Source organism: Caretta caretta, chromosome 4 (genome assembly GCF_965140235.1).
Source record: "Caretta caretta isolate rCarCar2 chromosome 4, rCarCar1.hap1, whole genome shotgun sequence".
Classification (NCBI taxonomy): Eukaryota; Metazoa; Chordata; order Testudines; family Cheloniidae; genus Caretta; species Caretta caretta.
In genome coordinates this window covers 82,946,685-83,018,773 of record NC_134209.1, presented here as the reverse complement: position 1 = coordinate 83,018,773, position 72,089 = coordinate 82,946,685, and the positions used below count along the sequence as shown (strand labels likewise).

Here is a 72,089-nt window from a genome sequence, read left to right as displayed (position 1 = left end):
CACTACTGAAGAATCCATAAATCAGCAGTAACATACTTTCTTCCAATTAAGAGAGTTAAAGGGAAAAAAACAAGAAATTAATGTGTCTAGGACATGAATGACATCTCTATACATTTATAAATGTGACTAAAATAAAAAATAAGTAATTCTTACTCTCTCTGTAATATTACAGTTATGGCTTTTAAAATACGTTCATTTTTGCCAGCATTCCAAAAGTTTTGTTATTGGCAAACTTTTAAGCCTGCCAGTGAGGTTCTTCTAAACATATTGAATAGACCCTTCAACCAAAAATAGAAACACTCTTTCAGTTGCTTGAAATATTGCAGCCCAGACAATTTCTACCTAGTCCCTCTCTCCTGCCATTGTGATGAAAGTGTCCCGTGAATGAGAGTCTGTCTTTCTGAAGTTATCTCGAAAGTAACCATGACATCAGATATTGCTTTAAAGAACCACATTACATATTTCCAGCTTCTAACCCAATTTCTGCCACCTTCTCAAATCTACACCAAAGTCTGTTGGATAGGTGTCATTTTTCCTACCTCAAGTTCATGACCTCTCTTTTGAGATGCTAACTATAATAAGAACATTGTATGTTACATGTGCATAGCACAGATACTGATGTACACACTGACAAATTAAGAAATGGCCCAGATCAGCAAACTTCATGCATGTGAGTAATTCCATTGAAGTCTCTAGTGGGCACCTGCCAGTTTTTGTTGTTTCTGATGCCTCTTCCTATTCACTCCACATACGACATAAGCTACACAGGGAGGTTTCTTTTTTCTACTCACATCTTTGTTCAGTCATTCATTCATTCATGTCATTCCACATATCTAACTTGGCATTAGCTTGTCTGCTAATTGCAATTTCCAGATTTTTGACACAATGCTAAGATATCTTTTATTTTCCCAACATTTTCTGCCCTTTAACATTCTTTTGTTTTATTCTTTAGTTCCATGAGTCCCTTAAGTCTACAATAAAAGAATACAGTTCTTTGCATGTTCAAAATGCTTTACATTCACTAATTCACAACACCCTGGTTCAAATGTACCACTGTACTGTGTCCATACTCCCTGCAACTGTGGAATATTTCATTTGTCTGACAATTCCTGACAGCTCCCTGGAGTAGCTGGGTGAAGTCTATGGCATATAATGTATATTTGTTCATGTTCTCTTGCACCACCAATGACTATGTTGAACGAGTCCATCCTTATGAGGATTCATGTGTATGCTATGAGGGCCAGGGTTTAGGAGATAAGGAGCTTGAGTTCATTATTGTCATTCGTTTGTACAGTAATTGTTGTTTTCATTTTGTTGCATTATTGTTGATTTTTCTTCTTCTTTTGTGCTTTGTTTTACAGCTGAACTGATAGTTTTCTTGTCTCTTGTGTTTCCCTCTAGAATCCTGAAATGGTCTTTATCAGGTCTCGAGAAAGGATTTCTCCCTTCTCTTTGATTGTTCTTTAAAAGAATGCCCTCAGGACACATCTGAAAATGCTGCTAAAGTGTCTGTACTGAGGGTGAATCTGTTTATTTCTTATTAGCTTGGCCAAACACCATATTGGAATCATAGCCCCAGTGCCTAGGAGTGTCCTGTTGTTTTGAGTTTAGAGCAAACAGGCCACTGCTGTGGAAAAATTTGGATGTCCACTAAAGATTTCCAGTTGTTTCATAAGAACAAACATGGAATGGATAGGAGAGTTGGTATGACTGTGAAAAAAGTATGAGAGTGTTGCAATACCTTGACATAATGAGTTAAGGACACTGTACAGCTGTAAGGTTTTATTATATGAAAGTTGCAGCATCGTGTAATTTGATTAGAAATAGCAAGAGGTTGATTAAATACGGAATTTCAACATATTCTTTAAAAATGCCAAATTACTGGGTTCTTCTATGGATTTTTTTCCCCTATTCCAACCCTCTATATCCTTCATATCTAGTGACAACTGTCTGACAATTCAGAAAAGGTCAAGTTGTGCCCTAATAATTCAAGAAACTAAGATAGAAAATCTTTCTGCTTTATAGCACAGTATTTCTTTAAAATCACAGAGTGGATAACGCTTGAAAGCACGTTACAGGATTCCTTTTGCTGCTTTACAATAAAGACTGTTACTTCCTGTACTGTTAGAGTGAGATTCAGTTTACCTGTATAAAATGCCAGTAACCAGGCTTTATGTGAGCAAACTTTATACAGGGAGCTGGGGAGGTGAAATCACATCATTAGTGCAGAGCAATGTAGCAGCACAATTGTGGGCTGAAATAATGCTTGCAGCTTCTCTGTGCCTCTTGTGCTATGTATTGGGTCTACGCAACTTATATAAATCCCATGACCTTTTCCCCATCCCCTTTAATGTAGAAGACAAAGGGCTTGTCTTCACTTGATGTTATGGAGTGCCTAGTCTTTAATTCAACTTGATAATTCATGTGAAAACTACAAACTGCCGTGTCTTCCCTAGGATTTTACTGTGAGTTAGTTAATGTAAGTTAAGAACACACTTTTTTCTTAGGGAGAAGAAGGCCATTCAGACTAGAAATAAGGCATACATGTGAGGGTAATTAACTACTGGAACAACCACTCAGGGATGTGGTGTACTACCCATCACTTGAAACCTTTTAGAAAGAGCATCTTTAAATTAAGATCAGATATCTAACTATGGGCTTGATGCAGGAATTACCCGATGACATTCTATGGCCTGTAGTGGAAAATGTGAGAAATTTCTGTATTATTTTTAAGAAAAACGTGTCTGACTCATTTCCTTCCTCACTTTGTTATCCACTGAGTGTGAAGTAGTTAATTTCGCCTTTGGGATCACTGGGGAGGGGGCCGTGCAGTAAGAGACGGGTTTTGGTTACAGTGGGTTAGTATGAATTAACATGAACTGTCAGTATATGAATGAAATTGCTGTGGGAATAAAAAGTTAACATCCAGTTGTTGGTCTTTTATTGTAACACCTGGCAGCCAAGGGAAGGAGAACATGTGGAACCAGACTGATTGCAACATGAAGCAAAGAACCGAGGTGTCAGGATGGGTTAATAAGAATTCAGCTGACCAGTGCAGTGGGAGAGAGATTGGATGAAGGACTGGTAGCCAAGTCTCCCTGCTTTGCCTACAACAAAATCTACCTCCCAGGCGAGGGCAAAAGAGGAGCCTCCTTACCTGAAAAAAGGCAGAAGCTAGCAAGTTATATGTGTAGGTTTTGCTTTAACATTCTAACTTAAAGACCCTAAAATAGCATGCTCCAATTGAATAAATGCTGGCTTGTTTTGAAAAGCCTGGCCCATGTCACATCATCTCTGCTCTATCACTCCCAGGAGGGTTATGTCTCCTGCAGGAGGTTGAAGCTCTTTTGGACTTTGCTGAAGAAACCACAGAGGTGCTGAAGCCAGAGACCCAGTCTCAGAGCAGTGGAGCCATGGGGCTCCCCCATTTAAGAAAGGGGAGGTACATAAGGCCTAGACCTAAAGTAATATACTCTCAGAGAGACTGTGCAAAGGTTAAAGGCTTAGCACCCCCTGCGGATCTGTGATACCTGTGTTATGTATGAGCTCAGACCTGATTATCCTAAAGATCTACTTTGGCCTTTTAATAGCTTTAAAAGTTGGCTTGGAGATCCATTCCAGGATGCACAGAGAGCATGGAGGCATCTTAAAAGACCACTCTACCCAAACACCCACACATCCCCAACTCAGGGTTTGCAAGATAGAGAGGCTTTTGCAGTTAAGACCCAGTTCCATGAAGTGTTGAATGTCTTCTGCTAGGTGCTAAGCAGCCTCAACTTTCATCGACAGGAGTGGAAGTTGAAGGATGCTTAGTGTGACGGATATTGCAGCCAGATGCAATATCTTTGGGAACTATATTGTATTAATCTTATTCATGGTGGGCTAGGGATTGTATGCAACTCCAGGGGGGAGGGTTACTGTAGCTCCTCCAGGATCCAAAAACAATGGAGTGATTAAAGTGAATCAGTTATATTGTAAACACCTCCAGAGATGTACCTATCTCTGTGGAGACTGGCATGTAGTGATTCAGACTGGGTTTTCCAGAGCCAACAGTCAAAGGAATGGCTTTAAAGGCTTGGTTTAAACTGACTGAGGGCCTTCTTTCTAACCCAGCAAATGGATAGGACTGTCTGTCCAAAAGGGTCCCTGTCCCTTGCAGAAGGGTTGGCAAGACTTTGGCCTATTATGTCCCCTTGAAATTGATGAGTAACTGTGGGGAAGCTTCGAGCATGCATACAGAAACAATTTTAAGATACAGGTTTTCTCTGTAATGCTTTTACCTTAAGAATAAATGTGCTTACTTAGAAAGAACTCTGTAGTAACTTGTAAATGTGGGCAATACACTATTCACAGAGAAATAAATGCACAGAGGCTGGCCTTTAGGTAAACTACCTTGCTGGGAATCACAGTGGATGGCAGGGGTCTGTGCAGTCTTAAAATACCCCAGTCAGAAGGATGTGGGACAAGGGTCCCTGCACACAGACAAGTGATAGCTAGAAACCTGACTGGGCGCTCCTACAGTGGACCACAGAGGGTGGATACAGGTGCAGTTACCCTGGAACTGTGACATTTAGCACTTCACAGAGTACTCAGAACTTCATTGGAATGGTTTCTTAGTCTTTGTTTTTTACGTTACTCCTTATTTGTTCTGGCATAACTTTTTTAAGGTCTGACATTCTGTAAAATTCAGACTCTTTCACTGCTACCCACACAGTCACTTTCTGGCTCCTAGACTCAAACTGTCAAACAAGTGTTCCTCTAAAGGAAAGAAGTGATAATTGTCCTCAGGATACTTCTATATTTAATGAAACAGGCACACATTATGCCTCAATTCACAATAGTTATACAGCATGGCAGTCTTGGTAGTTAGTTTGGCACATGTGGAAGTTCCAAGTATTCTATAAGTAAATATTTTTCTTTGAAATGTATACACTTAAGATGTCAAATGAAGAATACTGAATTTAATATGAATTACTTGCTTTTTTCCATCCATTAAATAATGAGGAAGTTATATAACATACTATGCTTTTCCATACTTAAATTATGGAAGTAATTATGATTTAAACAGAATGGCAATTAGTGAGTGAAAGTACAGTAATATGATGGTGTTTCAATTGCTGAGGATTTCTGTGCTTACTTTAATGACAGCTAATAAGGCTGATCTACCCCATCAGTGACCTGAAAAGCCAAAAGGCAGAATGTTGCAAATGTTGCATAAGGCCCTGATTCTACAAAGACTTATGCACGTGCTTAACTATATGATCTGTGAGTAGTCCCACTAAGTACATAAAGTTAAACAAGTCTTTGAAGAATTTGGGCAAGAGAGAGAAAGTTGTAAACTGAATGAAATTCTGGTTAATTTACTATCACACATAGTATAGATGAATGTATAAATTAGTGCAATGCATGCCACATATGCTCACATCTAACAGTAGGATAAAAATGTAAGATGTTTTTAAAACAATTATTTTTCCTGTTAAAAATAAAAAAGCTTTATGCATTTGCTTGTTGCATATTTCATGGATGGAAGGAAGGAAAATTCCACTGAATATGTTATCAGCTGGCTGCCATTCTCTGTATAAGAGCCAATAAAAATGGAGAATTGTATTGGGCTGCAATAATGTCCTCTATATCAACCCTTGCAAGGACTATTGCATCAAATCCCAAATGTATTTGTAGAAACAAGTCACTAATTGGACATGTTTTCTCAAGATATGAGTTAGTCATTACATTTGTTTGAATTCCATTATTTTAACCAAGCACGTTCATATTTTACAACATGGAGTTTTGAGGTGCAGATAGCATGTCCAGGCAAATGGAGGGCAGACTTAATACTTCATTTTGTTCGAGTCTCCTGTTTAAATTTGGGGGATAAAAATAATGGGTTGAGTATGACGTGAGAGGAGAACAGTTCTAAGAAGTGATGGCAGAAAGGCCTCTACCTTAGTGACCAAATGAGGTTATGCAGCAAATAGACATGAAAAGTCTTTTCAGCCAGGGTCAGATTAATGAAGGGGCTTTAGGGGTTGCAGCCCAGGGCCTTGGGCTAAGAGGGGCCCCCGCAAAAACAAATCCATAATTATATACAATTCAGTGGCCACCAACCCATCGATCACAATCGACCGGTTGATTCTGGAGCCTCTGCCCGTTGATCGCAATCTCCAGGCCGCTAAAAGTCCAGAGGTGCAACAGGGCTCAGGCAGGCTGCCTGCCTGCATGCCATGGCCCTGCGCTACTCCCGGAAGCAGCCAGCTGCTGGCACGTCTCTGTGGCCCTGGGAAGGGGAGGCAGCTCCACGCGCTGCCCCTGCCCCCAGCACCGTCCTGGAACTGTGGGGGCTGTGCTTCAGGGCACAGGCAATACACAGAGACTGACCCCCTCCCCCTACGGGCATGCAGAGCTGTGCCAGCAGCCGACCACTTTTGGGAGCAGTGTGGGGCTATGGAAGGCAGGCAGCCTGCCTGAGCCCTGCTGTGCCACCGGCCGGGAGCCACATGTGGTAAGTGCCTTCTGGCCAAAGGCTGCCCCTCGCACCCCCTCCTGCACCCCAACCTCCTGCCCCAGATCAGAATCCCCTTCTGCACCCAAACTCCCTCCCAGACCCCTCACCTGCATCCCAGCAATCTGCCCCAGCCTGGAGCCCCCTCCTGCACTCAAACTCCCTCCCAGAAAGAAACTAACAACAGCTGTTCTAAGATAAGAAGTAGGCTATTTTGAATGAACAAAACTATATTCTACATGTTATAAGACTGAAATGTAATCACAGAATGGCTTTATTAATTAAAGGCAAGTTTAGTATAGCGTTAATTGCCTCAATGCCATAATTGCGATCATTTTGATTTAAACTAGGAAAAAGACTTGTATACACGGCCCCCACAAAATCTAATAGCCCTGGGCCCCAGGAGAGTTAATCGAGCCCTGGGGATTTCAGCACAGACAAGCCACAGTCACTCCCTTGCCCAGAGGAAACACTAAGTCAAATGAAACAGAAGCCAGGTAACTATTGGAACCCCTGCATGTTCCCAAGACTGCTTGGTCACTGGCTTCTTAGGTCTGATGATCTGATCCAAACCAGGAGTCAAATAAAACTCAGTAGCTTAGAACAAGTTAGAGCTACCCCCAAGCCAAACCCCAGAAACTTCTACTGCTGTGTTTCACTGGAAGCCTACGAGTTAAAATAATTATTTTATAGCTGACCAAGTTGGGAGACAGACCATCTCTTTCCAATTTCAGCCTAAACCTGGCTAATGCAATTTCTTTTATGTTATGTACCCTTAACATTTTAAAATATTGGCATAATTTATATCAATATAACTGAACCCAGCTTCAGCCTTGCTGGCCCTCCATAAACCAAGATGATCTGTGAGGAAAAAAGTGAGGGACGAGTTCTGAGGGGGAGGGGAAGCTACCATATCAGTGGGGGAGGATAATTAAATCCATTATAAAATTCCATCAAACCATCGATAAATTGATCAGTCACGAGAACATAATTCTTCCTCAGTAGGTCCTAGAAACATTTGGGTTCCATTAGTTTCTGAGAGTGGGTCATCAAAACAGATCCATTGCCCTAACAAGGGAGCCAATCGTCAGATCAAGAGACACCGGCTGGAGCATGACATGGATATAATTTCTAAATCTCTAATCCTAACCCAAACACTAGATCAAGAGTCAGCCAGCTAGGATTTGAGCTAACAGCCACCCGGGATAGTCCCGTAGTCCTCTTAGTGGCCATGAAATCAAAAGATTCATCATCCATGCAAATGTTGAATATAACCCTATCCACCACTAGATATTGAATGCTTGCCTGGTAATCTACCAGTTTTACTTCAGGTGGCTACCCTTCAAACTGGGACTGGATATCAAGACTGAATGCCATACCCAGTGGATGAAAGCTGCACTCTGTCTAGATGGATAAGCAGTTTGAAGAAATAATGCCTTACCCAAGGATTTCATTGAAGCTGTTTCTGGTGAACTTCCAATTCTCATGCTTGACATTCCTTCTGGGACCATCGATAGTGATAAGAATGCTAGCTTTCCTCCAGAACCACTTAGTAACGTATCCACCCATGTCAGTCTGGTACAAGGGGAAAATAAAGTTTGAGCTCAATGTAGTTCCTCTTGCCTTAATCAAAAGGCCTACACTCAACTCATCTAATATATCATTGCCACATAAATGAATATTAATCGTGTCAGGAGGAAGGAAGAAAGGAAGGAGGACGCTGTGTATATCAAGTACAAAAGCCCGGCCAGATTTCTTAATGATCCTCTCCCTTCCAATCCAATGTGTATCTCACTGAGGTCTAGTTCCAGCCACTGGTCATTGTCAAGCTGTCTGGAATAGCTCAGGCGCATGAGTACCAACCTCATGGAAGATTTAAGCAGGGCACAAACCCCAACCTGGTTGTGAGTTCTATACTTAGATTTCTCACCAGTCAAGCTTGAACTCCTCAAGAACTACAACAGTCTTACCATGGAGTCACAGACAGTCCCATTGGGTACTCCGGTCTGTCTTGAAACCCAGTTAAGCTGGCCTTTGTGATAGATGGTCCCTTACACCAAAAAAATCACAGCAATATTTAGGTTACTCCCAGTCCCAAAGGGCCAGTCACTTACCTCAGATCCTGCAGCAAAGACAATTTATTATAGGATTGGCTACAAGAGTTTACTAAAGATTTATTAATTAAGAAAAAAAATAAGTTACAATCGAACCCCTTTTATCCGATCTAACTGGGACTGGGGCCAGATCGGATAATCAAAATCTGGATAAACAGGAGAAAGGGAAAGTGCAATGCTGAAGCACCATCTAGTGGCCACAGGAGAGATATTCCCTTTCTGTACCTGGGTGCTCTGTTTGTCTGCATAACATGGAGAGCCAGACAATGGAGGGCTGGATAAATGGGATTCTACTGTATTTACAAGGTTAAAGCAGGTAAATATGCACACACAAATGAGTTATAGTCTTAGGTTTCCAAAAAGTAACAGAAGATGCTGTAATATGCAAGTTCTGTGTCCTCATGGGCTAACCCAAGCTAAGCAGCTTGGGATCTCTTCCTTATCATTAAAAATCTTGCCATCTCCAAGTCCAAGCAGGATAGAGCTACAGTTCCTTCTTGTCAGGGATTTTTTTATTCCCTTGCTCCAGCATTCAAGCTGGTGGGACGAGTCCTTGTGCACATGTCCTCTTCACCAGTATGGGGCGTACAATAACAAGGTTGTTGTCATTTCACAATGACTCATTTGGTTTCAATGGGCCTTCTTGTGTGCAGGACCTACCACCTTCTTTAGGAAGCCAGCATTTTACATTAATTAATGTTTCTTTCCTGTTTCATGAGTTACCCAGAGGTCTACAATGCTAACACTTAACAATAACATGGTTTGCAGATGTTAAGTGAGATTAATACATGTAGCACCCTACAAGTATTTCATAAAGTCTAAACACATCTATTTTAATAATACTAACACCAGGTAAGCCAGACTGGTTTCTAGGTATGCATGTCAGTGTTCAGTGAGGCCTAGGCATGAGCTGGCACTTGGTCTGCCAGCACCACAGTCATATCAAACACCATCCCTTCTGCCTCATCCCAGCCCAGTGCATAGCACTGCTCGATGGTCCAAATCAAACAAACAGTGAAACCTTTCCCTGGCACTTCAAAATTGCATCTGCAAGTACAAGGATCTTGCCCTCTATGTCTGAAACTGACCTTCATAAATAAGAACAAAATCACCCCAAGCAGACTCACACAGCAGTCCCCTGAGCCCCAGAATCCTGCAGGGTAGGCACAGGTTACTGACAACTCAGGTCTACACTGGCCATAATTTAGATGAGGAGGGAAACTGCCTGGCTGCAAACCATTAATCTACCTTCTAAGCAAACTCCCCTCAGGTGCCCCCTGATGAGTCTCAGCTGCGTTCCAGGAGGAGTGGTACCCGCAGTAGCTGAGCATGCTATGACTGGACTTCCTCTTTGTGGAGCTCTGGAGTTGGTGGGGTCAGGAGCAGTTAGAGCAACATGGGTGACCTTACATTACCTAGTATTTATAACTGAGGCCACATAATAGGTCTGACGTAAAGAAACTTTGGAGATAGCAAAATTGGTTGCTGGAGTAGCCAGCCTAGGGTGAAACTCAATGTCCCTGGACATTCAATAACAGATTTAAAAGTAGCCATCCTTCAACAACAACAAAACTTCAAAAACAGACTTCAAAGAGAAACTGCAGAGCTACAATTCATTTGCAAATTTAACACCATCAATTTGGGCTTGAATAGGAACTGGGAATGGCTGGCTCACTACAAAAGCAATTTTCCTTCTCTTAGTATTGACCACCCCCACCCCCACCAATTATTTGGACTGGACCACATCCACCCTGACTGAATTGACCTTGTCAACACTGGTTCTCCACTTGTAAGTAACTCCCTTCTCTTCTTGTGTCAGTATATTTATGCCTGCATTTGTAATTTTCACTCCATGCATCTGAAGAAGTGGGGTTTTTTACCCATGACAGCTTATGCCCAAATAAATCTGTTAGTCTTTAAGGTGCCACTGGACTCCTCACTGTTTTTGTGGATACAGACTAACACGGCTACCCCCTGATACCTAGGGTGAAAGACAGTAATGGCTGGAGCTGAGTTGGCAGACTAACTAGAGGAGACTTATTAGCTGCAGTACAGTGCCATGGAGATCAGGTATAGCTGGGGAAGAACATAGCTGAAGAGGAAGCTACAGCTTGTGGAAGCACAGAGTCTCCCTGGCAGGTGGAAGGCATAATGATCCAGCATCATGAAGCTCCCCTTGTTCAAGAGTGCTGCTTCTCAGCTGGCTGGCCAACCAAACCATTTTCAGAGCCAGTCAGGGCAACCAAATGCCCAGTTTACAAAAAAATGGGTTGTTGCCATCTGGTCAGGAGCACTTGTCTCTATGGAGACAACTCTAACAAAGAAGCCATAACTACACCTGTTTTCGGGGAGTGGGACAACTGGAACGGCTTATAAGTGTTCTGGGAGGAAAAGATCATATACTGAAAGATAAAATAATAAACTCTTGCTCTTCAGGTTCTTTAGTTCTTAATTACTTTTTTCATATATATGTTGCATTAATATGGAAACAGTAAGTTTCTATCTCTACTGCACGCCAAAAAAAGACGTCTTATACCTTTCTCCTGTATTTCTTGCAACTGTATCCTTTAAAATCTAAAGAAGAACATTTGACAGTAGTTGTGAAACACATTCAATAGGATTTCATTTATTTTATTTTATAAATTTAAAAAAATGCATCTATCAGACACGAGAGAATGATCAATATTTAAACACATTAGGCATATCTCAGTGATAAAGATATCCGCCCTGCCTATCAAGTACAAACAGACAAAATAAGTGACAGGCTATATTATGGGACAGATTTTGAAAAAGTAAGAAGTCTAGGCCTTGTGTGCACACATGTATACAAAAACTTTCCTATCATGTTCAAATACCAGATTTGTGCAGACTGTTGTGGTAATTGCACATGCAAATTAAGTACACGTGTATGTGCAGTACAAGGCTTCAGATTTTTCTTTTCTAACTTCCCCGCCTTCCTCCAAAAACTGATCTTGTATGTCATTGAGCGACTGAGGTTTAAAGACAATGACAAGTTTATTTTTATTGTGAATAGTTTCCTTTAGCACTCAATGAATACATCTAAGGCAGATTAACATATTTCAACATTACAATATAGTTCTGATCAAAAAATGTTTATTAAAAGTACACTCATTTTCTACTAATGGTATTTTTTAACCTACTAGGAAAGCATAATAGTATAAGTGCGTGAGTGAGAGTTAACACAAAGATTTGCCTTTTCTGTCTTGCTATGGTCCATGAATAGGAATCCATCCTAAACTCATTACAGAGCTATGAATTTAATTGACAGGCCTGATTCTACTGAGCCCCAGCAGGTCTCAGTGAAATCAAGAGACTGTGGAGCTTTGAAATCAATGGAGCGCATGCAATCAGTACGATAAAGGGGAGTGAAGGAAGAGAGGATCCAGAAAGAGAACATAGGCAAACTTAAGTTGCAAGGCTGGCACTGATTTGGGGATGCCTGTATGAGCAAAGCAATTAAAGCAAATGCACCACAGGGTGCAGGAAGAAAAGTGGGAAACAGGAATTAATAAAAATTAAGATGTACTGTCATAAATATAAAGGGAAGGGTAAACACCTTTAAATCCCTCCTGGCCAGAGGAAAAACTCTTTCACCTGTAAAAGGTTAAGAAGCTAAGATAGCCTCACTGGCACCTGACCAGAATAACCAATGAGGAGACAAGATACTTTCAAAGCTGGGGGGGGACTTAGGGTCCTCTCTGTCTGTGTGATGCTTTTGCCAGGAACAGAGCAGGAATGCAGGTCAGAACTCCTGTAAAAAGTCAGTAAGCAATCTAGTCAGATATGCACTAGATTCTGTTCTGTTTAAATGGCTGATAAAATAAGTTGTGCTGAATGGAATGTATATTCTTGTTTTTGTGTCTTTTTGTAACTTAAGGTTTTGCCTAGAGGGATTCTCTGTTTTGAATCTGATACCCTGTAAGGTATTTACCATCCTGATTTTACAGAGGTGATTCTTTTACTTTTTCTTTAATTAAAATACTTCTTTTAAGAACCTGATTGCTTTTCATTGTTCTTAAGATCCAAGGGTTTGGGTCTGTACTCACTTATGCAAATTGGTGAGGATTTTTATCAAGCCTTCCCCAGGAAAGGGGGTGTATGGCTCGGGGGGGATTTTTCGGGGGGAGACGTTTCCAAGTGGGCACTTCCCCTGTTGTTATTGTTAGACACTTTGGTGGTGGCAGCGTTTAACCTAAGCTGGTAAGAATAAGCTTAAGGGGTCTTTCATGCAGGTCCCCACATCTGTACCCTAGAGTTCAGAGTGGGGAAGGAACCTTGACATGTACACTCTGCAATGTTTGGGCTTTGAAGTAACTCCTTGTGCCTTCAAGATACTGGACTCTGCTGGACACACACTTACCATACACTGTACCTATATAATATATGAATAAAAGGAACGATTGTTTTGCTTCAGCACGATGGTGAATGTTGATGGCATCCTAGTAAAACACATAACATTTATTGCTCTGATAAACTGCTCCTGAGGGAGTCGTTTCCCTACCCTCCCAGCTGGAGATATAGTGGTACACTGACAGAGCAGGGTAAGAAAGGGACAGAACAATAGGTAAGTCAAGAAGCTGGGATTTGACTTGAACAGAGTGGGTGGCATTAATTTCAGTCCAGAAAAGCAAATAACTCACTCAAAGATGATAGATTTTACTGGAAAGTGGAAATAACAAAGCTGGGAACTAAAGTAGAACTAACATTGTTTGAGAATGTATTTGAGAAACTGAAAGTGCTGACTTGTTCACTAATCTATTCACTTGTCAATAGATTCAGCTGCTCAGAAAAAGAGAGCCACAGAAATGAGAGGTGTTCCTGATTGAATACATTTCTCACTAGTTTAAGTGCATCAAAACAGCTAATTTCACAGAACACCTAGCCCAAATGGTAAAGGGTAACTGGTTGCTTGGATGAACTAGAAAACTTGTTTCCATTTTCTGTTTTGATGGCAAGGAGCTGAAAGACCGGATAAACTACTTTGTGCTTCATCATCTCTGCTAAGAACATGCAGCAAAAAAGACTTAAGTCCTCAGTTTAAAGAAGATTAAGCTGGTTCAATGGGACCATTTTTGTTCCTTCTCTGTATGACAACTATTTTTACTTCTTAAACTATTCCTATGCTATTCTCCATGAAACCTACAACTAATGTAGGTTGACTTACAGCCATCGCAGTAATTACTGTGGTGATTTGTGTACACACTACACTCCTCCTTTGGTGGGCAGTGGGAAGCCCGGGCAGTAGCCCAGCTTGGAGTGGGAAGCTGGGACCCCAAGGGGCAGCAGGGCTCCTTGTGGGGAGCACGGGCAGCAGCCTGCCTCCGACCAGGGAGCAGGGATCCAGTAGCCTGGACAGCAGCCTGGCTAGGAGCAGGGAGACCAGGCACCTGGCTCTAGCTGGAGCCTCCTATACTCCATGAAGGCTTTTTTGTCAATTTCACAGGGAGCCCTGAAACTGAATGACAGCCAACAGCAGATGTAAGTAACCCACAGTGTCTATATGAACAGTGCGTTGCCCTAACACCACCAATGTAAGTCCTACACCACTAGCAGAGATGGAGTTATGTTGGTGTAGTAGGACACATACATCAGTGGGAGCAAGGCTGTAGTGTAGAACTGACATAATTAGGTCAACATAAGCTGCCTTACACCATCCTAACTCTGTAGTGTAGACCAGGTCTGAGTGAAATCAGAGAGCCTTCTCCAAGGCTTTTGCCCCATACTTGCGATCAGCTAACAGCATCAGCTACTAAGACATTCTAATAAGTGAAGTATGAAATGTGGTCTAGATCAAATTACTATAATGTGCAAAACTGGTAGAAAAAACCATACTCAGAGTAGTTATCAATGGTTCGCTGTCAAGCTCGGAGGACATCTCTAGTGGGGTCCCACAGGGGTCTGTTCCGAGTCTAGTACTATTCAATATTTTCATTAAAGACTTGGATAATGGTGTGGAGAGTATGCTTATAAAATGTGTTGGGAGCTGTTGCAAGCACAGGATTAGCACTCAAAAGGACTTTGATAAATTGGAGTACTGGTCTGAAATCAGCTAGAGGACATTCAGTAAAGACAAGTGCAAATTACTTCACTTACAAAGGAAAAATCAAATGCAAAAAATAGAAAGTGGGGAATAATTGTCTAGGCAGTAGTACTGCAGAAAAGGATCCACGGGTAATAGCGGATCATAAATTGAGTATAAGCCAACAGTGTAATGCAGCTGCAAAACAAGTCCAATATTCTGGGATGTATGAAAAGGAGTGCCATATGAAAGACACGGAAGGTAATTTTTCCACTCTCCTCAGCACTGGTGAGGCCTCAGCTGGAGTGTCCAATTTAAGAAAGATATGGACAAATTCAGGGAGTTCAGAGGAGAGCAATAGGTTTAGAAGACATGACCTATAAGGAAAGATTTTTAAAACACTCGGCATATTTAGTCTTTAGAAAAGAAAACTGTGGGGGGACCTCATAGTCTTCTAATATGTTACAAGCTGTTATAAAGAGGATGGTAATCAATTGTTCTCCATGTCCACTGAAGGTAGGACAAGGCTTAATTGGTTTATTCTGCAGCAAAAGTGATTAGGTTAGATAATAGGAAACCTATCTGTAAGGATAGGTAAGTTAATCTCTGCAATAGACTTCCAAAGGAGATTGTGGAATTTCCATCATTGGAGGTATTTAAAAATAGGTTAGACAAACACCTATCAGGGATGGTCTAGGTTTACTTGGTCCTGCCTCAGCCCTGGGGAGAGGGAGAAGAGGGGACTAGATGACCTCTCTATCTCCCAAGTCGCAGACTAGTGCCTGAGCCACTGCACCATCATTCCTCTCTCCAAAATGCTCTATAATGATTCAGGCTAGTCCCTGAGGATTGAAATTATTTCTAACAACAACATTTAGAGTCGCGGTAGTGCCTCGAAACCAACCAGGCTGGGGCCCCATGTGCTAGGCAAGGGACAAACATATAGTAAATTACAGCTCTTGGTCCAAATGGTTTACAGGACAAGACATAGCAGGTGGATGACACTAAAAAGTGGTTTCAGAGGAACAGCCATGTTAGTCTGTTCCTCTGAAACCTGTCATTATGCAAGGCACTGCATTTAGCCGTATGGAGTGGAGTTTCCATGGTAAACATCTGATGAAGTGAGCTGTAGCTCACGAAAGCTCATGCTCAAATAAATTGGTTAGTCTCTAAGGTGCCACAAGTACTCCTTTTCTTTTTACTAAAAAGTGGGTTGGTGCTGGAGAGATTGTACACTAAAAATTGGCTAAGAATTGCACATATCCTATTGCAGAAGCCTATTAGGAGCAGGAACCACAACTTACCAGTTGCCTACCCATTATCAGATTGCTATATGGTTTATGGCAGAGATTGAATGGAGAATTAATGGAGAATAACGTGGTAGTTTTACAGATTTTTACTGGAAGATTAGCAACATTGTATCACTTTTGCAGGTCACCATCTTCCCCTGAAAGATGTATCCATTCTGTATAAACAAAGACAAATAGATCAAACATCACCATAGTACTACGTAGTTCCATATAAAAATGGATTTGGGAGCTTGTCACTTGAGCCAGGAGATGCTGGGAATATGAGTTATGATAGTCAAAATCTTCACTAGTGGCAGGGTGAACTTGCAAGAAGGATCTCACGTGACTGCAGGTTACACAATATTGCTGAGCATTCTGGGTTGAGTCCCAAAGGAGTTGTTAGGTCTTGCTGTTCCAGAACAGGGAAGTGGGCCATCAGAATCATTCTTGAACGTGACATGACACTAGAGTAAATTGTAAGGAAACCGGCCCACTTTACCACATTCTGAAAGCACCATCGTGACAAGCAGGCTTCAAACACCCCACAGGGAAAACAGAAGGTTTAAACCCCCCAAATGAGCAGTTGAAACAACTGATGATATACTCTTATGGTGAAATAATGGAGTATGCAAAGTAAGGGTTTTTATGAAAGTTTATAGTGTTCTGAACTTCTTAGTCATTATGAGATTATAGACTGGTTCTGAATCTGTGTATTTATGTAGATACACGGTTTATTTTTATATCAGGCAAGCCTCCTTTGTACAAACTGTGTGTAGCATACATGCTAAAGTAAACTGATAACTGTGAATCTGGTTTCCAACTTAACATCCCAGATGGGCAACATTCTCTTGCTACCCTATCAAGCTCAAAACATATAAAGTCAAAACAAAGATTAAATGCATGAGTGTTTCTAATAATCAGGCTAGGTCAGCCATAAATCCAATGATCAGTAAAGATTTCTATCCTAAAAATAGGCTAAGAAACTATACATGGCACAGCAATAAGTACACTTTTCAATTTTACCAGTGTTATGTGTTAAATGAGCTTTCAGCAAACAGCCAAAGTCAAGGGCCTTTTAAAGCTCTCTTCTCTGTAGATATCAATCTTGGACAATGACGCAGGAAGAAAATGCATGGTGAGTTCAGAAGTGAATACTTCCAACTATTAAAATGTTCCACTAGGCATTCCAATAATAAGAAAAAGTCAGAGAGTATGAGAGAACTTGAGACCTGGCAGCAAAAAAGGATACAACCCTTGGAATACAGTAGTTCAACAATACCTCACTATTAAAGGAAATAGGAAGAGATCCAATGGAACAGCAAGACAAGCAGAAGCCTTTATCCTTTAAATTCAACAGGAAGTGAATAATCCGATTATGGTTTAAATCTCTTTGAAAGTCAGTTGCCAATTAAATTTTTTTTAAATGCCCTGCTGTTGAATCTAGCTCAAATAAAACATACAGTATATTTGGACAGCAATGCCTTATGAATCCAAAGCTAATGCTAGCAAAAACCTCTTAATCTGTATTTAATAATCTTTTGGCAGAGAGAAACAATGACCCATGGTAAAGTTTAATGATCAAACTGGCAATTATGGACATTGTTAAGAACTCATTTTTCTGTAAGTGGGCTTTTCATATTAGGAAGTACAACTATTAAACACTCATACACTTTAACTACATTTTAAAAGTGATGGGGCATGGTCAACCATTAGTACTGTGGAAATTCATATTTAAAGTTAAATCATAACATGTGCGTACAATTTCCACGGTATTTGTTAACCAATAACAATAATAAAATCTTGCAAAAAATATGCCAGTAGATGTTGTTGTGACACTTTGCTGATGAGTCCCTACCATGACTCTCCATGTATATTTTCTTGTAGACATTTATACATACACAACTTGAGAAAAAGTGAACATCATGGATTCTCTCTCCCTTCAAATAGTTTGGACTGGCCTGTGCCTAAGATAAACAAAAAGGCCATGGGATAAATACTGCCCTCAGTTACTCCCATACAAGCGCAATGACTTCACTGAGGTTGCCCGGGTTTAAAGGAGGGCAGAATTAGGTCCTGTCACCCCAATCCAGCAAAACATTTTAAGTGCATGCTTAACTTTAAACATGTGAATAGTTCTATTGTTTTCAATGGGACTATTCACAGTGTATAAAGTTAGGCATGTGTCTAAGTCTTTGTTGGACTGGGGTCTGTGAGTGGGACTTTCAAAAGTGCTCAGCACTGGCCTAACTCTGCTGCCATTGAAGTCAATGGGAGTTTTACCAGCATTAACTTCAGCGGAGTTAGGCCAGCACTGAGTGCATTTGAAAATCCCACCCTATTACAGAACAGCATCAGTTCTGCTGTACTTAAGCTTGAGAACCCCTTCCTCTAGGATAACTCTTCTAAGGGCTCTGAAATCCTCATGCCTCCTTGGACTAGCTTGAAGTTTGCTATGCCTCCTGGGAGCGAAGGGTAGGATTAATGATCCAAACTTATGATCATTTGACAGAGAGTTCCCAAGATACAGCCCTCAGAAAAAACAAAAACAGGATTTCAGAAAGCTGACAGTTTCTACTAGTGAGACAAGCTTTGGAGCTTACACAGAGGTCTTCTTCAGCTCTTCATAAGCTCAAAAGCTTGTCTCTCTCACCAATAAAAAAATATTACCTCATCCACCTTCTCTCTCTAATAGCCTGGGACTGACATGCCTCCAACAACACTGCGTACAGATTCTATCAGTGATTTTTTGCACACACACATGGGGTTCAAACCACAACTCTGATCATCCCCCAACTGATCTCAGTAGTTCAACATTTAGTTCAGCTAGTGGATGGCACTCCCAACCCCTTTGGAAAAGCAATATTGAAATTGTTATGAAAGGAAGAGTTAGACTTTGTACTTAACACTTGACCACTGAATAGATTTCAATGCGCATATGCAGACAGACTAGGTAAAAGGGTTTCTGGCCCATCCACTTTCCCATGACCTTGGTGGTTCAAAGGGATATGCTATGGCCATTAAACCTGAGCTACACCCAGACATTGTAAACTTGAACCCTACCCTTGGCAGAAATCTGAGAAAGATCTGTAGGAATGTTGCTACTGTCTACCTCTGTGAGAGGAGGGGGTTAATTTTGGGAAATGTAATCCAAGTACAGCAGAAAATTCAGAAGGAGCTAAAACTATTTCTGGAAAGAAAATCAATTACACATACAAATGCTTGCTGCACAGGCCTTGGGTTATGGAGGTTAGGGCAGCATAGGGAAATTAGGTGGAGTTAGGGGGTGGAAAAGTAAGGGGGGGAAGAGAGGGAGACGTGTTTGGGGCTGTGGGAAGGGTGGTAGGGAAAGGCTAAGGGGTTGGAACATGTGCAGGGACTAAGGGTGTGGAAGGGAAGAGACACTGGGAGAAAGGACATGGGGATGCGTGCTAGGGGGAGTGCAGAAGGATTCGGGATTGAGGACATGACAGACCCACATTCTCTCCTCCCATGCATGTGCCAGGATCTGAGCCCCCTCTCCCTTTCCCCCCTCATGTTTGTGCCAGGATCTTAAGGTGATGCAAATTAAGACCTCTGAAAACCAGGAAATACAAAGTTAAGTTACACACATCCCCTGTCTGGAATCGGAGTGCTGACTGAAACGGGGGGGCAGAGGCCACCTTGGAGGGGGGCAGACTCTGGGGGAGTAGGGGCATGGCTGGGGAAGCCTGACTAAAATAGTGGTCAGGGAGGGTGGCTACAGCAGGGTTGTAATGGGAGCACAGGATGCAGCTCAGGCTACATAACATATTGGAGACTTGCACACTTCCTATGGTGAACTGCCGCCTGTGATAGGTGTATGCAGCAGCAGAGGGCACCAGACAGCAAAGAGCAGCTTTTTATATGCTAACGGATTCTAAATTTCAAATGGTTTAATTGGGCAGGGAGGGGAGGGTTAGCTGAAAATATTGGCAGGAGAGCTATATGTTGTGGGGGATGGTAGAGGAAGAGATGCACAAAGAGAGAGATATCCCAGGCTTCTGTCACACACTAAAGTTTTTGGAAGCAACATGGAATAAAACTGTGATTTCTCTCCCTGACCTATCAGCAATTCCACCCTCCATACATTTCAAAGCATGACCATTGTCACCATTCCACTATAACAAAGTATACAAGAGATAGGAGGACCACTTAGGAATCACACAGCATCCTTTACCTTCAGCTAACCACAATAGTGCTTCAGTTGCCAACAGTATAACTAAAACTGCCTAAATGACCACTAACTGATACAAAAAACATTTCTCTTTAAAAAAAAAAAGAAATCAGGAAATTCACTGACCAAAATCTCCATTAGTGCAGAGTTAATGTTGCCCAGTAGTCTCTGATGTCCTTCCAGAGCCTTCAGTTGAGCAAAACTCAAACCTCTCTAAAAACCAAGCAATAAAGAGGTAAGATATTTCAAACTTAAACTTTTAAAACCCAGGACATAAAGAGAAGATACAAATCAACAGAACCTTAACTCTGACCTCTTTGAGCAATACCTCAATACACCCATAACAGGCATACTAACACTCTGCCTTTGCACAATACTCAGGGAATAGGGTACATGACCACTTTAGGACAGTCTAACCCCTTCTCTTTGCTAAGGCAAAAGTTAGCCTAGATTTAGGTCAGCTGAATTGAACAGAAACGACGTACACCTGCCCTGCACTCAAATACTTAGGCGGCTCCACAGGAAGATCACCACACCTTCTGGATTTTATAACCCCTTCACCTCCTTTTACCACCTCTTCTTCCTTACACACAGGATGCCATTTTAACAGATTTAATAATTTTATTAAGATAATGTTGAAATAAAAAGAAAATGCTACAGAGTTCAAGCATAAAAGTTTCTGGTTATCAGGGAATAAGGTACAGATTACCAAGGGGTGCGAAATTCTGTTTAGGAGCTGGTGGCGTAAGGAACACATAATCTGCAATTTCCCTGATTGGGGGTAAAAGTTTAACCGGTCAAAGTACAGACACTGAGATATGGGGGTATGTTGTCCATATAATGGTTATGTTCAGGTGTGGAGTATAATGAGTGGATACGATGATGAGGGTGGATCTACCCTCATTTGGTGAGTTTATGGTTCCAGTTCATATGGTCCAATGTAAAAAGTCTCTCAGTCCCTTTCCCATAGTTGACGCACGATGTCGTACCGGCTCACACCTCCTGGTACTGTCGGTGGCCGGTGATGTGTTCGATGTAGATGTCCCTGGACCATCGGATGGTGTCCGAGACCATGAGGCGCCGCATGAGCCGTGCGTAGCGTTGACCGATCCCACAGGTCCGCAGCACACTCTCTCGTTGCAGGGGTCCCAAGGGCCCAGGGCTCCGACGATCAGGGCATCCATCTGCACCTCACAGCCCTTCACTCTCAGGGTGTCAGCCAGGGGGGCGTATTTTTCCAGCTTATGAGCTCGGGCTTCGCGGAAGGCCGGGGTCCTGTTCTTGAAGGAGACCGTGATGTCGACGAGGATGATCTTTTTCTGGGCCTCGTCGGTGACTACCACATCAGGTCGCAGATGGCTGTCAGTAGCGGGGATGGCGCAATTTACGGCGACCTCTCCTAGGTGCGGTGCGATGGCTTACACTAGGCGGTTCTGGATGGCGTTGTGGCACAGCTGCCAGGCTCTGGAGTGGGGCTTGCAGCTGCACAGGACGTGGGGCAGGGTCTCGTTGGAGTAGCCACACTTCCTGCAACGCTTGTCTCGGTTCCCGTGGCGGACGGCTCCATTGAGCGGGACGCAGTTGAGCCGGGCGCAGTGGATGAACCGCCAGTCGGCGAAATGGGTGAAGCCGCCCCCGGCGAGGAGGTGGTTGCTGGCGTCCCATTTGCTGGTCAGTGCGAAAGGCTTTACCCTGATCTGGTTTACATTTCAGGGCTTCCATGTACAGCGAGTGGATGGCTGCCTTCAGGGTCCTCTCCAGCATGCCCCTGGCACTCGGGGTGATGATGGTGTTGTTCTCAGACCTGATCTGTGGCACCAGGACTCCCAGCTCCTGGCACTCCTCGCACCACTCCCAGCGGCAGCCAATGCGCTTCCCCAGGTGACGCGTGGCATTGCGAGCGCGGGACCACAGTGAAGCGAGGTTGTGCCCGTCCCGTCCGAATTCGCCATCCAGGAAACTGCTCATGAAGCTGGCGGTGTCTTGGTTGGAGGGGGCTCTGCCGATCCGCTTCTTTGTTGCGTCATGGAGGGCATTTGCTGCAATGTTCCTTGCCGTGGCGTTGGGACACGTCAGCAGACAGAAGGCGTGGGTGATCACCGCGATGTCACACAGGTCACCCATGCGGGGGACATTGGCACCGCCATGCCTGTGGGCAATATAGACCAGCTCATTGCTGGCTCTCTGGGGAAGGAACAGCCAATTCTTCACCAGCTGCCAGACAATCTTGTCTGCCTTGTTGAGGGGTACCTTTGCCACGGCAGATCCCCTTAGGACGAACGAGATGCGGGGGATCAGGAAGGTGTTCAGGACATTTATCTTTTGCCACGGTGCTAACAGTGAGGTGTCAATCTACTATACTTTCACTTACCCATCATTAAACCTACAAATTGCATTCAGATTCTAACTGGGCTGACAATCCCCATGGCAAGAACCCCCCCTATGCATTGCTACTGACCCATTCTGCAGAACTCTCTGCTGAAATGAATCATACTATATCTCTCTCAAGGTACATAGGCACCTATTCCTTTGACCATACATGGGAGGCTGGGTCTCCTGGGAGGGGGCTCAGACCCCACCCCCACCCCAAAGTGGCTGGGCCCCCCAGATCTCTTCATATCACAATCATAGCACAACCAAACTGCTCCAACTAATCCCTTCACCATTTAATACAGCTACTCTTAATACAGTGAATACAGCTGGAGTGGATGCAGATAATTCCCAGTGGCTATTGCCACCTCCAGGGGGCAGAATTAAGGTTGCTTTAGTGTAGGGGTTCTCAAACTGGGAGTTGGGACCCCTCAGGGGGGCATGAGGTTATTACATGGGGGTCGTGAGCTGCCAGCCTCCACCCCCAAACCCCACTTTGCCACCAGCATTTATAATGATGTTAAATATGTAAAGAAGTGTCTTTAATTTAAAAGGGGGGTCGCACACAGAGGCTTGCTTTGTGAAAGGTTTCACCAGTACAAAAGTTTTAGAACCACTGCTTTAGTGTATAGCTTAATTCTATTTCCTGGTTTTTAGATGTTTGAGTTTTGAACTCTATGTTCTGGAAGGGCATGAGACAGCACCAGATAACCTTAACTCTGCATTAACAGTTTTTTTGTCATTGAATATGCCTAGGCACACAGATTGTTCAATGTTACAATATCATACTTATTCTGAAACCCTTATTCAAACCACTGGAGTGGCATCATCTGCCACATTATTCACCATAAAGCAGCAATTAGCAAATTTTTTGAGCTGAGCCCTCCCCCGCCCTTGAGTTGCAATTTTTCATTGTGGCCTCCCCTCAACCCAGACAAAAATAGACACATGCAAAAGTATGCTTGACAGCCTACTTATAACCCTAACAGAGACCTTAACACAACTTTAATTAAATTATCTACACCTGTAAGTTTCAAATACAGATACTTACCAATGGGTCAGCCAAGGCTTACTCAGCCACAGGCTGCTTCTACCTTGCAGCCAGGCAGCACCACTAAGGCAGGGCCAATACCTACCCCTTCCCGCTTGAGTTTTCAGGGTGGCGGAAGATACATGCAACTGTCTCTGGGGGTAGCCATGGTGGATGTTGACACTGACCCACAGGCTAGGTGGCCCTCAGAGGTGAGTTTGGGGGTAGAGGTGGGGCTCCCTTCCTGTCCCCCACCATGTAGGGCTGGCACAAGCCGCTTAGCATCACTGCTTCCCCGCCCCAAAATGTTCCTTCACAGCCCCCTAAGTAGGGTGACCAGATGTCCCATTTTTATAGGGACAGTCCTGGTTTGGGGGACTTTTTCTTATATAGGCTCCTATTACCCCCCACCCACTGTCCCATTTTTTCACAGTTGCTATCTGGTCACCCTATCCCTAAGGGGGGCTGTCATAAATATAAAGGAAAGGGTAAACACCTTTAAAATCCCTCCTGGCCAGAGGAAAAACCCTTTCACCTGTAAAGGGTTAAGAAGCTAGGATAACCTCGCTGGCACCTGACCAAAATGACCAATGAGGAGACAAGATACTTTCAAAGCTGCGGGGGAGAAACAAAGGTTCTCTCTGTCTATGTGATGCTTCTGCTGGGAACAGAACAGGAATGGAGTCTTAGAACTTAGTAAGTAATCTAGCTAGATATGCGTTACATTCTGGTTGTTTAAATGGCTGAGAAAATAAGCTGTGCTGAATGGAATGTAGATTCCTGTGTTTGTGTCTTTTTGTAACTTAAGGTTTTGCCTAGAGGGATTCTCTACGTTTGGAATCTGATCACCCTGTAAGGTATTCACCATCCTGATTTTACAGAGGTGATTCTTTTACTTTTTCTTCTATTAAAATTCTTCTTTTAAGAACCTGATTGCTTTTTTCATTGTTCTTAAGATCCAAGGATTTGGGTCTGTGTTCACCTATGCAAATTGATGAGGATTTTTATCAAGCCTTCCTCAGGAAAGGGGGTGCAGGGTTTGGGGAGGATTTTTGGGGGAAAGACATTTCCAAGCGGGCTCTTTTCCGGTTATATATCTGTTAGACGCTTGGTGGTGGTAGCAATAAAGTCCAAGGGAAAAAGGAAAATAGTTTGTACCTTGAGGAAGTTTTAATCTAAGCTGGTAAAAATAAGCTTAGGGGGGTTTTCATGCAGGTCCCCACATCTGTACCCTAGAGTTCAGAGTGGGGAAGGAACCATGACAGGGCATGCCCCACAATTTGTAAACCCTTGCCATAAAGAATAGTGTACTGATTAAGAGTTGATGTACCCGTTATGAACATGAAGTTGGGATGGGGGCAGGCAGGCAGAAGAGAAGGTAGTTTTAAAAACCCTGTTTCCCACTATTTTTAATGGTTTGTCCAGACAAATAATACTACAAGCTTTCGGAACATGTGCATCATAAAGTTAGTAATGTTTTTCCTCTGTGTTTTTAGAACTGCCGTTTGTCTTTTTTCAGCAAATTACAAATGTTATTGGGCTAAAAAATGAAACCAAGGAGGCATAATGTAACCGTATTAAGACACTGCAAAGCATGTTTTACTACGTTATTAATACACACCTCTGGTATCTAATGGAACAAAGTTGCACTTGAGTCAAATATGAATGGCCTGCTAAAACACATACTGTTATGTCTTAAAGTTACATTCAGTAAACATTGTGCTCATGATAAGCACAGTTGAAAAGTATTTAGTAAATATAAAGAAATACTAAGTTATTTCATGCATAATAATATATACTCTGAAAAGTTTTTTTTCCTATTAGCATTAATTTAAAGATACAAAAGCCAAGCCTGGGCTCTACATATATTTATAGTCTAATCATAATTCTATGTACAACATCCAGGAATCATTGGACATTATAAATGTTTATTATTAAATCCAAACATTTTCATCAACACTCTAAACTCATACACTTTATAACTCAAAGCAAGATGGGGTAAACTAGATACATTACAAACCAAATCAGAGAAAATATAGTTGTATATAATGCTTAGAGAGAGTTGTGTCTATTATTGTGAGGCTCTTCCCCTTCCCTTTTTTTTCCCTTGGACGGTGTATTTCTGCCACAGAAAAACTTGGCAGTTATAACCTTCAACTAACTACTAGAAAATACTAACATGCTGTAAAGTAGAACATTTATAGCAGATCAATCTGGTGTGTACTCCAGCCCTTCACCATAGTTGGCAAAAAGTAGATTTTACGCCATGACCCTAATAGTAGAGGAAAGGTGTAAAATATGCACTGATCTATCCAACTGTAGACATTTTTATTTCTTGGCATCTTATCTCCCAGGCTTCACGCGACAAGTTGATCAGAAATTAAATATAAGAGCAAAACATGCATATAAAAGGATATCTGTCTTGTTGTTGTTGTTTCTTTTTTTTTGTTTTGTTTTGTCATTCTTAGTTTTAAAAGGGTATTCTATGGGGTCAGGTAAAATAAGCAGTACTCTCACCAGAAGGTAAGAATCTCTGAGCTGACTGTCTTTGCTATAACAGAGTGGTGTGGAGGGAGTAATTGACATGCTACATTGATCAGCTTTGTCCTGCATGTTCATTAAACCTGTGCTTGTAACATAAATATGTCTAACATTTTAATATTTTCTGCTCAGTGTTTCATATCACATCAGCTGGTAGAGACCAGAACTCATTGCTAGCAGGATTATACTTTATTTTTATGTATACAATATTAATATATTTAGACAATCACAGGCATTTGTCCAACTCAAAATATGAAGAGTCAATATACATGTAGTGACATTAATTTAAAGAAAAACATAGCAATCACGACTATAAAAGTTTTAATTAAGAGAGGAATTTGTATCATTGATGACATTATTTAAATTAAGTTTTGCTAGTAGGCAAGATATATTTAAGAAATTCATTCATGACCTCTACTGGTTATTCAATGAATTTCAGTGAATACAAGTCTTTTCTACAAGGAGTGTTGGTCTCTGTGAATGTATTAGACAACATGATTTGTTTGTTTTTCTCTTTTGTGCCATTTTCCATCTGCAAAATACAGCATCACTGTAGATTAAAGTATTTTTCTGCATCATATTGTGATGTATCTCTAGTTTCTTTTGAAGATTTTAGAACAGTCCCTCTGCCCAGACCTCCACTTCTCTGGCAGGCTATTTATTTCATACACCAGGTGGCACCAGATAACAAGTTTAAATCAAGCTATTGCAGTTATTGCCTGGTGAAAGTGTTAAGGGGAGTCTGACAGAAATTGATAATTACAATGTAAAAGGTCAAATGAGAGTCTGCAGTTTTAGCCAAATGCAGACGTCTGTATTTATACACAAAAAGAAAAGGAGTACTTGTGGCACTTTAGAGACTAACCAATTTATTTGAGCATAAGCTTTTGTGAGCTACAGCTCACTTCATCGGATGCATGAAGTTCACTTCATCAATGAATTGAGCTGTAGCTCACGAAAGCTCATGCTCAAATAAATTGGTTAGTCTCTAAGGTGCCACAAGTCCTCCTTTTCTTTTTGCGGATACAGACTAACACGCTGCTACTCTGAAACCTGTATTTATACAAAGATACTTCATACAGCCAAAAGCACAGCTGCATCTGCCTGGGTCACAATCCACAGCTGATGCCCTGAGGTAACCTTTTTACTAACCATTTGTTAAAAACAATGTTTAAGTACACAGCTTGATTAAGTAATGAATTGTAGTCCATAGTTCCAATGAATTGGTACAAGACTACAGAGTTTAAGGGTGAGATTTTCCTAAGCACTCAGGGTTGGCTTAACTCTGCTCCTATCAAAGTTAAAGGTAAAACTCCCATTGATTTCAATGGGAGAAAAGCTAGGCCAACACTGAGCACTTTTGAAAAATACACCCTGATTTACACACAGCCCAGACATTTGCACACACAGCCAGGACATTTGGACAAAGAGAGAGAACTAAAAGGCATGATCTATATTGACTTTATCACTCTCACACTTACACAAAGCTTATAACATAGTCCCTCATGGGGAAGGAGGCAACAACATCTCTTTCTTTTACATTTGTGTGTTCTCAGAATTTTGTGTGCCTAATATAACATATGAGATAAAACAGGGTCACATCCCGATCTTGCTGCTGTATAGATGAGGATTATAGATAGAGGTCTGAAGCCTTCCTGGCTTCACACTAGGACTGAGTTTCTCCACTCTTCAGTATATAGCTGATTGATCAGAAATGAAAAAACAAAGAAAGCAACTAACTGCCTATAATGGATAGGGTTAGCTGATTGTTTTCCTTTTAATCCTACTTACAGTTTTTAAGTTGTCTATAAATAAGCCTAGTAGCCAGACATATTGAAAATATTTAAACTTATCTTATGAAAGCATCACAATATAATATTTCTACCTGATTTAGCAACTACAAAAATAACCACCTTAGAAAAAGAAAAGGTCAGATATAAAGAGGTGGGGCCACATTGTACATTTAAGTTACTCTGAATGTACACTGCTGTAATTGAGAATAAGGATTTGGGGATTTTTTTTAAACAAGAACCTGTTTAGCTATTTACATGGTCAAGTTAAACAAGACACAATTAAGGTTTAGTCTTCCACCCACACAGCTCCTATATGTGAATTTCTGGAGTCCCTGGAAGCGAATCAAGTTACCTCTGATTCTATGTTGTTTAACTTGGCTATTTTTGTACATGCTACCTATATTAAATCAGATATAGCATCAATTCGGTTTTTTCTTCTTTAGGAAAAAAGTTATGAGGGTTTATTTTTCCATATCATGCCAACATAAAAACAAATATTAAATATTTTTAAAACTGAGGCAGCACAACACCACCTGACCCTACAAACTTCTATACTACTGCAAATAACTTAACCACTAAGCTTAACAAATTCTTTATTGCAGAAAAGTGAAAACTATTAATGAAAAGTGGCCACCAGAGGGAGCTCATATATCCAAATAATATAGAAACGGATTGATGTTGGGAGAAAAAATGTATCCATTTTCCTGGTTTATACATTTCTCAGCTTTCATATGCATGAAGAACTTGATATTTCACTGCTTTCACTGAAGAGTCTCTTTAAAATGGCAGCACAAAAGGGGTTAAAAAATTTATATCTGAAAAACAGAGTTCAAACAAATTTCCTTTCCAAGTTTCTAGCAAGCTTGGTGTGCATTTAATACAATGAAACCAATGCTAACAGCAGAGCTGGTACAAAGCACTGCCATTCTAATTTGGTAGTGTTTTACATCTACTTTGCACTAGTGTAAAGGACTACACAATTGACAAGGCAGTGGGGAATCAGCACCAGTATCTAAGGGCTCACCTACACTCAGAAGTATCACGAAGTGAGCTGTGGCTCACGAAAGCTCATGCTCAAATAAATTGGTTAGTCTCTAAGGTGCCACAAGTACTCCTTTTCTTTTTGCGAATACAGACTAACACGGCTGTTCCTCTGAAACCTGTCATAAACTATACTGGTATACTTAAAATGATATGGTCCCCCTAGTGTGGGCACAGTTAGCTTACTCCCATAGCTATACAGCTATAAGTATCTTCATATTTGTATAACTGCATCTGCACTGGTATACCTATATCAATATTAAAATAATCACATCCCAAACTGAAATAGTTATAGCAGTTACAAAAGCTGCATGTAGATCAGGCCTTAGCAAATGGAAAGAACCACTGAGAAGAATAATGTAAAACAGTACACATGGGGAAATACATTTTATTTTAAAAATGTTTACTCAGGAAAACAAAGCTTGTTCTTTGATACTAATCACAGCATTCTGCAACTGAAAGCATCATCCAGTGAAGTCTGGCTATTTAAACAACAATGTTTTTTGATACAGTAGCGGGACTAGAATTCAGTGGAGCAAGTTTGACAATGCTTCAGTTCTATCTGCCATTATAGTTTGCACAGCTTTGGTGGTACAGTATACCGTGGTTCACACTGCCCATCGATGCCTTCAGTTTGGTAAGATTCCCTGTATGCAACCATCTTTTGGAGAACCCTAATCAACCTGACCCTTTCCTAGAATTTTCTGTCGTAACAAAGGATGCAACTGTAGTGGTGAATTCCTTTGTCCTACCTATACGACAGAACTTGAGTACTCGGCTAATGATATATATATATATGTAGTAGGTTTTTTTTCCTCCAGTTTTGGAGCGAGACAAAAATTGGTAGTGAAATTTCTTGAAAAAGACGGTTTATGCAGAACTATTCATTAATCAAATCTCCATCTTGCCTGCTATAAGAGATCTTCTCTTGTTTAGAGCCAAATTCCACTCTCCTTACTCCTACCAGTATCCCATGGTACTGAACTCAAATGCACAAACATTACTTCGGTGACTAAGGATTACAGGATCAGGCCCTTGGCCCACAACATATTGATAAAAGGGCATGATTCAGGCTAAGATTTTGGCATGGGTATTTTTAGTAAAAGTCACAAACAGGACACAGGCAATAAACAATAAATCACAGAAGCCAGAGCCCCACTGCCCCAGGGCTGACAGCCCAAGCCGTGCTGCCTGGAGCTGAAGTCGCAGAGGTCACATAAAATCATGGAATCTGTGACCTCCATGACTGACTTGTAGCCTTAGGCATAATCCTATAAAATGTAACTCACTCAAGTAGTCCCATTGAAAAAAAGAGGACTACTCATGTAAAGATTATTAATGTAAGTAAGAGTCTATAAGATCAAGTTCTTGCATGTCATGTGAACTCTGATATGTCCAAGTTTACATGGAAAATGTTATAACCATGCACATTTGTTCTACTAGGGTTAAATAAATCACTTAAATTTTGTTAGTCTAAAAAATTTTTACTGTATTCCTTGGTTTTTCTTTTTCAATGTAGAAGTAAACTTTTATTTTTCTAAAAGGGATATGTAATGATTAAGGGACGAAGGAAACATTCATGTACTGGATAGGTATAACCAATGGTAGACTATGTACTTAAATTCCCAGTACTTTTGCGCCACCATTATATGGTTTTAGGGGCAGATTTTAGTTAAATTAAGGGTATTACAAATATCTAAACCAAAGTAATCTTTTATATCTAAATATCTGATTGGCTACATGTTAATTACTTCCTGTAGCTGAATTATTTGCTACACAGTTCATATACAAAAACAAAATAAGTTTGAGCTGATTTTTGAGTGCTATTACCAAAAGCAGAAGTTTTATATTTAAATTAAAGCTGCCTGAATGTATTTATTTGATTATTAAAAAAAATGTTTCAATTAAGTTACCTGGAGTGCATAGACTGGTCTTAAATAGAAACCATTTAATGCTGGATAATTTAATTATGAAGTGTATAATTCAATTTGGCAAGTTACCAAACTGTCAGCAGTTCAATGCAATTTGAAGTTCAGCTATGCACATTCAGTTACTTGGTTACTTTTTAGCATGTTTCATCCAAAGCCAGGGGCACAGAGAACAATTAACATCACCTTTCCAATATGTCCACAGATGGCATTAGTACTGGCTTGTGCCTCTTTTGAATGTTGTACTATGTGGCTTTGCTAGCTGTGACACACAAGAGTGTACAGCAGGCCTCCAAAAATCCCACATCCTGCAAAGATTGCAGTGTTCCCAGTGCATCAGCACAACCAGGAAAGGTCCAGAGTCTCCATTCACAGCAAGGAAAATTTTCAAAAGTTTTCCACCATTGCTAAAGCTAGTTCAGTTTCACCAGTGGTAGCAATCCTGGGCTCCCTACTGCAAATGTTATTACAAATGTAATTTTATAACTACCCATAATCAGTTTACCCATAAACAAATCTAGTGTTCTCCCTTGAATCATTGCTGTTTCTCTACAAAAACCCCTACCTATGCCCAAGTAAGTGTTCTGATGCATGGACCCAAACTCTGCATCAGTTCTATTGGGACTCCATCTCCTGACTCATCTTGCTGGGGGCTCTGCCTGTCTCCAGCACTCAGGACCCTGAGCTACCACCATCACCTGGGAACCCTGACCAGCTCAAGCCTCATGGAGTGGGTGAGATTCCCTCCCTCTCTATCTGTTTTGTTTTCTTTTCTATCTCAGGTACAGTATTAACCTTTAATAATGTAACTGTTATGTTTGTTTAGCCCTCCTTGTGTAGTTATTACTATTATTCAGTTAAAAAAGCTTTTATGGTTAAACTGGTTGCTTCTCTCTCTATGTACTTTACTCTTTTGTGTTTTTAGCTTCCTCATTCACTCTGCAGCACTGCTTCTTTTACCTAAGCTAAAGATCCCTGTAGCGCCCAAATATACTGTGGGGTTTGCTCCTCAAGTGGGTTACTACCAGTACAATTGTGATATAAAAGTGGGAATAGGGACATGCTGAACTTGTGACATATAAGGGTGGCAGCTTGAAAGTGCTGCTTGACCCGGTCCACTCGGGGGGGAGGGGGGGGTGTATGTGTGTGTGTTCGTGTTCGTTCAACCAGTTCTGAGGTTAGAGGAACCCAGCCCTAGGGAACCTAGGTCCTGCAGGATAGCTCCATTGGGAGGGGATTTGCATAAGGGAGAAGTAGAGCTCCATATGAAAACACACGTGACACAAGCAGTACATTGATAGAATTACAGAAACCCTCCTCCCCTCCCAGAAGAGTAACCCTAATAAATGAGCATACCCCAAAGTAACGGGCAAATCTGGTAACACCTCTATCACATCCCCCCTTAGTTGCCTCTTTTCCAAGCTGAAAAGTCCCAGTCTTATTAATCTCTCCTCATACGGAAGCCGTTCTATACCTCTAATAATTTTTGTTACCCTTTTCTGAACCTTTTCCAATTCCAATATATCTTTTTTGAGATGGGGCAACCACATCTGCACACAGTATTCAAGGCGTGGGCGTACCATGGGTATATATAGAGGCAATAGGATACTTTCTGCCTTATTATCTATCCCTTTCTTGATGATTCCCAACATTTTGTTCACTTTTTTGACTGCTGCTGCACATAGAATCATAGAATATCAGGGTTGGAAGGGACCTCAGGAGGTCATCTAGTCCAACCCCCTGCTCAAAGCAGGACCAATCCCCAATTTTTGCCCCAGATCCCTAAATGGCCCCCTCAAGGATTGAACTCACAACCCTGGGTTTAGCAGGCCAATGCTCAAACCACTGAGCTATCCCTCCCCCTCCACATTGAGTGGATGATTTCAGAGAACTATCCACAATGACTCCAAGATCTCTTTCTTGAGTGGTAACAGCTAATTTAGACCCCATCTTTGTATATGTATAGTTAGGATTATGTTTTCCAATGTGCATTACTTTGCATTTATCAACATTAAATTTCATCAGCCATTTTGTTGCCCAGTCACCCAGTTTTGTGAGATCCTTTTGAAGCTCTTTGCAGTCTGCCTGGGACTTAACTATCTTGACTAGTTTTGTATCATCTGCAAATTTTGCCACCTCACTGTTTACCCCTTTTTCCAGATCATTTATGAATATGTTAAATAGGACTGGGCCCAGTACAGATCCCTGGAGGACCACTATTTACCTCTCTCCATTCTGAAAACTGACCATTTATTCCTACCCTTTGTTTCCTATCTTTTAACCAGTTACCAATCCATGAGAGAACCTTCCCTCTTATCCCATGACTGCTTATTTTGTTTAAGAGCCTTTGTTGAGGGACCTTGTCAAAGGCTTTCTGAAAATCTAAATACACTATATCCACTGGATCTCCTTTCTCCACTTGCTTGTTGACCCCCTCAAAGAATTCTAGTAGATTGGTGAGGCATGATTTCCCTTTACAAAAACCATATTGACTATTTCCCAACAAATTATGTTCATCTATGTGTCTGACAATTTTGTTCTTTATGATAGTTTCAACCAATTTTCCCGGTACTGAAGTGAGGCTTACTGGCCTGTAGTTGGCAGGGTCATCTCTGGAGCCCTTTTTAAAAATTGGTGTCACATTAGCTATCCTCCAGTCATTTGGTACAGAAGCTGGTTTAAATGATAGGTTACATACCATAGTTAGTAGTTCTGCCATTTCACATTTGAGTTCCTTCAGAACTCTTGGATGAATACCATCAGGTCCTAGACACATATTACTGTTTAGTTTATCAATTTGTTCCAAAACCTCCTCTAATGACACCTCAATTTGGGACAGTTCCTCAGATCTGTCACCCAAAAAGAATGGCTCAGGTTTGGGAATCTTCCTCACATCCTCAACAGTGAAGATTGATGCAAAGAATTAATTTAGTTTCTCCACAGTGGCCTTATCATCTTTGAGTGCTCCTTTAGCATCTCGATCGTCCAGTGGCCCCACTGGTTGTTTAGCAGGCTTACCACTTTGGGGGATTTGTTAATTTTCTCTCCAAATACCTGCTACACCTCTTAGGCATCAGTGAACCCCTTAAGAGATTGACCAGAAAAGAGGCTAGATGGTGTCAGGAAACCCAACAGCAAAATGCTTTCCAACAGATCCAGACATTAATGACTAACCATCCAGTCCTAAAATACTATGATGTTAAGGCACCGGTAACTATTCAGTGTGACGCTAGTGAATGTGAATTAGGAGCAGTGTTATAACAAAATAGTCAGCCTGTAGAATTAACCTCTAGGACGCTACTGCCAACAAAGCTAAAATACGCTCAAATAGAGAGGGAATGATTAGCCATTGTTTTAGCACGCACCAAGTTTGACCACAAGCTCCTGGGAAGTAATTATATCTGTACAGCTTACACAGACCACAAACTTTTGGAATCCATCTTCAGAAAGCCTTTGCTACCAGCTCCAAAACATCCGCAAAGAATGTCAATGATAATCTGAATAATAAAATTCCAGGATTGTCACTCTGTGTCACTCTGAAGCCTAAAATGTCGATTGAGTCAGTATGAAGTGCTGGAAGCAGCTACAAGCATGGTTAAGAGCTCTTTTTGTTCAGAACAGAGGCATAGCCATGGGTGGCCCTGGCCCACTCATTTAGCAACCAGGCCCACCCAAATCTGAGCAGGTATAAATGTAGAAACTGTCCAGTGTGTGGCTGAGCTCCCTGGGAGGCTTGAGGGTCCAGTGGGGCACTGCCAATGCCACCCCTGCATCCAGTTGCACAGCCAGGAGCTGCAGGGAGGGCAGCAGCAGGTGCTGCCGCCCCATGGAATGAGGAGATAGATGCAGCGAGGGGATGGTTGGCAGAAAGAGGGGAAGGCTGCCTGGAGCAATTGGGCCAACTCCATGGGAGTTCATGCTTCACTGGTGGATCCCAGGTTCTGACACCCCCATAGGCTTGTCCAAAACTGTTCAAATATTTTCAGGGTCTGGTTCCTCCCAGCAGCAGTGAGAAGCTTCTTGGCAGAAATTATTACAATCCTACTGCATCCCATCCTGTCCTGACCTCTCCTGCTCCAATGACGGGCTGGGGAGAGAGACAGAAAAGGAAATTGGGGAAGCCAGGGGCAGAGGATGGTCAGAGACAGGGTAAGCCAGGAGGTCAGAGATCAGGGGACCTGGGGCAAAGCTAGGGGATGCAGAGGGTATTAGATGCCGGGGAAACAGAAGTGGAGGAGGGGAGCAAGGGGGTGTTGGGTGGGTGCAGGAGGCTGGTGGGAGGCAGAGGTTTGGGCAGGGAGGCATGGGTGGGAGATGGGTATAGAGGCAAAAGGCAGATGGGCATGTACGTGGTAGTGGTGGGTAAATGGGGTTCTGTGGTGAGTGCGTAAGGTGGAGCTATGAGTGGGCAAAGAAGTAGGGCCAGAAGGCAGGGGGATAATCGGTAGGAGAGGTAGGGGTGTTAGGGTAGGGCAGGATGCACAATTAGGGGGAGGAGAGGAGACGGGGTAAAAGGTAAAGGAAGACAGTGCAGTTAGAGGTGAGGGAGGAAACAGGGCAAAAGAGGTGACTATGAATTACATCTATGTGGTATGCAGCTACAGTAAGGTGTATATCTATGTCATGCCAAGAATCTTAAGCCATTATGTTATCAGCAGTAACTCAACCAATTACCACCCTCACTCTACAACAAATTTGCATGCAGCAATTGCATTGGTTGAATAAGGGAGCTACTGTATAGATGGTGGATTACTTGGTCCACCTGTCATACATGTGCGCCTAACTGTCACCCATGCACAAATCTCCCAGCACAAAAACCAACACAACCGCCATACACAACCCCAACCACACAGCCACTCACCATAGTACACCACCCTCATTTGCCACCTGTACAAATCCACACAACTCTCCCAGCTAAAAACAACCCACAAATAAATTAACACAACCACCCACACAACACCACAGCACACACAATTACTCAAAACATCACTCTAGAATTTCTGACTCAGTGTGCTGTGATGGCAACAAACTACAAGCATGGCTGACAGCACTTTTTGTTCAGAATATCACCTGGTTCAGTCATCACTGGGATTCACAGTGTGTTATCATCCAATGTTAACTTCTCAGCCATTTTCAGCTTCTTTACACACACGTGACTTTAAGAATTACACCGATGTGACAGCATGAGCTTTCAGCAACTAGTTAAAAAATATTGCTTGGATGTATAATACAAACAAGAGTCAGTGATGTTCATTGCAGACTACTGAAATCCAAGATTATGAAATTTTCAGTATATGCCAAGAGGAGGAGTTTTATCAGGAACTTGAACATATCAACCAGAGAGAACTTGTTCATGTAACAGACAGATGCACTTCTGCAAATAGACACACATTCTAACAGACAACATGTTTCAATCACTCAGAACAGTCATTATGTCAAGACAGCCAGAAAAGAAGGCAGAGGAGCTGACAGTTGCGGAATACGTGTGTCAATTTATGAATTCCATTTTGTGAAATAGCATGTATGATTGTAATCTTCAATGTGGATTACAGCTTCCATTTTGCAGCAGAAACAGGAGATGTCTAGAAAATTAAAACAGGTTCATCAATGGGGCATCAATAGTGAATAGTTCAACCCTCATGGAAAAAGAGGATGCTAACAGAAGAGCTACTGACCGACAGGGGGATTGGACTACGGAAAATCCTCAGTGACAATCAGAAAAGGTGTTACAGACTGATTTTAAAAGTGACATGCTCACTAAGCAAAGAAGCCAGTTAATCACCAGAAACAGAAGACAACTGGAGGAGTGGGCACAGGGACTTCTGTCTGCCTTCAGAAGGACACTGATGAATCCAAGGACTCTTTGGAGTGGCGAGGACTCTGAGGGAGAATTGCATTTGGGCATTTATTATCTTGCCTAGATCTGTAATTCTCCTGTTCTGCCTAAGCATAAAGTATGTGTGTGTCTAAGCTTTTCATTTCAAAAGCCTGCATTCCTTGCTTTAACGGTCATGTTTCCCCAAATAATTACATTTTAATTCAGAGCAAGCACAAGGGTGCATCTCTGGAGGAGCAAGCTTAAGTTACTGGGGAGACTTGGGAGGTTCAGCATTGGTTTAAGGACAGGGCAGCTGGACTACAGAGTCCCACAGCCAAGGAAGGGGGCCAGACGGGGAGTTCACCCCAGGGATGGTGCCTTAGAGGCCCAGAGTTAGAAACAGTGATTTGCCCAGACCCAGGTGACTTGAAAGCACATGGAATCCAAAGATTGAGTCAAATTAACACAGTCTGGTGACCATCCATTAGGGGGGAATCAATCTGGACTGTGACAGGAGCCACTTGATATTTGTGACTATTGGTATAAGCATGCCTCCTCACCTCTAGGGTGCCTCCTCACATTTGGATGCCATGTTGCAGGTGACTTTGCCTCTTGCACTCCCCTGGTGGCTATTTCCCGGGCCTGCAATATCCTATCTCAATCTGCTGCTTCTCCCAACTCCCCCTCTAGTTGTTCCATGGCTTGAGCCTCTGATTAATTCACATAAAAGTCTAAACCCCTTCCAGATTAGTGTGAACGAGTCCAAATAAAGATTCAAACAAGTCTTCAAACTAATAGTCCATCCACCTCTCTCAGGCTTCACTATGGTTCCCTTGTTGTAGCCTGCCTATTAGGTACTAAACCAGGGCTTCTCTCTCCCGCCTCTGCCAGATCTTCCCCCAAACTCAGTCTACTTATACAACTTAGTTCTGCCTCATCTATCCAGGAGGCAATTAGTTACTCTGCCCCCCGGTGCAGAGCATGACTAATTGAGTCCTTTGCCTTGCCTTGAAGGCAATGGGTGGTAAGGTCAACCAAAATATTTTAAAGCAACACCAGTTCCTTATGCCCTCAGAAAAAAGACTGACACTGAGTTAGACAGGTGGGAAAAGCAGAGCATCAAAACAGTGCTGTTTTCCGAATGGACCACACCTATGGTGCTCATGGTTAAACCAGACAAGACCATTGCATTGCAGGGGTTATAAAGTCACCCCACTCTATGGACCGAGGACTTGCTCCGTTTTGGGGTTAAAAATGTAGTAAGCTAGACATGTTGCAGGTGTACCAGCAGATGAGAGTAGAGGACTGTAAGAAATTTATCACTATAAACACTCACAAGGGACTACACCAGTGCAATCAATTATCACATGGAATATCAGCAGCATCTGAAATTTTCCAGAGGGCCATGGAAAGTTTGTTGGAAGGTATCTCATGTGTGGTGATGTGGACTGACAATGTCTTCATCACAGGCAAAAGTGATGCTGAACACCTGTCAGTACTGAAGAACATAGTCTTCAGTACTGACAGGTGTCTCTGAAGAGACTTTGCTTAAAACAAAGTAACTGTTTGGGGTTTTTTTTTTTGTTTTTTACTCATGAGACCAGAAGTGGTGTATATGGGCTACAGGATAAACAAGGAGGGAATTCACCCTGTGGCAGAAAAGTCACAACAGGCCCTAGCCCCTGAGAAAACAACTGAGCTATGAGCATACTTAGGTACATTAAATTTTTATAGCATATCTCCCAAATGTTTCAGCCCTTTTATAGCCCTGGCATCAACTCCTGAGGCAGGAAACCCCCTGATATTGGGGAAAGAGACAAGAGGGAGCTTTCCAGAAGTCTAAAAAGCTACTCACATCCTTGGATCTCCTTGTTCATTGTGACCTGGGCAAAGGATTAATTCTGTCATGTGATGCTTCATTTTACAGGGTAGGGACAGTTTTGTTACATAACTTGAGGGATGTTGGAGTATAACTAATTGGATATGTCTCCAGGTCACTGACTAAAGCTGAATGGAGTTATTCTCAGTTAGAGGAAGAAAGTCTACTATTATTTTTTGAATCAATACCTATATGGGAAGCCTTTTACCATTCTGATGGATCACAAACAACTTGTGAGAGTCTTGAATTAAAATAAGGGTGTACAAGCCATGGCAGCTGCCCTGGTACAGCACTGGACTTTGTCTAAAGCTACTTATGAGCACAGTAAAACCTCAGAGTTACTGACACCCGGGGAATGGAGGTTGTCTGTAACTCTGAAATGTTCATAACGCTGAACAAAGCACAGTTCGGGCTCCAGATCCAGCAGCTGACACTCCAGGCCAGGCTTCAGCAGCAGCTGAGCTCCCACCTCAGCTCCCGCAGGCAGCTTCTTTTCCTGAGTTGGATTGCAAGCTTGTCCTCCTCCCCACAGGGGGAGGTGGGGTGCGTGTGTGTGCGCGTGAGAGAATAGCACGTCCCCCTCCCGGCTGCGGGAGGAGGGTGAAAACAGCAAGCCCTCCTCCCAGCGGAGGGGGTGGGAGGGAAGAGGTGAAAACGGTGCAGATCTCGGTGCTGCTCCTGCTCTGCTGGCTCCAGCTGCCTTGGGTTGACAGCCCCAGCATCTTCACCTCTTACTGCAGCTGTAAATGGCTGCCCTGCACATGAGGGTGGGGGTGGGGTGGGGACAGGCAGCCCAGATGTGTTTACCTTTAAGATTCAGTACAGGCACAGTACAGTATTGGTGGTTGTTGGGTTTTTTTTTGTCTCCGCTGCTGCCTGATTGGCTATTTCTGGTTTCACATGGTGTCCGGTTGACTGGTCAGTCTGTAACTCTGGTGTTCGTATCATTGAGCTTCTCCTGTATGGGATAATTTATAAGGCAGAGCATTAGCTTGCCAGCACAAACAGCCTCAGTTAAATGCCATTACTAAAACAATCTGGTTCTACAGAGCTTCCAGGAAAGTTTGTGTTATTCATGGAACACCTCAACCAGACATCAGTAGTGGCTTCCCAGATAAGGAAATGGACTACAAGGTTCTGTCCTGTCCCAAGTGCAGCATGCACTTCCCCCTTGTGCAGGCAGGGATCAGGGGGGTTGCTGGCCCTGCTGTAGCATAGGGAGCCCTTTTCACCCCCACTGTCATGGGAATGAGTGAGCAGGGCAGAACAGAGATCCCCTGGCCAGGACTGTGAGGAGGAGGAGCCCCCAGCAGCAGAGGAAACCGTCCTGGTGCTGAATGGCTCCTGCCTTCTCGATTATCCAAATTCCTCCTAATTATCCAAATAAAATCCTGTCCCTCATGTTATTCGGATAATCAGGAGTGTATTGTAGTTGAATAAAAGAGCATTTGCCTGCCTGTAGTACTTTAAGTATGTGTGTTTCTTGTGCACTGAGTAGTCCCTTTACAAAACTCCACATCGCAGCCAGTTTAATGGCAAAGCAGAAACAACTGTTAAGATCGCCAAATGGCACACTGGGATAATAAAGACCACGTGGACGATATTACTGGACTGGAGAAATACTCCAACAGAAGGCCTGGACAGCAGTCCAGTATTGTGCCTCCTGTACCACCAAACACGCACTCCATTACCTACAGCAAATACACTTTTGAATCAGCACTAGTGAAAAAGGTGACAGAACAAATTGAACAACAATGACAACAAACCTAACACTTTGAAAGAGGCACCAAAGAACTCCAGACAGAATAGCCAGTGAGATTACAACCAGTGTATAATGACAGAGACAAACGATGGAGAACAGGGACAAGTATGCAAAGAGTAGCACCAAAATCATACACAGTAGAAGTTTAAGGCCAACTCTACCATCTGTCTACTCTCATTTCCTAACAGCCACCAAGGATCTGTTGTTTTCGAAAGAAAACTCAAAAGAGTCCCCCCAGTGGATGCTGATATAGGGACTACAGTAGAAATTGGCAATGACTGTAAAATGAGTTGACTTATTACAGACCCTCTGGACTTGGCAAAGATGATGCTAGAAAACATACAAGCACAAAAATGTCCTGAGGACAAACATCAGCAGAGTAAGGGATTCAAAACAAAAACCACACTATATGAAAGATCAGTGATGTTGCCTAGCAATTTCAAATATGATATTGTTAATTGAAATTGCTTAGTTTTATAGGAAGAGAGATTTACAAGAGTTTTATGTAAAAGAAAAAGATATTGCTATTTATGTAAATAGTTAAAAATCAGCATATAAGAATATACAACTGTTCATAAATTTTTAAGACTGAAAGTTGTTCTTGTCTGCTGAATATGGTTTCTGAATCACACAGTTCTTAACAAGTGACCCCTGCAGCCACCATTTTAAACACTATGTCATCTAACCTCAGAGCAGGTCTAACTGACATCTGCTTAAAATGGTGGTGGCACTTAATGTCTGGGGCACCCAACATTGCTACCAGAGATGAGCGCTGAATACCCAAATGTTTCACTGGACCTGTACAAAATTAAGATATCTTGAGTTTTACATAAATGAATCCCCACCCTAAAGTTTCAGAAAATTAGATTTACTTGTAGTATCTTAGATTCAATTACAATAGGCTATTGTGATTACACCCTCCAATGTACATGAACTCTTTATGCTAAGGTAGTGGGGAGTGCCTGGCATGTAGTGGAATGGTAGATCAATGGTATCCTTTCTAGAGATGGAATATAAGAGGTGTTTCTTTTAGTATTTCTCATTGTAAGTGTGTGAGTAGCTGAAGTGTTTAGATCCCAAGGCCAGAAGGGACCAATGAGAGAGCTGGGGAGAGTTCATGTCTGTGTTGGTGGCCAGTATGTGAAAGGTGAGATTTGAATAGATCTGTGTTCCCAGAATAAGGGTGAGGGTTTGTGGTTCATATGAAAAATGCAGAACATATACAGAACATTGAGTAGTCACAAAATAGTTATAGAACTAGGTCATTCACTGTCACCAATCTGCCCTGACTCACTCCAATACTCTGCTCCCTACTGGCTTTTCCAGGTTCTCCAGAACCCCTGCTTTCCTCAGCCCCCTAAGCTGCTGCAGGCTGAGCTTCTCCCACCCCCACCCCACTTCTCTGAGGCACCGTAAAGAGTAATAACTGACCATTTCTTAAAGACAGGCAATGTCATACAATGTCACAAAACTTGGCAGCTATGCTACAATTTTCTTTTCTCTTTCCCATTCATAACCCTACTGTGACCCAGACTCTCCTTGGCAAAGAGTCCCCTGTTCTTTGCAAACCACTCTCACCTCAGACCAGACAAATTCTCTGCACCAAACAGGTCTTACAGGATATTTATCCATAAAGAGTAACATGTAAGGTATCTGCAGAAAGCTCATAACTTGCCAAGATACATAATCTTTGTGAGTTGTACATACAAGTAAAATTTAAGGAATAATGTATTTATATTGAAAGTAAGCTTTATCGATTTGGATTAGAAATTGGTCACCAGGGGATAATATCCATTTAGGCAGGGGGGTGATGGCCCATTTGGGTGGGTGGGGGGGAGGAGTTGTCACCCTGCCCTATTTAGCCAGCAATGCAATGCAAAGCTCAATTGTTTAGCCATGCTCAATCAATAGAGTTTTTCACTAGAAAAACCACCAGAGGCAACTGCAAACAATCAAACTACTTGAAGGTAAAAAAGAAACATTACAACAGGATGTGTAGTGAGAGAATTTCCCTCAGTTGTTTGAACTACCTTAAAAACCTCTGGGGGAGGTTTAAAATTGGAAAAATTATAATTCTTTTAGTTGGACAATTATAGATTGGTGATAGAATCAGGACCCTTTGGAATGCTTAAAACAGTAATTAGTTTTAAAATTACAGCTTTAATTAGATGGATGATAATAATAGTTTAAATATAGAAAATCAAGTAATGGCAGCTATAGGGATGATGTGGTAGAAGATTCCATTCTAAGAAACATAGAGGTCCATTACCTAGGAAATGAAATTTCATTTCCTGTGATGCAATGGTAAATTCCATTTTCCAGTAGGCCAAACAGGAAGTAGTTGAGGTCACCCACGGGTCATCTGAAAAAAACCCATAGGAATACATAGGCCTATAGGAGTGTATAGGGATCATGCAATCAGGAGACAGTATTACATCATTTCCGGATGATGTAATAGAAGCATGGTATTGCATCACTTCCTGTAGGGAATGACTCAGCAAAATCCCATAGAGATACATTGTAGCCCACAGAGATACATGGGACTTCCTGTCATATGTAGGTACACGTGATGGGGGAGCGGGGGGGAATTAGCATATGCTAAGCTCTGGAGACTGATTGGCTGAGCTTGCGTGACCAAACAGTATATAAAGGGGACAGTCAATAGGCTAAACTCTGATTTGGGTAGGGACCTTAGACAAGAGAAGCTGCTGCAAACACCTTCAAGGAAGAAACCATCTGCAAGAAGCAGCAGCAGCAGCAATAGAACCCTGCTGATTGTTATATGCAATAAACCCTTTGTTGCATATAACAATATAAGCAATAGAACTCTGTTGATTGTTGTATGTTATAGCGTGTTAAGTATATGGTTACAGAGGCTACCTTTTTGTTGCCGCGCTGCTTATCCCTATATCTATCTCTATTCTTTTATTATAACCACTCACTTCTAAATAAATAGTATTTCTGATTTCGAAGAATTACTACTTGTGTGCCTATTCTTGATCGGAGAGCTGTATCTGTGTCCTTTCAAGGATCAGCAAGACTAGCTTGCTCTGGGGAGCCCTCTGTGGGTCAGAGGTAAGCATGCTGGTAATATACTGGAAATTCCAAGGTCACAGTCTTGGTTACTGGTTTAGATAAATGAAAGGTTAAGGTTAAGGGCAGTGTAGTTGGGTAATATCATTGACTAAATATAGTTGAATGCAAATCTTCCAGTAACAGATAGGGGGTTGCCCTGTCAGAGAATAGAAACAAAAGGCTGTTTTCAGTATATCACAGTGGAGGGAGAAGCACTCTGTATCCATTCATTGAGGAAAACCCCTTGTAGAGTTTGGATCCTGGTTCATAAGAAACCAGCCAGCTCTGCAACAGACTGAACTTTGGGGTGGGGGTCTACTTTATTGGATAGAAGAGGTAACTGTTGATAAGCATAGACCCAGGTTTGGTTTTAGGATTGTTGTATATTATAACCGTTTCCATCACTCTCTCGTTTCTAGTTAAATCTTTTTTGATTCTTTCTTAAACAGACCTACTTTGATTTATCATAAGTCCTGAGTGGTTCACAGAAGCAGTGGTTTAGGGTAAAACTGATTAACAGAGCTACCCTGCACCTTTGGGTGCAGAGGATTTGGAATTTCTGTGAACAGCCAATGTCAGAGGTGGATATCAAGGGAAACAATTCAAGGGGGCTCAGAGACTGGGGTGCACCTAGTGTTAACCTGCAAGGCAAAGTTAGAGCTGGCATAGCCCAGAGGAGAGTGCTTGAAAGGCTGATGGTATTAGGGAGCTGACACCCAGCTACAACAAGAAAAAAACAACCTTGTGCTGGATGCAGGGGGTAACAAGGTGACACAGTCCTGTGTGCCCTGAGAACCATCATACCTACCCACACCTTAATTATAAAATAAACTAGCAGTCCACCAAAGACTTGGTCAAACAGGTTGCTTGTGATTCATCAAACCTAGGCTCTGGTAGATCGTTGATTGAAGTATGTTCCAGAACTTTGGACCCTCCTTTGAGAACCTACTGCTACCAGCACCAGAGAACTGAATCCCAGAAACAGGGAGCAAAAAGACTGCCGTACATTTTTATTTCTTGTGACAGCACATTAGAAAACGAGGTGCTCTCTCTCAAAATGAAACCATTCATAACAAAATTACTCCTATTGCACATAGAAGTGAATAGGCAACCAGTGTGCAACAATGGCATTATGTGCACATACAAGATCTTATTCTCTTCTCATCACAGTATTACTTCTATGTAACTCCAATTACTTCAGTGGCATTCCTGTTGATTTATATCAATGGAAGGGAGACTCAGGCCATAACATCTCACTGCATTAAAAAGAGACAGTTTGGCGCATGCTACATTTGCTGATATTACCAGTGCTCTGTGAGAGCAGCCTCAAATAGAGTGCATTACAATAATCTAGTTTTGAGGCATGGATCACTGTGGTGAACTCCACATCAGAAAAGAAAAGAAATGTTGCAACCTCTGGGCTAGTAGTAGATGAGGAAAACCCACTGACACCTAAAGTCAAAAAACAGCAATAGCACTAAAATGACTCAAAGACTAAAACATGAAATGGCTAAGGTGGTTTAGAAACCTTTATCAGAAGGCAAACTCATGCCTGCCTATAAGCATCAATTCCATTTTATCTACTCTAAGCTGACACCCAGCCAGTGTCAAACAGCTGGGAGACAGAAATTACAGTGGCTGGATTTGACGAAACCACAAAAAAGAGCCAAGATGTCCATCGTGGCTGATTTGGGACTAGAATACAGGAGTCTTCACTTCAAGCTTAACAATCTATCCCCAAATTAGTTATTATTAGATGATATAAATTATATGTAAACCTCTTTCCATTTAAATTAACTACCCATCTGAATACCTTAATTAAGGGTTTTAAGGACACCATTGCACTATTCCGCAATACGCGTTTCTGAACTATTGGCTGACAAAGTAGTTGTTTTGCCATTACGTGATTAAATGTTTTGCCAGGAACAAACGCAGTACAATGAAGATGTGGCAGTGCACCTATGATCAGAAATCCAGTTAAAATAATTACCACATTTCTCAGTCAGGTCAATTTCAGACAAACCAACAGAACCCTGCATGATGCAAACTATTTCATGTGAACATTGCATAGGTTTCAATTGCTGGGTCTTGCTGCCTCATCATCAGTGCTGTTCCTGAAACTTTTCCCAGAGGGAATTTTTATGACACAATGAGAGAAACAAGAGAAAAGGGCAACTAGAAAATATGCGAGGACAATGCATTCGTTCACCAAACTATGCTCTCCTACCAATCCAGATGATCCTGGCAGCTTCCCTCCCTCCTCCTCCTCCTCCTCCTCCTCTCTCTCTCTCTCTCCCTCCACACACACACACATCCTCCATGCTTTTCCAATCACACTTCACCATCACAGAGAGGAAAAAATCTTTCCAAGAAGTATTTTTTTTCCTGCAGGTATTTTACTCCCTGAGGAGTCTTCCTCTCTTTGAATCCTGTATGGACTAGTTGTTTCCTGCTGGAAAAGAGCTGCTCATTTCTTTCTTGTCTGGGTTGGAGAGAGGTACTTCTAGAAGCCCACCCCCTGGCTCCTGGCTGGATAAGAGAGACTGTCACTCGCAGACAGGAGCCAGGGCAGACAAAGGGTTATTTGTACAGCACCTCCCTTCAGCCCTCCCTCTCCTCATCTCCTTTAGCTCCCACTCTCAACTTGTACATTTAAAAAAATACAGCTGCCAAGAAAGTGAGAGAGAGAGAGAGAGAAGCAAAAGAGAAAGGTATGTCTTGCTCCTGCAATTATCCTCATTTATTTGTTCCCCTAATGCTAGTTACAGGATGCAAAGCTAGATAAATTACATGTGATGAATGGCATGTGCAGGAGGCACTTTGGGAAGGTTGACATTCACTGTGAGCAAATGATGCGTTGCAGAACAGATGTGAGGAGATAAATCCAGTTTAATTTATTCAGCTAAAGAAAAAAAACAATACTTTTTAACATGTTACTCTTCTTTATAACGTTGGATGTTATCACAGTTCATAGTAAGTTTTCCACTATCGCCCACTATTTTCATGCTTTCACTATTATTGCAAAAAAAGAAGTGTTTTCACAATGAGCTGCTGTCTTTAGGGAAACTAAATGAGTTTTCATGAAAACCCAATTCCTGGAAAGAAGCATGGTAGTGGTGGGTTTTACAAAGAGGTAATTCATCGAATTCATCCTCAGTGGAGTAGCTGCTGTCCTTACCATGCTTCACAATGTACTGACTGTTCAGGCAAAAAAAGTTTGGTTTTTTGATTTTTGTTTTGTTTTTTAATTTTGAGCAATGCTTCTTCAAACTTATTTAATTCTAAAACTCACATGTATGTCATATATCAAGTGATAGCCCAATTCTGCAGATGTTGTTTAATGATTACCTATGGCTGCAAGGCTGAACAGTAAATGTCATCAGCACCTTTTGGAGGTATTTTGGACTAGGGAGGTTTGACAGATGACTGCTAAATGATGTGAAGGGAATTTTGTACTTTGAATGGTGTTGCTAACAGAGTTACTTTTAACTCTTGAACTATACACCCATTGTGAAGATATCTAAATACATTATCTGCATAGTAATAAAACTATTATTGCACTTTGAACTTAATTGATTAGTCTGTTAATATAGAATATACCTCCTGTATGACTGTAAAGGACCATAAGACAGACAACCAGTTACAATGAAGTATCTTTCATTTTCAAGATGAAGTAGCTAGAGACGCTATAGAATTCTTGACAACTAACTATAAATGTGTTCATTTAAAGTTCAGTACATATATAGCTTACACATTTGTTTCCAAATATGAGGAACTGGTTTAAAGGAAAAGGTATCTAACTACATTTTTAGTTTCATTCACTCACACTTTTCCTTATTTCTATTGCCTATCCATACCACTAGTGCTTATTACTGACAGAAGCTGCTTGCATGGGACTTACAGCACTATTAATATTCTCAAGAAACATAGCTCTGTTTGTCTTGGCCATTGAGGCAGAGAATTTTTTAAAAAAATAAATCTCCCTGTGGATCCAACCATTCCAAAGAATATGTAGTGCCAAGTTGCCTGGCAAAACAAAACTTTAGGAACTTCACTGTTAATGATTCCTTACTCATTTAGCAATCTTCCCCTCAGACTATCTATTTTCCAGTCATACAGAAAACTAAAGCTATTTTTGTGACACCGAAACTATTTCCCCATCTTAACTTCTTTCATCAATGTCATGTCAAATGCCATCAATGGAGTATTTTATCAAAAAGGACCTATGCAAATGTGGGAAGTTTGCTTCAAATACTTTCAGGAGATTTTATCCTTGTTGGAACTGGAAACTGAATAGTCTTGATAGACTGCACCTATTGGAGGTTGGTATGATTGACATTGGTGCCCTTTAATGAGGCAGGAAATAGACATATCACAGAAAGAAAGGTTACTTACTGGTAACTGTTCTTCAACTCATCTGTGTGACATTTGTTCAGCAGATTTCACTGGCTGGATAGGTGTCAACACAATTTTATCTGCACTTGGTGATGGCAGAGTAACTATATTTTGTAAAATGCACCACCACACCCCCTCCCCACATACACACCCACTCCCTACATCCAGCAACTTTTCATCAGCTATGCAACTTTCCACCTTCATGGGTACCTCAACAGTACTAGTTTAGCAGTATAAGGGAAGAGTTCATAGCAGTAGTTGGTGAGTCAGCAGCTATTCCATATATTGTACTGTATAGAAGCTCCGCCAAGCCCCTACCATCTCTTCCCTTACACAATAGAGTGCTGTATCGACAAAGCTATAGCCTCCATGCTCTTGGACACTCCCTTTGACAGTCTTCCATCTGAAAATAGATAGCATCTCCTTCAGGACAAACCTTTTGAAGGAAGCGCTCTGATTAAGAGTTTTATGTAAATTAGTATCTGTGAAAATAGAGCATTCAAAGAGGACATGCCTCAGTGCAAAAGAAAAAATGGGTAAATATTTGAATACTAGACATACCAGACAGGTTATAACATACATAAAATGAATTGTCATGCAGTGCTAGTCCCCTCTAGTCCAGTATTCTGTCTACAGTTGATCAGGAGATCATGACCTTTCCTGACTGATACTGAACTTGTCACAGTTATCCATGTCAGACTCCTCTCTAGTGCATTATTGTAATACACTGTTAAGGGATGGCTTTTTAGGCCATGAGCTGATGCAGGACAAAGCTGTGCAGGCCCTTCCACACACTTCTGCTTTGTACTCTGCACAGACAGCCAGTTCAGTTCTGGGTACAATTCAAGATGTAGTTATCTTTGAAATTTTACAAGATCTGGGACCGATTTACCTGAGACCACTTGCCATGTGTCCTGTGGCAGTTGAGAGCCAGTAAGGCGTTCTTAACTTCATACCTAGAAGTGCAAGCCAACATTCCAGGATCAGCAACAGGGTATTTTCAGTTGAGGTCCCTGCCCTTTAGAACCTGCTGTCTTTAGCAGTCTAGAGACAAAGTTTAGGACACAGCATAAGGATTTCTTTAAAAAGTTAGTCATACTGATCTATAAAATGAATTATTTTTGAGTTGCATGCTGTCATCAGGGCCTAATTTTCACTCAGGATTTGGTCTAACTACTCTTTCTGTAGGAGCAATTTTGCACAACCACAACATATAGCAGACTTATCTATCTGACTTACAGACACAAATAGTTCAATACTTAAAGATCTACTATTTGTGCCTGCAATTTATAACAGATACAAAATATGGTACAACTATTTACATTGGGACTGGAAAAACAGAGGCCAGTTCTCAAAATCAGGTCCCATATTTTTTTAAGTGTAGTATCATGCAATATCATCACCTTTAACACTTTTTTTCTTCTATGAAACGCTTACATTATATATTAAATTAAAAAATACTTGTACTACTTAGAGACTGCCCTTCTTGCTAACCAGGGTAGAATGTGTCCACATCCATCCTCCTTAGACTATAAACTCATTTAAGCAGGATTCACTTATGTACTGTTTAGTGCTGGGGAAACTGATTTAGAATAAAAACTATCCTACAAACATACATCTTACTGGAGTCCAAAATCCAACATTAGGCAAAGTTGGGTTGATGTTTACCTTATTTGAAGGAAAGAGGAATTTATTATTATTTGGCACATTGGCTAGAACTAGTGAAAATAATGCAATCTTTTAAATATTAGACATGGTCCCTGAGGTCTAAAGAACACATTTTATAAATTAAAAGAATAATTAAGTGCGTTACTCATCAAGATAAATGTGCATGCAAAATTTCATGTAAAACAGAAAAATAGTTTATTGAATTTCACATCTGTAACAAAAAGATAAATAAGCATTTGCTTTTATTTTAACTATGCATACTGTGACAAAGCTCTGTCCTTGTCTCCATGGGTCCCACGCTTCCTGGTAGATTTCGCTAGCCTGAGAGGCTCACTGTGACCCTCCACGTAGCCCTTCTCTCTCTAGAGACAAGGATCACAGCCTGCTGAACCATTTCCATCATAAGCCAGCAAGGAAGGTGAGGAGTAGCTACTCTCCCTTGCACAGTCTCTGTTGTCTCCCAGTCTCAGTGATTAATTCGGGGGAGTGACGGGGGGAGCCCAGGCCCGCTCTCTACTCCAGATTCCAGCCCAGGGACCCTAATAGTATCAGCTATGGCAGCTGACCTTTTGGAAATAGGACACATACAATTCCCTGGGCCACTTCCCCACAGCAGCCCCCACTTCCTCAATATCTACTTCACCCTTACTTCAGGGCCTCCTTCCTTGTGCCTGATATTGTTTGTACTGCTCAGTTTCTCCAACAGTGCAGCTTCTTCCTACAGCTCCTGACACATGCACCCACCTGACTAACTGGGAGGCTTTTAACTAGTTTCAGCCAGCCCCTGATTGGCTTCAGGTGTCCCAATCAACCTAGCTATCTTCCCTGCCTGAAAAGATCTTAATTGGTCCCAGGTGTCTTAATTGACCTGGAGCAGCTACCATTTGCTTATCCTGGCACCAGGGATTTGTTTAGCCTGTGGCTAATATATCTGTCTCCCACTACTTTACTATAGCCATCTGGCCTTTCCCGGTCACAGTACTCATGACAAAACATAAAACTTTTAAACCAGCTTTTTTTGTACATAATGTTAGCATAAGCATGTAAGTTTGTGTAAAAGATCAGAATAATGAGGTGCTGTCATAAACATACAGTTAAGGGTAGCATAAAATCCCTCCTTTACCTGTAAAAGGTTAAGAAGCTCAGATAACCTGGTTGGCACCTGACCAAAAGGATCAATAAAGGGAGAAGATACTTTCAAATCTGTGGGGGAAGGTTTTTGTTTTGGGCTTGTGCGTTCTCTCTGGAGACAAAGAGAGAGACCAAGCAAGTAATCTAGCTCCTACTGAATGATACATCTAAATTTACAGAATAGTACATAATAGCAAGGAAATGTGTTAGAGTATCTTTTGTTTTAGCTTGTGAATTTTCCCTGTGCTAAGAGGGAGGTTTATTCCTGTTTTTTGTAACTTTAGAGGGGAATCCTCTGTGTTTTGAATCTGATTACCCTGTAAAATTACCTTCCATCCTGACTTGGCAGAGGTGCTGTTTTTATAATAAAGTTCTGTTTTTAAGAACCTGATTGATTGGTTTTTAGTGTCCTAAAAACCCAAGGGGCTGATCTGTGCTTACCTTGTTAACCTATCTGGTTGGTATATTATTCTCAAGCCTCCCCAGGAAAGGGAGTGAAGGGGCTTGGGGGGATATTTTAGGGAAACAGGAACTCCAAGTGGTCCTTTTTCTGAATCTTTGTCTAACTCACTTGGTGGTGGCAGCAGTACCCATCCAAAGACAAAGAAGGATTTGTACCTTGGGGAAGTTTTAACCTAAGCTGGTAGAAATAAGCTTGGGGGGTCTTTCATGTGGGTCCCCACATTTGTATCCCAGAGCTCAGAGTGGGGAGGGAACCCTGACAGGTGCCCATGATTAGTATTAAACTAATAACACCAGTTTTAACCCTATAATGTTAATGTTTTTTCTAAATGGGCTCATGTCTCCAGAAACTGATTTTCTTAGGCAGTTATATCGCTGATGTTTTGTGCAGATAATTTGTCAAAATGGGTGAAGGATTAGCAGGGTGGAAATATCAATGTAACTGTCTATGAAAATTAATTGAATCAGGAATGTGGTAAAGTAGTATGTGTGTCCGATAATGTTTTGTGTTTTAACATGTGGTCCTTCTCTGAAAAGTGACTGTAAAAAATAGCATGGCACAGTTACATGTCTAAGTGATTTCCATATCAAACATGCTTAGTTTACAAAAGACTTCCCCTTTTCCCCCTGCTATCAATCCTGCAACCTCGACCTGAGATCTGAGAGTCAAACGGGTTCTTTCCTTGATCGTCATCATCATACATTATAAATATTCTAGAGGTCAAATTGTACCCCCATTTGTCCCACAGTCTTCAGGTTTTGCATTCAATTCTCCAGCTACACAAGAGAGCCTAGAATCCAGCTCATAGTCTCTTAGCTGAGTTGGGTTTATAGTGTTAAGACCAAAAAGAAACAAAATCCTATTTGACTGTAGAGTAGGTATAAGTAGGAATACATACAAGAATCAAATCTGTTGAGTGAAAAGGTGCAATATTTGTGTGGGTCAGTTATCAGAGTAGAGCCACTCTTTAAATCTAGAGAGGGACTGGAATCTTCATATCAAGCTAAAAGAAATGTAAACAAACATTGTCTCTCCACACTTCAATATTTTGCTGCTGAAAACCAGGCTGAGCCACAGCTCAGATCCTGGCCTAATTTACAAATGAATGTAAGTTGGATGTTCTTCTCCAACTCCCGCTGTGTGACACGTTCAGTAGTCTCTGTTCCATGGAACTGCTGGATTAGAATAGCAGGCAGTGTTGGAAGTCAGAACACAGGTGCACTGTTAGTGCTGTGAAGAGCCTGAACTCCCTCTGCTATGCTTGGCCCTTCACTTTCTTGAAAAGTAAAACCAGTCCTGTCCAGAAGTCTGCAGTTGGACTAAGTCAACAAAATTTCCCCTTCCCGTTCTGCACTTAGGACAGAAGAATCCCATGCACTGCTACAGGCTGTGGACTGACTGGCTAAGTGGCAGTTCAGCAGAAAAGGACCTGGGGATTACAGTGGATGAGAAACTGGATATGAGTCAACAGTGTGCCCTTTTTGCCAAGAAGACTAACGGCATATTCGGCTGCATTAGTAGGATCATTGACAGCAGATCGAGGGAAGTGATTATCTGGAGTATTGTGTCTGGTTTTGGGACCCCTACTGCAGAAAGGATGTGGACAAATTGGAGAGAGTCCAACAGAGGACAATGAAAATGGTTAGGGGGCTGAGGCACATGATTTATGAGAGGGGCTAAGGGAACTGGGCTTATTTAGTCTGCAGAAGAGAAGAGTGAGGGGGGATTTGATACCAGCCTTCAACTACCTGAAGGGGGTTCCAAAGAGGATGGAGCTAAGCTGTTCTCAGTAGTGGCAGATGACAGAACAAGGAGCAATGGTCAGACCCTCTCAGAAGTCCAGAGCAGCCTTGGCCACTTCCAACTTTTGGGGCCCCTAGCCATAATAAAAATAAAAAATGACAAATGAAAACAAAATAAGACACCAAAAAAAGAGTGAGACATAATTTGAATATTTTTTTATTTAACAAATGCTGTTCTAGCCCTTTTCTGTGAAAATGCACTAATTATTGAGGAAAAATCTAGCAATCTGTGCAACGTCACAGTTGATATTAAGCATGGCGAACCCATTCAGACACTCTTGTCCCATAGTTGAACCATGATAGTTCTTTACCTGTTTCAACACATTAAAGGTGCATTCACCAGGCAAACTTACAAAAATGACAAAACTACACAATGCAATTGTGATAATAGGAAACACCCCATAGAGTCCAAGTTCAAGTATTTCTTGAAGCAATTCCCTTGGCTTGCAATCCAATTTAAAGTTCATGGAATATATTCGTCTGAGGAAGATGACCTCATCACTGAGATCTTTTGAGATTTCTTTGTTGTACTGTTGCTGAAATTGTTCAGCTGGAGAAAGTAGATCTTCATTACTCAGTCTGTTGAACTGCCAAAGAATCCCCAAAAGGGTACAAATTAGTCACTGTGACTCAAATCGACGTGTAAGACCTGATTGAATAGAGTCAATGATGACAAGGAAGACATTGACCCTATAATGCTGCTCGGCATCGGATTCAGTAGGTAAGTTGCATTTGGTGGAGAACTCAGATGAAATGCCAATATTCTGTGCTACTAATATGGACTCAGGATTGTATCCCATTGTTCATGAATCTGTTGAATGTCATTGATAAGACTTTCAATGTTATCCCTCTCAACATCAAGTATAGCATTGCGTGCTTCAATTACCAGATTAGTTTGGTGGATCATTGTAAGTAGCTTCGTCCACAAAGATGACATCAAAATGCATTCAAATTTGGACATGTGCTTCTGAATAGACTGAAGTTCAGTTCGAGCCTGTGCAGTGAGATTCACACAAATGGTGAATGGTACACAAATGCCGAAAAGACACAAAACAAAGGAATACTATTTAACACAAAATGAAACAGTCAGACATGCAATTATCCTTATCACTGAATCAAAACTAAAGCATACAAGGTATAATATAACAGGCTGAGCTGAAGACAAAGGGATGACATACATATAATAAACACAGACATGGATACAGACAGAGGGATAATGTCCAAAAACTTCAAACGTGTGTCCTCATGAAACTCACTGTACAAGATTGTCCTCACAAATGTTCACCTTGAATCTGGGCCTATAGACTACGAAAGCCTATGATGACGGCCAAGCTAAGGCTCAACCAACCAACCAGTCTCCTCTTTTAGATACCGTATGAAGATAATAATGAGGCGTTCGCACACATAAATAATTCCTTAGTCAACTTGACATAAAACTATAAAGACACTAAAATGTAACAATTCTCTACCTTTCAACACGCACTTGATCCAGCAACAGCCACTAGTAGTGGTTTGTTTATATAATCAGCTGATCTGAGAGGACACGTTCATCATGGTCTAATCTTGTGCCATCAGAACTGATATATCTGTACTAATATTTATGAACATTTTTAACTCTTTAGTATGACAAAAATCTATATCAGTTAACAAAAAAATTATATCTTTTACCAAATCACATCTCTTTCTTGCTTAAATTTGCAGCTTTAAGCTGAGAGAGTGTCACATTTTGGTCCGATAGGGATGTGCATAAAAACATGTTGTGAAACTTATCAAATGCAAAAAAAATAACAAGTGTCTAAATTTGAGACCCCTTTTGAGCTTGAGGCTGTCATAAATATAAAGGGAAGGGTAAACCCCTTTGAAATCCCTCCTGGCCAGGGGAAAGCTCCTCTCACCTGTAAAGGGTTAAGAAGCTAAAGGTAACCTCGCTGGCACCTGACCAAAATGACCAATGAGGAGACAAGATACTTTCAAAAGCTGGGAGGAGGGAGAGAAACAAAGGGTCTGTGTGCCTGTCTATAGTCTGTCTTTGTTGGGGATAGACCAGGAATGGAGTCTTAGAACTTTTAGTAAGTAATCTAGCTAGGTATGTGTTAGATTATGATTTCTTTAAATGGCTGAGAAAAGCATTGTGCTGAATAGAATAACTATTTCTGTCTGTGTGTCTTTTTTGTAACTTAAGGTTTTGCCTAGAGGGGTTCTCTATGTTTTTGAATCTAATTACCCTGTAAGATATCTACCATCCTGATTTTACAGGGGGGATTTCTTCATTTCTATTTACTTCTATTTTTATTAAAAAATCTTCTTGTAAGAAACTGAATGCTTTTTCATTGTTCTCAGATCCAAGGGTTTGGGTCTGTGGTCACCTATGCAAATTGGTGAGGCTTTTTATCCAACATTTCCCAGGAAAGGGGGGGTGCAAGTGTTGGGAGGATTGTTCATTGTTCTTAAGATCCAAGGGTCTGGGTCTGTAGTCACCTAGGCAAATTGGTGAGGCTTTTTACCAAACCTTGTCCAGGAAGTGGGGTGCAAGGTTTTGGGAAGTATTTGGGGGGGAAGGACGCGTCCAAACAGCTCTTCTCCAGTAACCAGTATTAGTTTGGTGGTGGTAGCGGCCAGTCCAAGGACAACGGGTGGAATATTTTGTACCTTGGGGAAGTTTTGACCTAAGCTGGTAAAGATAAGCTTAGGAGGTTTTTCATGCAGGTCCCCACATCTGTACCCTAGAGTTCAGAGTGGGAGAGGAACATTGACAGAGGCCCAGGCCAAATGGCCCTCCTGGCCCCTCCTCTGATTGGCAATGGTCTCAAGTTGCAGTGGGAGAAGAGGGTGGTGAAGCACTGGAAAGGGTTACCTAGGGAGCTGGTGGAATCTCCATCCTTAGAGGTTTTTAAGGCCCAGCTTGACAGAGCCCTGGGTGGGGTTGGGGTTGGTCCTGCTTTGAGCAAGGGGTTGGAGTCCTGAGGCCTCTTCCAACCCCCATATTCTATTATTATAATACATTTAGTAGGTCATGCTAGCATGTAGTTTCTACCACATTTGGGAGAAATAGATAGAATAAGGATGAAACGACTTCAGTAGAGTCATTATACTTTTGTAATGATTTAAAAGAGCCAAAAAAAATCCAGAAACTGGGGAAATGTATCTGAACATTTCCACACTGCTTTGCTAATGTTATTATGCTCCAAAGATATACAACTACATGAAAGTAGACATTCATACCAGTGAGCTGGTCAAATCCTCTCAAAGCAATTTCCTGAAGGAGAAAAGCAAAAGAAACTTCCAGCAACAAAAGGCTCCATTCATGAAAATAAGAATAGGGTGCAGAGAGGGCTGTGAAATTTAACTCCACAACAGTGAAATAGCAATACCTTCTATCTCCTGGGAAATAATCCTCTCCAGCACACAGGTCCAACTCCCAAAAATCCTCAGGATAAACTGGATTCAAGCTAGAGAAATGAATTAAGCAATCTGCACAAAAACTGATCTATTCAGCATCCATACATGTCTAATGTGCTTCTTTTCTCATTAGCACTCCTGTCAAAAGCAAGCTTTGGAATGATGAAAATGAAGATTCTATCAGCTCTTGTTTTGCTGAGCATGCTGCTTGGTACTAACATGATGCCTTTCAGTCGACTTTCTTGTTACAAGAAAGTGCTAAAAGATCGCAACTGTCACAGCATCCCAGAGGGTGTGGCCAGTCTTCGACGCATTGATGGAAATCTTCAAGACCACTTTTGGGAAGGGCAAAGCTGTGAGATGATCTGTTACTGCAATTTTAGTGAATTACTCTGCTGCCCAAAGTAAGGCAACTTTCTGTTACATACAATTTTACATGTTTATATGGATTTAACAAGCGTTCATTATAGTATGGACTACTACTTAACAAATCAGCTTCCATTTCAAAGAAATTAAACATTTTATCAAGCTTAGAAGTTAGACCAAGACTCAGCCATTTTCTTTTATCACTTCATTTGCTTTTTTAAAGTAAAGGGGAAGATTGACATTGTGTTTGCTTAAAGTATTAAATCACACATCCCACTACAGACCTGATGTAACATGATTTACTTCAGTGAGTTTAGACTAGGCTGAATTTTGCCCCTTGTTCTTTACTTACTTGACCCAGGTCATATAAAAATTGGGGTCTTTGGACTAATCCCTTGATTTTCAGCCAATAATTTCAACACCCATTAGTGAAAACCAGTTTTTCAAAAGAGATGAGAAAGCCCTGAGGTTCTTGCTGCATGGCAAAATATGTCATTGCCTCTGTATATTAGTGGGTATAGATATTTCATCTAGATAAGCTGAACTGCAAGAGAGACATTTACAATAAAAAGTCTGCAGAAAAGTGAATGGGGAAAAAAGATTAATTGAAAAGGATTCAGGGGTCACCTTAAAACCCCAACACTTCCCCCACCTCTACTTGTAGTGTTATAGACAATGTTGAACATTAACAATGAAGGATAGTGACAAATACTCTCAATGTTCGTTAGCAGAGCATGTTGGAAAAACTGTAGTGGAACAATTCAGTCAAAAGCTAAATGATTTGTGAAATCATGTCAATTTCACCAAAATTATATTTCAGGGAAAAATTCTGACAAATGTCCAAACATTTTTGGAATGAAACATTTTATTTGTTTTTTTTTAATTACTTCATTTCAAAATCTTTGTTTTTTATACTATATAATAAAAATTTTAAAAAATGGAAACAATTTTTCCCCTGAATTTGCTTTGGGAGAATGTCACCATTTTCAGATTTCTCCCCCAATTCTGAATGAAGCCAAATTTCAAAATCACAGAATTTCCATCCTTCACTCAGCTCTATTCATTAGGTTTATAATGGCATATTTTTCCCTATACTACTAGTATCCAATTTCATTCCTTTGTAAGAGTACTTCCTAACAAATATTTAATTATTTCATTCAACGTTAAAGGCCATACCCTTTTCTCCACGTGCTCTAGGACAGTGGTTCTCAAACTTTTGTACTGGTGACCCCTTTCACACAGCAAGCCTCTGAGTGCAACCCCCCCTTATAAATTAAAAACATGTTTTTATATATTTTACACCATTATAAATGCTGGATGCAAAGCGGGTTTTGGGGTGGAGGCTGACAGCTTCTGACCCCCATGTAATAACCTCACAACCCCCTGAGGGGTCCTGACCCCCAGTTTGAGAACCCGTGCTCTAGGATAACTAAAACCTACAAAGAATAAAATCATATTAGGCTGGCCTTACTATGCCACAGTAACCTGGATGATCCCTGCACTGATCACCTGTATTTCTCAACTCACCCTCTCCTGAAATGTCCTAAAGAGGAGCTTTTCAGCATGCCTGAAGGGTTAATAAATCAGGCTATGTGGGAATGAATTCCAAAGTCACTCTGCCAGCAACCTACTTCCTTTTAAACTAGGGGGCATGGTTTAACAGCAACTTTCATAAATAAATAAGAGCAACTTTTCATATTTTCCATTCTCTCCAAAATCACTGCAGGTACCTAGATAAGGCACAGTATTTGCTTGCTGACTCACCATAAGTCTTCAAAATCTTAGATAAAGAAAGAAAAGGAGTACTAGTGGCACCTTAGAGACTAACCAATTTATCTGAGCATAAGCTTTCGTGAGCTACAGCTCGCTTCATCGGATGCTGTAGCTCACGAAAGCTTATGCTGAAATAAATTGGTTAGTCTCTAAGGTGCCACTAGTACTCCTTTTCTTTTTGCAAATACAGACTAACACGGCTGCTACTCTGAAACCTTAGATAAAGAAAACTTTTACTAGACTACAATACAAAAGATACCACAAAAGACCCCACCTTGGAGCTCAGTACAAGCCTCACTTAACTGTATATGTGCACATTTCCTATGCATCTTTTTTAGAATTTATCTCACTAAAACTGAAATTATGCCACTGGGGTGAAATCCTAGCCCCACTGTGGTGCCTGGGAGTTTTGCCATTGACTTTAGTTGAGCTAGGATTTCCACCCATCAGCAGTTTAGTTTCTACTGACACTGAAGCGTGTGCACTTCTTCAGGTTTGTATTTTTATTTTTTTTAAAACATACACAAAAACAGCAAAGCAGTTGTAGATGGGTTTCATTTTAGAACTTATGATAAGGTTATCATAAATTACAACTGAAATACCTGATAATTTCTTTCAGAGGTATTTTCTTTGGACCAAAGATCTCTTTCGTGATCCCTTGCAACAATCAATGATGAGCATCATGTGTCCCAGTGAGAAGACACACACAGGACGTCACAACAGGAGATTAACGATGTTGTCACAGAAAATCTATTCCTTTCTACAGCACTAGAGTGCAGAGCCTTAATGTACCAAGTAGTATATGTTTCCCTGTCTATATATAGAAGAAACCATGTTTTGAAGATTTAATGGTAAAGCTCTCCTTTCCAACTTAGTAACAACATTTGTTTTCATTAGAAGGATTTAAGAAGAGGGGTGCAGTAGAACCTCTTTAATTCACTGTGCTGAACTGCCAACCCAGACAGTCTCATAAAAGATCTGGTGGTGTCATTCCATCTCTCACAGATTAAGGGTCAAATTCTCAGCTGCTATAAGGCAGTATAGCACCTCACTACACTATTTTACACCCATTGAGGCCTTTAGTCGCAGTTCACTGTACTGAAGTTTCATATCAATAAGTCTTCATTACTTTCACAAAAAGTAACTGAAATCAGTGGGAGCTACTCTATGTTCAGCACTTTTGAAAATCTGGTCACTTATTTAGGTGCCTAAATAAGGTTTGAGGACCCTAACTTTTTACATCTATTTTTGAAAATCTTGGTCTAAAAAGCTTGTTAATCCTTTTGAGGTCAATAGCAAGACTCCCATTAGCTTTCATGGAAACACAACTGGACTCTAAATTCACAAAATACAGTTATCCATGTACACCTATGCTAGTTTAATGAAAGCTGTTTGCGATAAGTATTAAACATTTATTTTCATTAACATATGGTAATTCCTAGAGCTACCAAGTTAATCATATGGAAAAGTGTGAAAATATCTAGTGCAAAATATAAAACTTTAATATAGTTCTCTTGTGCTATTCTTTTTCAATGACACTTTCTGCAGTAGTCATTTTATGAAAATTACATAGGCAATAGCGAATTTTTTAATGCTAATAGACAACCATACTTCACTTACATGACAACTTTGTATCAAATACAAAATATGTTCAGAAACTTTGCCATCTATAATGGTTGGATGATTGTATTCTTGTATGTTGGTAATCTTGTACCTAGTGGGTCAGTGTTTGCTGGACTATATGCAAATGATAATAAATGTGTATTCAATTAATCAATTATGCATATTAAGTGACTTGCACCAAATAGTTGTACAATGACCAGCTGCAGGACAGATGCAATTTTTTTTTAGAAAGTCTCAGTTTACCTGTCCCTCATTCACTGGTTTTCCCAGCGCCTGATCAAACTATGCAAAAAAGAGAAGCCCTGAGCAGAGTTCAGAGACAACAAACCGTTAAGAATCTCAGCAGATGCAAATGAGACCTGCTGAAACCTAGGGATGGCTGAAAAGCTTGAAGCCCTGTCCTGCCATCTATCAGCAAGGTGTGGAGAGACAAGATCTCTCCTTTCTCTTCCAGGTTCTACCTGAATTACACTATGCTTGCCTCTGCTGCTCACAACTTTCCAAAGCAGTAGCAGCAAAACTGACAATTGTCACTGTCACATCTTCATACAGCATTCTGAATGTGGCAGTAAAATTTACCACTTCTGTAAAATTCACCAAATTCCTTCTTCTACTGCTGGTTGGGGAAGGCTCTGCAAGCTGCAGATTCAAAAAGACAGCACCACATCCTCTCTCATGCAGGAGGTTATAATTGCCACAGTATTAAGAGCCAGAAACAATGTTTTATTTTTTAAGAACAGAAGCTTAAGCCTGGAAGTTTAGCTTCTGTCAAAACTTAGGCTTTTGGCTCCCTCTTGCACCAAGGAAAGTTTCCACTCACCCCTGTCAAGTACCAAAGAAGATATTTCAAACCTTGTCGTGTGTAACATGATTAAGATGCAATAGAACAGGGTTTCTCAGACTTTTGTAGTGGTGACCCCTTTCACATAGCAAGCCTCTGAGTGCGACCCCCTATACATTAAAACTATTTTTTTTATATATTTAACACCATTATAAATGCTGGAGGCAAAGCGGGGTTTGGGGTGGAGGCTGACAACTCACAACCCCCCATGTAATAACCTCGCAACCCCTTGATCCCCAGTTTGAGAACCCCTGCAATAGAAGCTTAAATACATCCACATTTTGGGCATCCTACTTACTATCTTACTGAATTTAACTTACTCTATTTCCATCAGTAGGATGGTGCCACTTAACGTAATACTTCGTTTTCAAAGCACTTTACAAACATTACAATGCAATCAATGCACACATTAGAAGAGAAGGTCCACGATTGAATTCAGGCAAATAGCTATGTCTGGTTGTACAGTGCTGGCTGAAGTTTGATCAAGAGAGTGTGAAAATGTATGGGACATTGCAAATGCAAAAGAAATTCCGTCACTGATAATTACTGGGAAAACAGGCAGTTTGAGCATGGGGATTATTTCCATCAATGAAGGGCTACAGGTAAGGAGAAACCAAAGAACCACACAGCAATAAAAGCAAGTTTTAGAGGACAGCGAGAACCTGATAAACCATCACATCTAGCAGCATGTGGGACAGGGTAAACAACGATAATATTACTTTCACACATTTTTCTTAAAGTGAAGGTAGCTCATCATTGAAGTAATGTTCAGAGTTTTATATCAATCATGCCTCACTGAACATAGAGAGATGCTGCATTCTTAGTTTTAAGATGCCATCTCACTTGTTTCTCCTCACAGCTCAGAAGACAAAGCAGAAAATTGCACATCATCCAGAATTTCATTGTTCTGGTAAGGGTTCAGTGGAACTACAGGAGGTTTTGTGTTGTATCATAGCTGTCACACGGCATGTTGTAAACTTTACTAAAATATATACATTTAGATGCAAGTGCTATAGGTAAAGGTAAAAATTCTTTAAATTAATGATCTGTATGCATTTTCCAGCTGTGAGTTAATGCAGACTTCACCTGAGCAAAACACAGCATGTTTATTAAACAATATTGAAACAGAGCATGAGTTCCGCAGCCGTCCTTTCTCCAATGCAATTTCCAGGTAGCAGCATATGTAGATCAATAGAGAATCATTGTTCAAAGCAACAGAAGTTTTCCATAATAAATGGTGATAGTCTTTCCATCTTCTTGTGGATATCTGAGCACTAAATAGCTACCATCTTTTTTATAGTAGCATGATGGTCCTGAGGCTTAGCAGTGCATATCCCAGAAGTGAGGAAACAAGAGATCTCAAAAAAACTCTGTTAAGATCTTTGCATACCAGAATTCTAAAAGAAAATACAAGTGCAGCCATTTATACTTATGATTTATAACAACTACAAGAGTCACTGCTATTCAGGAAGCCCAGAGCAATTCTATTATGGCCCTTCAATTTGGAGCAACTATGTTTAGAATTTATCAGAGCTAAATTTTACACTATATAAAACCATGTTGTAGTGTGATGATTTCAAAACACATTTCACACTCTAATCTTTAGCATACTTCTATAATTAAAAAAATACAATGAATATTTTTAATAACTTTAAATATATGTAGGCAAAACCCAAACTATTATTAGGTACAAATAACTCACTAAATAAATTACAAACACACATGAACACTTGAGCAACAGTATCAATAATATTTATTTAAAATACTTTTGCTGTGGAAATCTCATTTTAGAGGAGGTTGTTTTTCAGAGAGTCAGCAAGACCATGAAAAATAAAATCAGAGAAGTTCTCTGAAAAAAGTTACAAAGAAAGCATCTGCATGTCAAAAACAGTCTTTAGATCTGCAACTTGAGTATTAGTCCCATTTTTTCCATCCTAGTGAACACCACTGTCCATCTTTAGATCTGGTTTGTTCTTGTCATTCTTCACGGAGTAGATGAAATATGTTAAGGTATCCTTTTCATTCACTGGAATAGTCCTAAAATGGCAACCAATTATCTATAAAGAGAAAGTTTAAGGAAATTAAATAGCCATTTGGTTACATACAAATCAACAAGTTCACATTTCCTAGATAATGGAACTAAAATTCAGAATTAAACACAAACTTGACATCTATTCCTTTTTTAAAGATTTGATCAAACAAATCAATACTAGCAGGGGTGAAGATATTTGCCTCCATCCAACAGTCTGGATCACACAAGGATTAGACAGTGTATCATTTCAATACTCTAAAGTGTGAATTGCAGTAGATGGACCCAATCCAGTGAAATCCATGGCTTTCTCAGCTACACAAGCTGACCTTTCAGAAGAGAGGTAAGAGTCCACAAAAGGTACTTAGGAGTGTGTACAGTGCTTGAGTGTAGAATATAATAGAAATGGGAAGTCCCGGATCATTATTATATTGGAAAGGCCCTGCATTTGATCATTTTTGGAGGGGTAGAAGAACTTGTCCCTGGGTTTTTTAACCTGATTATAAAGAGGAAGACATGTAATAACTGAGCAGTCAGCAAGGGTGAAGTTCAGCTTTGGTCACGGCCCTTTAAACTGGTCAAATCTTTCTAAAAGGCTCCTACCTCACTTAACTGCTTTTGAATTTTTTTTTACCCTTTATGAAAATAAGACTGTTGGTTACAAGATGTATCTAAGTAGGGAGCAGGGGTAGTACCTGAAACAATTCCCCCTACCAGTTACTGTGGATTTGTAATATCACTCTCTCCCTTGTTGCTGTGCAAAATGCCCATACATGCTGGGGAGGAAGAGGAGAAAATGACTACACAAAGTTTAGTGAAAGGCACAAAGTAAACCAAAAAAATCCCTCTCAATCTCTTTTAGTTACAGTAATCTCAACAGTTACTTGTGAAGACAGTAAATTAACCATTTGGAAAGGTGATGTTTTTTAAGTGACAGTGTACCTTTAAAAGTTCAATTCTAACTGACTGACTAAAGCATCTATACTGCATTAGGACATCTGGTGACTCAATGAACATGCTCAGAATTTCCTGGCATCATTCCCAAGAACCAAGTTTGCTATAAAACGGTGATCAACTGGGGAGGTCACAGATGACACCTCTGGAAAGAAGGTAGCTCTAAAACATTGAATCTGGCACTTCATGGCCACTGGAAAAGCAACAAAAGCTAGTTGTAGCCCCCACTGTTCTACCCAGAAGTCTGGCAAAAATGAACAGTACAAGCTGGTTGTAGACTAGCCAGAATTTTATAGTAGCCTACAGTTTTATTCTTCCTTTATAAAGTATTTTATAATATGCAACTAAATCAGCACACACTCTTAAGTTTCCATTTTTATTTTGAAAAAGCCATTTGTGGCTTATTTCAAGTCACATTTCTGCCAATTTAATAAGTGCTCAAACCTTGTCTTAAGTCGCATACAAAGAGAATAATATACAGTAATTTTAAACTCATACTTGCAGTTGCAAAAGTGTTGGCAACATACTGTTCTTTTACAGACCAGCCTCTTGCATACATTTACGAATTTTGGCTTTAATCCACACTGATTAGTGGAGAGATCTACAAAATGCTTACACACAAATGCAATTCACCATAACATTTCATAAAACTAGACAACACAATGAAGATTCAGATAGCATTTTAACAGAGGACCATCAATTTTCAGAAGTAGTATTTAAATTAACATTCCAGATCTGTGTGTTTGCAATGCAAAATGGAGTCCCTTTTTTTCCCCTAAAGTAAAGGCTGTGCCACATTTTAAACTATTTGTTTTGACTAGAATACTGATCTCTTACCAAGTAAATTATATTTTCAGAAGACCAAAATTTGCAAACATGCTAGCATTCTGTTGTGCTTACAGATATTTCAGTATTTGTGTGGCTCTTAGTTTTGCAAGTTTCCGCACTTATAAGAAGAGACATGAAATCGGATGCCCAGATCTCTCATTGTTACTATTACTTGTACCCATATTTCTATTAATTGTACTTTTAAACTATACTAGAACTTTACTGCAAAAATAACAGAATAACTTAATTCTGCCTTTAGCTGCAAAGCAGCAGTGTCATTGAAGCCTATAGTTTTGCAGTGAGGTAACTGAGTGTAGATTTAGGCCCATTGTTTGTCTTAAGCTACATGTTTCTGAATAGCAATGTTGCGATTCTATAAACTACTTCGGGATTCTTTCAGAGTATATACGTATAAACCCGACTTCCTTCCTCTAACCTGAGCTTTTACTTTTGACTTTCTTTCTTAACTAGAGTGCTCTTGGCTCAGGAATTGGGGACAGAAAGACCAGATCATGGAGGAGAAATTAGATAAGTAACTTCATTTTATTTTCAGAAAATCCAATCCACATGTTCTCTTTATGCAAAGAGAAGAGTTTGTGGAGCAGGATACAATCTAATTATAATGCAGTGGTATATTAACTATGGCAATGATAGATAACATTTATAAGTTGACTAAAGACAAGAATATATGTTACTTATGCTAATATGTTGGTAATGATCACATTTTCCAGAGCCACAAGTAACAGTAAATTACATTGTCAGCTACAGAACAGACATTCATACATACTTCAACAAGCTGTGCTTTGTTAAGTCCTGGTCTGGTCTGTAACTTGAAGTGTCTTTTGTACCTTCGAAGTGTGTTTACTTGTAACTGATATAAGTCAACCTAGAAAGGAAGAAAAAGATCATTAAAGTTAGCATGTATCTTTAGCTGGGCTAAAGAGAGGATTAATTTGTTATTAATTGTAATGTACTTATGATTTAAAAGGTGAAGTATCTTGCCTCTACACAGCCACAATGTAGGAGTTATGCGCATAGCCAGAGTCCCACAGAACTACTGTCCATCAGGGGTTAGAATCTCCTTAAGTCCTACATTTCATAATATAGGATATAAATACCCACATCTCAGCCCAGTGCTCCCCCAGTTTCTCTGTTCCCAAAAGGTTTATTTAAGGGCACCATCTGGAGAACAAACATCACTATTAAGAAACCCCTTTTTCCTCTTTCCTGATTTGATCACCCTACAGCCCCACTGTAGGAGATGAACTAGCAGTGACATCCCCGAGAAGATGGTTTGACTGAGAAGACCTGCCAGGTGAACAGTGATTGCAACACTGCCCTCCCAAAACCAACATCTTGATGTCCTGAGAATTGAGAAGGGATTAACTTAATACTATGAAGCAACCTTAATGATAGTTTTTAGGCTAAGTCGGTGAGCTACTGCACACTTGGAAACCTGGCCAAGCTTGGAATGGTGCCAGCCCCATAGCTCCTCCATAACCAAAGAATGGTGAAGAGGTGTGTCATTTGCCCTGTCATCCCAGAATCAGATGCCTATGTGTTATATCTAGGGCCTTACCAAATTCACGGCCATGAAAAACGCATCATGGACCATGAAATCTGGTCTCCCCATGTGAAATCTGGTCTTGTGTGCTTTTACCCTATACTATACAGATTTCACAGGGGAGACCAGCGTTTCTCAAACTGGGGGTCCTGACCCAAAAGGGAGTTGCAAAGGGGTCACAAGATTATTTGGGGGGGGGGGGGGGGTCACAGTATTACCACCCTTACTGCTGTGCTGCCTTCAGAGCTGGGCGGCCGGAGAGCAGCAGCTATTGGCCGAATGCCCAGCTCTGCAGGCAGCAGTGCAGAAGTAAGGGCTGCAATACCGTACCATGCCATCCCTGCTTCTGCAGTGCTGCTGGCGGTGGCTCTGCCTTCAGAGCTGGGCTTCCGGCCAGCAGCTGCTGCTCTCCAGCTGCCCAGCTCTGAAGGCAGTCGTTGCCAGCAGCAGTGCAGAAGGGCAGTAGTACCACAATTCCCCCCTACAATAACCTTGTGACTCCCCCACAACTCCTTTTTGGATCAGGACCCCTACAATTACAACACCATGAAATTTCAGATTTAAATATCTGAAATAATGAAATTTACAATTTTTAATAACCTATGACCATGAAATTGACCAAAATGGACCATGAATTTGGTAGGGCCTTAGTTACATCTGATTTGTCTAGGGGAGTCCCGTTCCTCAAACCAGTATTTGATTTGAGAAGCCTTTACTCCATCAGAGTAGAAAGGCAGATTAAGCTTTCCATAAGATTCCAGAAGTTAGCAGTGCTGGGGATACCTTTTCCATCAGTGAGAATGTGCAGAAGCCACTTCAAAGAACTACTGATCCTGGGAACTCAGATAGAGGCCAAGGCATCCTTGGAGGACCCTTCCGCTTCTTCGAAGGAGACCTTGATCTCATATTCAAGAGGCCACTGATGCAACAAGTGGAAGAACATACAGCCACACACATCTAAGATGCATGATACCCATATGGAGGAAAACCTGGGTAAGAAACTCTGGTGTTATCAAGACTTGACAACTGAGGCTCTTCAAATGTGTTCCTGAGCTAGGCTTCTTCTGGAAGTGCAGCTGCAGCAGTCTGGCAAGTGACTTGCTTTTTATGATCCAGAGAAATCCATAGCATGAGATCAGTTGCACCAAGAAATGCAGATCCCACAGGAAAAAAAACAAAACAAAAAACCCAGCATTGATATACTCAGAAACTATGGTTCCAAAAGCACTGTGGTGTCATCAATGTGGTACAGGAGTGTGGATAGAAAAGTAATTTTAGATAAAATCTTCTATTAACTGATGAATGGATCTTACAAGGAAGAGAAACAGGACGCAGCAAAAATGACTATTCTGAGACGACTGACAGCCCCTCCATCAGAGCCTTCAAAAGGGAGCTGCCCTCTTCCAGTCTAAGATTTTTGCACTAAGGGAAATTTAGTGGCCATACTACTAATGCCTGGAGACACTTTGGGTATGTCTACACTGCTATTAAATACCTGCGGATGAACCACGTCAGCTCACTTGCGGTTGTGGGGCTCGGGCTACGGGCTGTTTAATTGCAGTACAGATGTTGGGGCCTGGGCTGGATCCTGGCCTCTGGGACTCTCCCCTGAGCCTGAATGTCTACATGGCAATTAAACAGCCCTGTTTAAGTCAGGGCCAGCCACAGGGGTTTAATTGCAGTATGGACATATGGATTGCCAACAACACTTGAAGGAGCAAGTTCTGAAGTAAAGTGCTTTTGGGGGCCTTTTGGAGAAAATCTCACAGGCATCACAGCCTCCAGCTGAGTGCCCTTTCCCAGGTAATGCCCATCTGAAATGAAGAACACAGCAGGTCAAGATGAACACCTTTTAAACTCCATTTTCCTACATTAATCTGCCATCTCCTGCAATGCAGCCCCTACCAAAAACTGATACAAAAGCTAAAAAACTACAAATATTGAACTATGTCTTTCAAGTTCACTACACCCTACTAGAACTACTAATTATGTAATGCTAATATGATGGAGGAATTGAAAGGATTGCTCTGTGACCCTTCTGGCAGAACAGAGAGAGGCATTGGGAGACAGTTGAGGTGTTTATACTCTCAGTCTATGAAATGTTAGGAATCATGTGAATTAAGTGTGCACTCTAACAACCAATTCCTACTCAAAAATTGTTCTGCTACTGCATGGGTAAGCGCATGCCTCCCCCACTGGGAATCTGTGGAGAAAATGTCATGAAGGAGGAACCTTTATCAAAGTTAAAATTGGTATATAACTCCAACTTTCCTTTCTGGGAAAAATACTGTGTGTAAAACAAAATGAAAATGTATCGATCAATTAAATTATATATGTTAATATCTTTGAATATATAATTATATCACAATTGATAAAGAAACATTAAAATGAAACATATTAATGAAGTGAGTGAAACAGGAGCTCTCCCACCCCTTGAACAAATTAACATTGGAAAAAATTGCAGTAACACAGACTTGGTAGCAATTAAGAACAAGCTTTACATGACAATAGCCAGGACAACTATTCAGCTACCTCTGGAGTGTCGATGTCTTGCACTGGTGAGTCACCATCATCATCACTGCCTTTTCTCTTTCTTCTGTTTCGCACACTCTGAATTAAGTTTTTGTGGAAGTCACAAATATAAAGATGTCTTGCCTAAAAAAGTAGCAATGCATGTTTTAAACACAAATCCACACTAGTCTAACATCCAGGAAATACATGATACTGCAAACTACATGCTGCAGTAATTTACCCTGAAGTATATCCATCAAGAGGTTTTCGTAACATTAACTATGAGTTTAAGAATTCTGTTTCTACCAGAACCCACAAGACAAAAGTTGGGATGCTATAACTTACTGCATCCCATTTGGCCTAGAAAACCCCTTGTATCACTGTACTGCTGCAGTGAGCCAATTCAAAATTAGTATTAACAGGCTGTAGAGAAAGCCAAGTACAGCCCTCTTAGGTTACTCATCAGAATGCAGGGAATGGGGTATGAAAATTACTTTGAAGTTCTGTTAAATGGACAAAAAAGCAAGACTTCAGCTGTCTCACTTCACAGCTCTCTTCCTAGGTTTTACTTCCACCATCCATGAAAAGTCATTGTAAATAAAGTACATACACATCAATTTTTTAAAAATGTCCTTTTTCTAGGAATCAGCTCATTTTGAGATGAAGGGCCAGTAGTTAGGTGCCTAAAAACCGGAAAAAAATCTGGCAAGAAGTTATTTTATAGAGGAAATGTATATAAACACAGAGGGCTACTATGCACCAGTAGCTCCCACTGGCTTCAACTGGAGCTGTGGGTGCACAGGGTGGGGGTGGAAATCAAGCACGTAGAAAGTTAAATTTGGGATGATAAAAACAAATTGGAGGCCTAAATGAAGTTTCTTTAAACGTATAAACTGAAACATTGGAGTCCTAAGCTTTTCCTTTTGTTAATGCAAAAAGAGTTTTCTTTGCCCATTTAGAGTTCGCTTAAGTTTACCTCACAAGAGCGCTCTCATAAACCATGATTCAAAGAGAAAGCTCACAACCCTCAACAGAAGCACAAATAGAAATTGGCAATCATTTTTCCCAAACAACAGGAGTTTACACAATCTCTTGAAGGTGGTAACTGTAACAAGCATATTAGAAGCCCCTCTTTGGGCCAGCATCCCCTAACACTTCTGCTGTGTCAATTAAATCGCCAAATACTCGTGAATTTCTCTTCTGAAGAAACAAGTATTCATTAGGGAAGGAAGCCGGCAGACATTTGCTCTGCAGATTAACACTGCTCCGAATCTTAGAAATGTATCTGCTACCAAAGGGTGTTTCTTTCTCAGCAGACTGGGGAAGGGAGACAAGGGCTCGTCCTGCCTGCGCAGTGACACAAGCTTGTGGCGATTTCTTGTACAGACAGAGGAGCACTACGAAAAGCCTGATGGCTGCCAAGCGGAAGACACCGTGGCAAAGAGAGACGCGCAGCAGTACAACACGCGGCGGAGCGGCCAAGTCTGCTGCCCTCACTTGAGTCAGCCACACAAACATGTAGAGAGTCCCTGCTCTGGAAGGGTGGCGGAGGGGACGTGCAGCCCCTCGGTTTCCCTGCAGTCGAGGGGCACCCGGACAAACAGCCTCCCTCTGGAATGCCACCCTGACTTTTCCGGAGGGAGAAGAAGGGAGGAGGAAGAAAGAGCAGCAGCCTTTCCCCCCATCACACTGAGCAGAAGCAGTTGAAGCTTCACTCACTCTTCCAGCGTCAGCCGACCGTACCAAGGGCAAAGCCCAGCACAGTTTAACATAGAAGCTGCTGCCTCAAGTCTCACAGTCGCTGGGGCGGGGAAGGGGGAAGTAGTTTAAGCCTTTGTGGGGGCGACTCTTGAGGCCGGAGTAAGGCTGCGGGGAGCGATTGTGCAGTGCGTCCTGCGCGGAGAGCTGCAACGCGGCGCCTCAGACACATTGTCCCGTGAATAGCGACAACAAAAGCCCCAAGGCGCTTCCCCGGTAGCCCCACCAGCCCCGGGTCTCCTTGCCTTGGGGGCGCTCGGGGCCAGTGACCCCGCAGGACTAGCCGTGACCACCTGCCACGATGAGAGCGCACTGCAGGGAGAGAGGGGACTCACTCACCGGCCGGCCCTGACTGCCCCTCACGCTCGCCCCCGGGCATCCTCCTCTGCCCCAGAGGCGCGCAGCGGGCTTGGGGAGGGGGTTTCACGTCACTTACGCTCTTGTCCAGCTCGATCTTCACCTTCTTCTGTGAGATGCTCTTCTGGATCCTCTTGCTGAAGCTGGCGTTGCCGGCGGCCCGGCTGCACCTCTCACCTTCCTCGCGCAGGCAGCACAGCTGCCCAGCCCCAGGGCCGGCAGCACCGGGGGGGCCCGCAGAACCGGCGGTGGTACCTGCGGCAGCGCCGGGACCTAATCCCAGCGCCGGCACCTCCACGGTGGCGGCTGCATTGGCCACAACAGCAGCAACGACGGTGGTGGTGGCGGCATCCCCCCCCCTCTGGGTCACCTCCTCCGGGGCGAACCCGTTCATTGCTCCAGCAGCGTCCCGATCCCGGCAGAGGAAGCTACCGACCCGCCCGGGCTCCTCGCCCGCCTGCGCCGCCCCTTTGTCCGGCAGAGGAGCAGAATCCGTCCCTGCCGCCCGGACTGAATCAAACTTCCCCGCTGTCTATGCGCTTGGCTGCAAGGGAGGGATTTAAACCTGCCCCATCAGCAGCCGCCCCTGAGAGAGGCAGCGTCCCCTGCAGGGGGCACGATCCTCCCCTTAAGGGTCACCTCCGCCCCCCGGCAGACAGAGCCCCTACAACAGGGGGCACAACCCCTCTCCCAAGGGCAAACCAGGGCTCCTTCAAGGGGCGCAGCGAGATCCCCGCTCGGCCCCCTTCTACTCGAGTCGGGAAGCGAGGCTGCTGGGGGATTCCCTGTGGCGGCCAAGCGCCTCACTCTGTAAAAGCCACGTCCATCGCCCGGGTCACCCCGCTTCCTCCTTCCCCCACTGTCATGTGGGGACTTTTCAGCTGTTTCCTATGTAACAACAGCGGCGCCCAGCTTGCGGCACCGCTCCGCAATGCGCATGCGGGCTCCCGCCTCAGGGGGCTCATGGGAGCTGTAGTTTCTATCATTGCAGCGTAGGCAAGGGCGGGGAGGGGTGAAAAACTACAGCTCCCGAAATGCACCGCGCGAGCAGGGCTGGCGGCGGGCCTTGAGGGCCGCTGTAGAAGTTTATGAGTCTGCTCCTCCCCCACACTCCAAATTGAATAGGGGCGGGGCGAGGTTGGTAACTGCGTTCTCCTCCTCCTCAGTCCCCGTGAGGAGGGGGCGGGAGGCGGCCCAGCGCAGCGGTAGGCCCTGCTCCTAGTCTGCTTCCTCATTCAAAGACTGGCCGTAGAGCA

General features: G+C 41.7%; 2 protein-coding genes across 3 annotated transcripts; one reads left to right on the top strand and one right to left on the bottom strand.

Annotated features, from left to right (window-relative positions):
• Window positions 1–24,203: 24,203 nt before the first annotated feature.
• SCRG1 (stimulator of chondrogenesis 1) lies at window positions 24,204–59,724 on the top strand. Of its 2 annotated transcripts, none has more exons than XM_048847733.2 (3): window positions 24,204–24,230; window positions 56,363–56,633; window positions 58,988–59,724. In XM_048847733.2, the coding sequence occupies exons 2-3, from the start codon at window positions 56,389–56,391 to the stop codon at window positions 59,040–59,042; spliced, it is 300 nt and encodes a 99-aa protein (XP_048703690.1). In that variant the 5' UTR covers window positions 24,204–24,230; window positions 56,363–56,388; the 3' UTR covers window positions 59,043–59,724. The 2 variants fall into 2 exon arrangements, with proteins under 2 accessions (XP_048703690.1, XP_048703689.1); XM_048847732.2 differs by lacking the exon at window positions 24,204–24,230 and adding an exon at window positions 45,772–46,082.
• A 2,844-nt stretch (window positions 59,725–62,568) lies between these two features.
• Window positions 62,569–71,769, bottom strand: SAP30 (Sin3A associated protein 30). The gene is made up of 4 exons (XM_048847731.2): window positions 70,913–71,769; window positions 68,740–68,862; window positions 65,431–65,529; window positions 62,569–62,889 (listed from the first exon to the last, which is right to left on the bottom strand). Exons 1-4 carry the CDS (start codon window positions 71,225–71,227, stop codon window positions 62,767–62,769), a joined length of 660 nt encoding a protein of 219 aa, XP_048703688.1. The 5' UTR covers window positions 71,228–71,769; the 3' UTR covers window positions 62,569–62,766.
• Between the last annotated feature and the right edge of the window lie 320 nt (window positions 71,770–72,089).

Excerpts from the sequence above, each read along its gene's own strand:
- SCRG1 (XM_048847733.2), top strand. The coding sequence starts at position 56,389 with ATGATGAAAATGAAGATTCTATCAGCTCTTGTTTTGCTGAGCATGCTG. Across the intron at positions 56,634-58,987 it reads GAATTACTCTGCTGCCCAAA|AGGTATTTTCTTTGGACCAA; the intron begins GTAAGGCAACTT and ends AATTTCTTTCAG.
- SAP30 (XM_048847731.2), bottom strand. The coding sequence starts at position 71,227 with ATGAACGGGTTCGCCCCGGAGGAGGTGACCCAGAGGGGGGGGGATGCC. Across the intron at positions 65,530-68,739 it reads AAGACATCGACACTCCAGAG|GTTGACTTATATCAGTTACA; the intron begins GTAGCTGAATAG and ends CTTCCTTTCTAG. Across the intron at positions 62,890-65,430 it reads ACAAAGCACAGCTTGTTGAA|ATAATTGGTTGCCATTTTAG; the intron begins GTATGTATGAAT and ends TTCTCTTTATAG.